At 36.8% G+C, this 72,089-nt stretch overlaps 2 long non-coding RNA genes across 2 annotated transcripts, besides 3 other annotated features; one reads left to right on the top strand and one right to left on the bottom strand.

The window, feature by feature from the left end:
* Window positions 10,597-11,096: an enhancer, noted in NCBI's record as "H3K4me1 hESC enhancer chr4:156473571-156474070 (GRCh37/hg19 assembly coordinates)". NCBI's record gives its function as "activates a minimal SCP1, AML or CMV promoter by ChIP-STARR-seq in primed H9 embryonic stem cells {active_cell/tissue: H9 hESC(primed)}" and the evidence as "EXISTENCE:reporter gene assay evidence [ECO:0000049][PMID:30033119]".
* Window positions 11,097-11,598: an enhancer, noted in NCBI's record as "H3K4me1 hESC enhancer chr4:156473069-156473570 (GRCh37/hg19 assembly coordinates)". NCBI's record gives its function as "activates a minimal SCP1, AML or CMV promoter by ChIP-STARR-seq in primed H9 embryonic stem cells {active_cell/tissue: H9 hESC(primed)}" and the evidence as "EXISTENCE:reporter gene assay evidence [ECO:0000049][PMID:30033119]".
* Window positions 40,911-41,965, top strand: LOC105377504 (uncharacterized). The gene is made up of 2 exons (XR_939376.3): window positions 40,911-41,463; window positions 41,710-41,965. It is a non-coding gene; the product is annotated as an uncharacterized LOC105377504 (long non-coding RNA).
* Window positions 41,966-47,243: 5,278 nt separating this feature from the next.
* Window positions 47,244-67,325, bottom strand: LOC105377505 (uncharacterized). Its single transcript, XR_001741895.2, has 3 exons — window positions 67,041-67,325; window positions 51,074-51,178; window positions 47,244-47,646 (listed from the first exon to the last, which is right to left on the bottom strand). It is a non-coding gene; the product is annotated as an uncharacterized LOC105377505 (long non-coding RNA).
* Window positions 71,744-71,883: an enhancer, noted in NCBI's record as "active region_22082". NCBI's record gives its function as "activates an Ori minimal core promoter by ATAC-STARR-seq in GM12878 lymphoblastoid cells {active_cell/tissue: GM12878}" and the evidence as "EXISTENCE:reporter gene assay evidence [ECO:0000049][PMID:35858748]".

Here is a 72,089-nt window from a genome sequence, read left to right as displayed (position 1 = left end):
TTGGGAGGCTGAGGCAGAAGAATTGCTTGAACCCGGGAGACAGAGGTTGCAGTGAGCTGAGATCATGCCACTGCACTCCAGCCTGGTTGACAGAGTGAGACTCCGTCTAAAAAAAAAAAAAAAAAAAAAAATCTAAAATGCATTAAAAAAAAAAAGCAGCACACCAGAGCATTCTGAATCTGTGCTCACACACTCCGTTGCACTCCAAGAGGAAGACAAAGTCCTCCAATGGCCTACCATCTGTCTCCCCTCCACCACTCCTCTCCCTTTCTCTGCTTCCAGCCCCACAGGAGCCTCCTCCAGCCATTGGTCTTCTCACTGGCCGTTCCCTCTGCTTGGAACACTCTTTCCTCAGAATGGCATGAATAAATTCCTAACCTTCTTCAAGTGTCAAATGTCGCTTTCTCAATGAAAACTACCCATCCCACTCCAAATTTTCCTTACCCTGTTCTACTTTTTTTCCCCTTATAGCACTTTTTGTCTGCTAATATTCTATACAATTATTACACTTATTGTTAATTGTCTGTCTCCCTGTTATAATGTAAGATTTATGAGGACAAGGGTCTTCGTGATAATCACTATTATATTTTGGCACCTAGAACACCAGGCACAGAGTTATTACTCAAAAAATATTTGTTAATGAATGAACTATAGACAATGGCATAAAAACTCAAATCACTTACAGGACAGGGGTAAAATTTCATTAGAAAAAATTGTGCTTACTTTGGAAGACATAAAAAATAGGCTACATCATAAAGATATTTTGAATAAATAATTCGCACATTTAGTTTAGTGGTTATAAACAATGTCAATAACATTTTGAGTTGATCACACAAATTAGGATGTGATTAAGAAATTTTATGTTAGGAAATAAATGATTTGTAAAGAACAGTTGAATGATCAATCAGAATAGTTTTTTACTTATATTTTAAATGAAATGAGGTTAATAAATAGCATTTGAACAGCTGTTATGCTTTGTAATGTTCCTGTTCCTGTTAGTGCTGTTAGTCAATGGGTAAGCACTTTGACAAGCTCATTATATGCCCCTTCCCTAATCTCAAACAAACCAAAAGGTTGGCATTAGGATTTATGTTCAACAAACAAGGAAGTTAGAGCTGGGAGAATATTGAGAGACTTGCAGGAGCTTAATTAGCTAATTTAAGACCCTACTCATGTGCCATCTTTCTTGATGATGCCCAAGTACAGTTGATGACTCGATCTTCTGTGCTCAAGTAAGTCCTTGAACATATCTGTAGCAGCAGCTGCCTCATGCTTTTGTGACAATTGCTTTGTCACAAAAAGCAATAGGAGTGATTGTCTTTCCAAATCCTAGAAGAGGTGTCTTTTATTCATATTTGTTTCACACTAGTCTAAAGCAGTTTGGACATACGAATTTAACACATCTAAAATAATCTTGTAGATATGTTGCTGATAGCTTCTGTCATTTTGATGTTACATGATATGATTTTAAAATTTGATTTTAGAAATTTCTCACTAAATAGGAAAAATTATGAGTTCCAAAATTGCAGCAAACCTGGTGAGGTGAGGCATGCCAAATTCAGAGACATTTAAGTATGATTTGCTAAAATCTGTTCTAATCAATTACCAACTAGATATAGGCATTATTTCAGTGTTTGTGGGATTTTTTTCCCCAAATATACAAAGCTTGTATGTAAGAAAATCAGGTTAATATACCTAAAAACACTTTACAATGATTAAAATGGAGTCAATAAATCAGGTAAAATGAATATATATGTTTTTCTTCCCCACTGATTTTGACAAACACTATCTTAAAAAAAAGTTGGCCTGCAAACATAACAAATGGTTAATTTTCATAGAACCTGGAGCAGTAGGCCAGGCACAGTGGCTCACGCCTGTAATCCCAACACTTTGGGAGGCTGAGGCGGGTGGATCACGAGGTCAGGAGTTCAAGACCACCCTGGCCAAGATGGTGAAACCCTGTCTCTACTAAAAATACAAAAATTAGCCAGGCACGGTGGCAGGCGCCTGTAATCCCAGCTATTTGGGAGGCTGAGGCAGGAGAATCGCTTGAACCCGAGGGGCGGAGGTTGCAGTGAGCTGAGATGGTGCCACTGTACTCCAGCCTGGATGACAGAGACTCCGTCTCAAAAAAAAAAAAAAAAAAAAAGAACCTGGAGGAGTATTAATGTGATTAATTCTTTTGATGAAAGAAAAACTTCAGCTGAATTAAATTTAAATAAGTTTAACCGAGCAATGAAGGATTCACGAATCAGAGCCTTTCCAGCTCGGAGACTCCCGCGCAGCCACTTGGTGGAAGTAGATTTACAGACAGAAAAAGAAAAATGAAGCGACTTGTAGAAAACGCAAGTGAGGTACAGAAACAGCTGGATTGGTTACAGCTTGGCATTTGCCTTATTTAACACAGTTTGAACAGTTGACTACGTTTGATTGACCAAAACTCAGTGATTGGCACAAGTGTAGGCTACGGTCTGTTTACACCTCCACTTGTTTATAGTTCACGATGTACAGAAAAACCTTTACTCCAAACTTAAAACGTATAAGGAGACAGCTTTAGGTGAAACTTGATTTAACAGTATGGAACTTAGGACACATGTCTTAAGTGTACAGATTGCTGAATTTTTGCCAACTGAACACACCTTTGTAACTGACATCCAGATAAAGAGACAGAACTAATGGAATTCCAGAAGCTTTCCTTGTGCTCCTTTCCAGCCACCACAATACCACCTCCCATTCGCTTTCCCCCATAAATGTTCATCATTATGCTGGTGAAATCCCTGATTCTTCATGTCTTTATGACATTTCTAAACATCTGGAGACAAAACTCATCTTGGAGCAGCAGTGGAGGCTGCCACTCTACAAAGGGATAAATAAACGTTGTGGAGCTGGTGAGTCCTGAGTGGCTGCTGGAAAGCAAGACAAAGTCACACTTCTTTCTCCATTGTCTTCTCATCCTAACAGATCAGATTCAAGGTCTATAGTTTAAGTCTTCCTGTTCATTTGAATTTCCTGGAGTGTTTATATTACTGAAAAAAAGATTGGAGGGAATGGAGAACCTGGAGAATTCTTCCTTTTATATTCTCATAAATAACCAAAAAGGAATTATTTTAGATGTGTATTCATTGTGTTAATCTAAAGGTTAATCTAACCTTTAGAAGGGAATCTCAGGTCAGGAAACAAGTGATAACACTAAATATTCAGTGATCTCATTTTGGGGGATTAAGTGTCTTAGCAAGAACAATGTTGTAATTTTATTTTTGTTTCTAAGGAACTGAACTTTTACACAATTTCTCTGGTGATATTAGTATTCAGTAATTTTTAGAATGTCCAAATGAGGTTAATATCTTGTTCAAGAAAGGATGTAGTAGTTTGTATATCTGTGGTTAGAGTTTCTTAAGGGAAAACTGCTGGGAAAGATGTTATGTGGAAACCAATCTGCTTAGTGTCATGAAGAGGAATCTTGTAAGTAGCAACATCTGTCTGATCCATCACATTGAAAATGCAAACACACTGACCTCTTAAATTATAGCAGATTCTATTTCCCCCCAAAACTTCAGTTGCTTTATCCTGGTCTAATCAGAAAAATATATACTTTTTTTATATTTCTAAATATAAAATAATATCACATTAATGATAAAATTTTATAAAGTAAATTTTTAAAGAGTTTTAAAAATCAGGCTGGGTGCTGTGGCTCACGCCTGTAATCCCAGCACTTTGGGAGGCCGAGGCAGGCAGATCACAAGGTCAGGAGATCGAGACCATCCTGACTAACATGGTGAAACCCAGGCTCTATTAAAAATACAAAAAATTAGCCAGGTATGGTGGCAGGCGCCTGTAGTCCCAGCTGCTGGGGAGGCTGAGACAGGAGAATGGCGTGAACCCAGGAGGCAGAGCATGCAGTGAGCCGAGAGTGCCACTGCACTCCAGCCTGGGCGACAGGGCAAGACTCCATCTCAAAAAAAAAAAAAAAAAAAAAAAAAATTTAAAAATCCATAATTCCGTTATCCACAGTAGCTCTTAAAATGTTACTCTATATGGTTTATCTATTATCCTGCACATATATGTACATGTGTTTATTAACAAAGATAGGGTAATACTTTGTCTTGTTTTGTAATCTGATTTTTGTCACTTATTAATGCATGTTAAACATTGTCTCATCAACAGTTATTTACTTGTAAAATGTGTTTTATTTCCAAGATGTTTTTTAATGAACACACTGATGACATATTTGATAAGTATTTCCAAATTTGCCCTCAGGTAAATTGGTAAAAAGATTGTGCCAATTTACCTTTCTACCAACTCTAGGAGATTGACTTTTCCTGCACTTTTACTAAAATTGGGATAGCAGTTGCCTATGGTGAAAATGTTTTCTAAGTTTGCGATCTTTGGCTTACTACTCTGGTTGACTATTTTTATATGTATCTGTTTATATTTGTATGTGGGTATATATAAATTTTCTGTATCATTTTCCTGTTTTTCCATTGATGTGTTTCTTTCTTATTTTCTAATGAATGAACATATTAAGGATTAAATTGTCAGACATTCATGACACAAGCAATTCTCAGTTTAAAATTTGTCTTTCAGGTTTGTTTATTTTTAAATTTAACTCAAAATTTTTTTCTTTACAGAATGAATAAGACCTACTATTTGATAGCACAACAGGGTGACTATAGTCTATAATAACTAACTGTACCTTTTAAAATAAATTACAGTATAATTGGATTGTTTGCATCTCAATGGATAAATGCTCGAGGAGGTGGATACCGCATTCTTCATGATGCACTTACATCACATATCATGCCTGTATCAAAGCATCTCATGTACCCCCTAAATATATACACGCACTGTGTACACACAAAATTTAAAAACAAATTTAAAAAAGTTTTTCTTTATAGATTCTTGGTTATGATGCTTCAGTAAGATACTGCATTTATTGAGATTGTATAAATCTTTACCCATATTTTCCTTTATTCCATATATGATTTTTTTAACATTTAGTCATTTTTTTCATTTTAAAAAATTTCAATAGGTTTTTGGGAAACAGGTGGTGTGTGTTTACCTGGATAAGTTCTTTAGTGATGATTCCTGAGACTTTGGTGCACCCATCACCTGAGCAACATACACCTCACCCAATTTGTAGTCTTTTATCCCTCACCTCCCTCTCACCCTTTCCCCTGAGTCCCCAAAGTCCATTGTATCATTCTTACGCCTTCGCGTCCTCATAGCTTAGCTGCCTGGTATGAGTGAGAACATAAGATGTTTGATTTTCCATTCCTGAATTACTTCACTGAGAATAATCATCTCCAATTTCATCCAGGTTGCTGCAAATGCCATTAGTTTTTTCCTTTTTATGGCTAAGTTGTATTCCATGGTGTATGTGTATGTACGTATATACATATATATATATATCTACAGATAGATAGATCAATATATAGAGATAGAGATATATATGCCACATTTTCTTTATCCACTCTTTGATTGATGGGCATTTGGGCTGGTTCTATATTTTTTGCAATTTTGAATGGTGCTGCTATAAACTTGTGTGTGCAAGTAGCTTTTTCGTATGATTTCTTTTCCTCAGGGTAGATACCCAGGAGTGGGATTGCTGGATCAAATGGTAGATCTATGTTTAATTCCTTAAGGAATCTCCAGACTTTTCCATAGTGGTTGTATTAATTTACATTCCCATCAACAGTGAAAAAGTGTTCCCTTTTCACCACATCCACACCAACATCTAACATTTTTTTTGATTTTTTGATTACGGCCATTTATGCAGGAGTAAGGTGGTATCACATTGTGGTTTTGATTTGCATTTCCCTAATAACGATGTTGAGCAGTTTTCATATGTTTGTTGGCCATTTGTGTATCTTCTTTTGAGAATTTTTAATTCATGTCCTCAGCCCACTTTTTGATGGGATTGTTTGCTTTCTTCTTGCTGATTTGTTTGAATTCCTTGTAGTTTCTGGATATCAGTCCTTTGTCTAATGTAAAGATAGTGAAGATTTTCTCTGACTCTGTGGGTTGTCTGTTTACTCTGCTGACTATTTCTTTTGCTGTGCAGATGCTTTAAGTTTAATTAAGTCTCATCTATTTTTCTTCATTTCTGCTGCATTTGCTTTTGGGTTCTTGGTCATGAAGTCTTTGCCTAAGCCAATGTCTACAAGGGTTTTTCTAATGTTATCTTCTGGCATTTTTATGGTTTCAGGTCTTAGATTGAAGTATTCCATGCATCATGAGTTGATTTTTGTATAAGGTGAGAGATGAGGATCCAGTTTCATTCTTCTACATGTGGCTTGTCAATTATCCCAGCACCATTTGTTGAATAGGATGTCCTTTCCCCACTTTATGTTTTTGTTCGTTTTGTGTAAGACCAATTGACTGTAAGTATTTGGCTTTATTTCTGGGTTCTCTGTTCTGCTCCACTGGTCTACATGCATATTTTTATACCAGCACCATGCTGTTTTGGTTACTATGGGCTTATAATATAGTTTGAAGCTGGGTAATGTGATGCCTCCAGATTTGTTCTTTTTGCTTAGTCTTGCTTTGGCTATGTAGGCTCTTTTTTTGGTTCCATATGAATTTTAGGATAGCTTTTTCTAGTTCTGTGAAGGATGATGTTGGTATTTTGATGGGTATTACCTTAAATTTGTAGATTGCTTTTGGCAGTATGGTCATTTTAATAATATTGATTCTACCCATCCATGTGTATGAGGTGTGTTTCCATTTGTTTGTGTCGTCTATAATTTCTTTCAACAGTGTTTGGTAGTTTTCCTTGTAGAAGTCTTTCACCTCCTGGGTTAAGTGTACTCCCAAGTATTTTTTTTTTTTCCAGCTATTGTAAAAGAGGTTGAGTTCTTGATTTGATTCTCAGCTTGGTTGCCGTTCATGTATAGCAGGGCTACTGATTTGTGTACATTAATTTTGTATCCTGAATCTTTGCTGAATTTATTGATCAGTTCTAGGAACTTTTGGATGAGTCTTTAGGGTTTTCTAGGTATATGATTATGTCATCAGCAAAGAGCGATAGTTTGACTTCCTCTTTACTGATTTGGATGCCCTTTATTCCTTTCTCTTGTCTGATTGCTCTGGCTAGGACTTCTAGAACTATGTTCAATAGAAGTAGTGAAAGTGCACATACTTGTCTTGTTCCAATTCTTAGGGGGAATGCTGTCAGCTTTTTCCCATTCAGTATAATGTTGGCTGTGGGTTTTTTGTAGATGGCTTTTATTACCTTAAGGTATGTCCTTTCTATGCAAATTTTGCTGACAGTTTTAATCATCAGGGGATGCTGGATCTTGACAGGTGCTTTTTCTGTGTCTATTTAGATGATCATCTGATTTTTGTTTTTAATTCTGTTTATGTGGTATATCACATTTATTGACTTCCAGATGTTAAACAATCCCTGCATCCCTGGTATGAAATCCACTTGATCATGCTGTATTATCTTTTCGATATGCTGTTGGATTTGATTAGCTAGTATTTTGTTGAGAATTTTTGCATCTGTGTTCATCAGGGATATTGGTCTGTAGTTTTCTTCTTTTGTTATGTCCTTTTTTGGTTTTGGTATTAAGGGGAAACTAGCTTCACAGAATGATTTATGAAGGCTTCCCTCTTTATCTTGTGGAATAGTGTGAATAGAATTGGAACCCATTCTTCTTTGAATGTCTAATAGAATTCAGCTGTGAATTCATCTGATCCTAGACTTTTTTTGTTGGTAACTTTTAAATTACCATTTCAGACTTGCTGCTTGTTATTGGTCTGTTCAGAGTTTCTATTTCTTCCTGATTTAATCTAGGATGGCTGTATATTTCCAGGAATTTATTCATTCCCTCAAGTTTTTCTAATTTATGCATGTAAAGGTGTTCATAGCAGCTTTGAATGATGTTTTGTATTTCCGTGGTATCGGTTGTAATATCTTCCATTTCATTTCTAATTGTGCTTATTTGGTTTTTCTCTCTTCTTGGTTAATCTCCCTAATGGTCTATCAATTTTATTTATCTTTTCAGAGAACCAGCTTTTTGTTTCATTTATCTTTTGTATTTTTTTTGTTCCAATTTCATTTAGTTTTGCTCTGATCTTTGTTATTTCTTTTCCTCTGCTGGGTTTGGGTTTGGTTTCTGTTTTTCTAGCTCCTTGAGGTGTGACCTTAGATTGTCTAACTGTGCTCTTTCAGACTTTTTGATGTAGGCATTTAATGCTACGAACTTTCCTCTTAGCACCAATTTTGCTGTATCCCAGAGGTTTTGATGGGTTGTGCCACTATTATTCAGTTCAAATACTTTTTTAATTTCCATCTTGATTTCATTGTTGACCCAGTGATCATTCAGGATCAGGTTATTTAATTTCCATGTATTTTCATGGTTTTGAGGGTTCCTTTCGGAGTTGATTTTCAACTTTATTCCACTGTGGTCTGGGAGATTACTTGCTATAATTTCAGTTTTCTTAAATTTGTTTAGACTTGTTATGTGGCCTATCATATGGTCTATCTTGGAGAATGTTCCATGTGCTGATGAATAGAATGTATATTCTTCAGTTATTGGGTAGAATGCTCTGTAAATATTGTTAAGTCCATTTGTTCTAGGGTATAGTTTAACTCCATTGCTTTTTTGTTGACTTTCTGTCTTGATGACCTGTCTAGTGCTGTCAGTGGTGTATTAAAGTCCCCAACTATTATTGTGTTGCTGTCTATCTCATTTCTTAGGTCTAGTAGTAATTGTCTTATAAATTTGGGAGCTCCAGTGTTAGGTACATATATATTTAAGATTGTGATATTTTCCTGTTGGACTAGTCCTTTTATTATTATATAATGTCCCTCTTTGTCTTTTTTAACTGTTGTTGCTTTAAAGTTTGTTTTGTCTGATATAAGAATACCTACTTCTGTTCTCTTTTGGTGTCCATTTGCACAGAATAACTTTTTCCACCCCTTTACCTTAGGTTTATGTGAGTCCTTATGTGTCAGGTGAGTCTCTTGAATACAGCAGATACTTGTTTGGCGAATTCTTATTCATTCTTCCACCCCTTTACCTTAGGTTTATGTGAGTCCTTATGTGTCAGGTGAGTCTCTTGAATACAGCAGATACTTGTTTGGCGAATTCTTATTCATTCTTCCACCCCTTTACCTTAGGTTTATGTGAGTCCTTATGTGTCAGGTGAGTCTCTTGAATACAGCAGATACTTGTTTGGCGAATTCTTATTCATTCTGCCGTTCTGTATCTTTTAAGTGGTGCATTTAGGCCATTTACATTAAATGTTAGTATTGAGATGTGAGGTAGTGCTCTATTCATCATGATATTTATTGCCTTAACACTTTAGTTTTTATTTTGTGTTATTGTTTTGTAGGTCTTGTGAGGTTTATGCTTCAAGAATATTCTATTTGGGTGTATTTCAGGGCTTTGTTTTAAGATTTAGTGCTTCTTTTAGCAGGTCTTGTAGTCCTGGCTTGGTAGCAGTGAATTCTCTCAGCATTTGTTTGGAAAAGACTGCACTTTCCTTTATTTATGAAGCTTAGTTTTGCTGAATACAAAGTTATTAGTTGATAATTGTTTCATTTAAAGAGGCTAAAGATAGGACTCCAATCCCTTCTAGCTTGCAGGGTTTCTGCTGAGAAATCTGCTGTCAATCTGATAGGTTTTTCTTTACAGGTTACCTGATGAATTTGTCTTACAGCTCTTAAGATTCTTTCCTTTGTCTTGACTTTTGATAACCTGATGACTATGTGCCTAGGTGATGATCTTTTTACGATGTATTTCCCAGGTTTTCTTTGAGCTTCCTGTATTTGGATTTCTAGATCACTAGCAGGGCCAAGGAAGTTTTCCTTGATTATTCCTTCAAATATGTTTTCCAGACTTTTAGATTTCTCTTCGTCCTCAGGATCACCAATTATTCTTAGGTTTGGTCATTTAACATAATCCCAAACTTCTTGGAGGCTTTGTTCATTTTCAAAAATTCCTTTTAGTTTGTCTTTCCAAGTATTGTCTTTGTCTGATTGGGTTAATTTGAAAGCCTTGTCTTCGAGCTCTGAAGTTCTTTCTTCTACTTGTTCAATTCTATTGCTGAGAGTTTCCAGTGCATTTTGCCATTCTTTAAGTGTGTCCTTCATTTCCAGAAGTTGTCATTGTTTTGTATTCATGCTGTTTCACTGGAGATTTTTCCACTCATATCCTGTATCATTTTTTTGATTTCTTAATTTGGACTTTGCCTTTCTCTGATGCCTCCTTGATTAGTTTAATAGTCAACCTTCTGAATTCTTTTTCTGGCAATTCAGAGATTTTGTCTTGGTTTAGATCCATTGCTGGTAAGCTAGTGTGATCTTTTGGGGTGTTGAAAAACCTTGTTTTGTCACATTACCATAATTGTTTTTCTGGTTCCTTCTCATTGGGTAGCCTATGTCGGGGGAAGTTCTGGGACTCAAGGGCTGCTATTCAAATTCTTTTGCCCCACAGGGTGCTCCCTTGATGTGGTGCTCTCCTCTTTTCCCTGGGGATGGGGCTTCCTGAGAGCCAAACTACAGGGATTTTTATTTTACTTCTGGATTTAGCCACCCCACAGAGCTACTGGGCTCCAGGCTGGTACTGGGGAGTGTCTGCAAAGAGTCCTGTAATGTGTTCCGTTTTCAGGTCTTTCAGCATGAAAATCAGCACCTGCTCCAGTGGAGGTAGCGGGGGAATGAAATGGACTCTGTGAGGGTCTTTGGTTGTATTTTTGTTAAGTGTGCTGGTTTTGTGTTGGTTGGCCTCCCGCCAGGAGGTGGCACTTTCAAAAGTGCATCAGCTGCAGTTGTATAAGGAGGAGACAAACTTGTCCTAGGGTTGCCTTTGGATAAGTATTCAGGTTTCTCAGGTGGTGGGCAGGGCCATAGAGCTCCCAAGGGATTGTGTGCCTTGTCTTTGGCAACCAGGGTGGGTAGAGAAAGCCCATCAGGTGGGGGCAGGGTTAGGCATGTCTGAGCTCAGACTTTCTTTGGATGGGGCTTGCTGCGGCTGCTGTAGGGGATGAGAGTGTGGCTCCCAGGCCAATGCAGTTATGTTCCCAGGGGGATTATCACTGCCTCTGCTGCCTCACACAGTTCACCAGGGAAGTGAGGGAAGGCTGGTAGCCACAGGCCTCACCCGGCTTCCTCACAGCCCACAGCCCAAAAGGCCAGTCTCACTCCCACCGTGCCACCCCCCTCCCCCAGCAGCCCCAAGTTTATTTCCAGGCAGCTGGTGTGGAGGGCTGAGAACTTGCCCCAGGCTACAAGCATCCCAGCTGAGAAAGCAGGCTGACTCACAGTTCCTCAGCTGTCCCACTGAGACTGCAGCATCAATCCACCTCATTTGAAGGGTCTGTGGATTCTCTTGGCTTTCCTGGTATGTTCCTGTAGTAGTTCATGGAGCAAAATTCAAGAAGTAGGTCTCCACATGCTGCTCAGTTTGTCCGAGTGGGAGCTGCAAAATAGTCCTGCCTCCTATCTGCCATTTTCTTAATAAGCAGCCTACATTTAGTCCTTAATTCTTATCTGGAATAATCTTAACACTAGAAAAGCAGCAAAAATATTATTTCATTTAAAAATTATTACATAGTTATAAACAACATTTATTGGATGATGCATTCTTTTCCCACTGATTTAAAATGAACTATTTATCACAAATTCTTATATGCATTTTGATCTATGTCTAGCCTTTTTTCTTGTTCTATTTATTTAATTTAATATTTTATCATTTTCATACTATTTTTTAAACTTTCAAACTTTACAATATATTTTAATTTCTGATAGGGCATGCTTTCCTGCTTAATTTACATAATATTACACTCCTTTGTTCATAGTAAAGGATCCTTCTATCAGCGTGCTTCTGTTTACTTCCTCCCAGGCTTTGGCCTCTGTTGGCACGCATTTTACCTTTACACATTACAAACCCCGTATACCATGGGCTAGTAACATGTAATAGCAACATATTGTTATTATTTTTGCTTTAAATAATTACCTTTAAAGAGATTTTAAAAATATATTTTATATTTACATGTACATTTGCCATTCTGCAAGTCTTCATTCCTTTGTGTAGATACAGATTTCCATCTGGCATTGTTTCTCTTCTGACTGAAAGACTTTCTTTAACATATCTTGCAACTTGATCTTACATATCTTACAAATTTGTTCAGATCTCTTTTATGTTCTAAAAAGTCCTTAACCTTTAGTTTGAAAATTTGTTTCTTCTGTGCATAGAATTCCACATTCACACAACTTTTTTTTTTCTTTGAGGCAGAGTCTTGCTCTGTCACCCAGGCTGGAGTGCAATGGTGCAATCTCGTCTCACTGCAACCTCCAGCTCCCAGGTCAAGCAATTCTACTGCCTCGGCCTCCCGAGTAGCTGGGACTACAGGCATGCACCACCATGCCCAGCTGATTTTTGTATTTTTAGTAGAGACAGGATTTCACTGTGTTGGCCAGGCTGGTCTCAAACTCCTGACCTCAGGTGATGCACCCACCTCAGCCTCCCAAAGTGCTGGGAGACAAAATTTTCCTCACCGTCTTTCAATGCTTTAAAATGTTATTTCACTGTTTTATTATTTCCAACAGAAAGTCTCCCATTATTCTTATCTTTGTTTTTCTGTATTATACGTCTTTTTTCTTACACTGCTTTGTCTCCAGGATCCTGTGTCATCTTGGTGTCCCAACCTGCTCCTTTGTCCTCTCTTAGGATGGCGGTGTTGGGTCTGGCCTCCCCAGCTGTAGAGGAGGATGTAGCCTAAGCCAGGCCCCACCCTTCTTTTTCCCTGTTTCACCCCCAACCCCTGGTGAGCACCATATCTCTAAATTTGCCCAGAGTGAGACATTTACTGAAATAGTAAAAGTAATTGTTTAAAGAGAAAAAAAAAGGGGGGGGATCTCTTTATCTCTATTTTTTAGCATTTTGATTATGATGTGCCTTAGTGCAACTGTTCTTCATGACAGGCTTTTTTAATTAGGTACTAGGGGTTTCTTTGAACTTCTCAGACAAGAATCCTTATAGTTTTCATCAAATTGTAAAAATTTCCAGCTACTATTTCTTTAAATATGTTTTCTCACCTCCCCACCTTTCTTTTTATTTTTTTTATTTTATTTTTTGAGACAGAGTTTCGCTCTTGTCACCCACGCTGGAGTGCAGTGGCGCGATCTCGGCTCGCTGCAACCTCCGCCTCCCGTGTTCAAGCGATTCTCCTGCCTCAAGCTCCTGAGTAGCTGGGATTACAGGTGCCCACCACCACGCCCAGCTAATTTTGTGTATTTTTAGTAGAGACAGGGTTTTGTCATGTTGGGCAGGCTATTCTCAAACTCCTGACCTCAGGTGATTCGCCCGCCTCGGCCTCCCAAAGCACTGGGATTACAGGCATGAGCCACTGCACCCATACTGTTTTCTCACCTCCCCACCTTTTTTGGAGAGTTCAATTACATATATATTAGACTGATTTAAATTGTCGCACAGCTCACTGACACACTGTTTTTTTTTTTTAATTTCTTTTCGCATTTTACTAAATACTGCCTACTTCTTCAAATTTACTGATCTTTCCTTCTGTAGTGTCTAATCTGCTGGTAATCTTCTCCACTGTATTTTTTATTTCAGATGTATTTTTCATCTCTAGAAATTGGATTTTGATTTTTTATATCCATTTATCTCATTATGTTAATGTTTTTTTATACTGCCTTGATCATATGCAGTATGTTCTTAATAGGCATTATAACATCTACTAATTTTATCCTGGTTCTGTTTTACTGATTGATATTTCTCCAGATTATGCATATTTTCCTGCTTTTGGAGGGCATGTCTGCTAATTATGGTTTCAGATTTTGCAAATAAAAATACAGTTAAATTTGAGTTTCAGATAAGTAACTGTTAAGTACTGAAAGTTTATTCCCCTCCACCTCCAATTTATATGTTGAAATATTAACCTTCAATATGATGGTATTAGGAGGTGAGGACTTTGGGAAGTGATTAGGTAGGTCATGAGGATGGAGTCTTATGAATGGGATTAGTGACCTTATAAAAGAAATTCCAGATAGCACTCTAGCCGTCTTTCTGCAATGTGAGGATACAAAGAGAAATTGGTAGTTTTTCAGTCTAGAACAGGGCCCTGACCAGAACCTGATATTCTGGCACTTTGATCTCAGACTTCCAGCCTTCAGAACTGTGAAATATATATTGCCATTGTTTTAGTCTATGACACTTTGTTATATTAGTCTGAACAGACTGAGACAGAAACACAATGTTTTAGTATGAACATGTTCCATGAAATATTTGAGACATGCTTATACTAGAAAGATATATATTGTTTTTAAGAAATTGAAATTTAACTAGATTTTCTGTGTTTTATTTGGCAGTCATCATTCTGGTAATTTTTTTTTTTTTTTTTTTTTTTTTTTGCCAGATGTAAAATTGACATTGTTGTGTGCTGTACTATTTATATTTTTAAAAATATTTTGGGCCAGGTATAGTGGCTTACGCCTGTAATCCCAGCACTTTGGGAGGCCGAGGCGGGTGGACCACGAAGTCAGGAGTTCAAGACCAGCCTGTCCAAGATGGTGAAACCCCGTCTCTACTAAAAATACAAAAAAATTAGCCAGGTGCAGTGGCACGTGCCTGTAATCCCAGCTACTTGGGAGGCTGAGGCAGGAGAATCGCTTGAACTCAGAAGGCGGAGGTTGCAGTGAGCTGAGATTGCACCACTGCACCACTGCACTCCAGCCTGCGCCACAGAGTGAGACTCCGTCCCCCGCTCCAAAAATAAAAAAGTAAAAAAAAAAAAAAAATATATATATATATATATATAAAACTGTTTTCTGAGATTTAGTTAAATTACTCGGAACCAGTTTGAGACTTTTGGGGTTTGCTTTCAGGTGTTGTCAAGGTGGATCAGACACAGCTACTAATCTAAGGCTAATTCGGTTCCCCTTCTGAAAAAAAACATCCTTCTAAGGTTTCTACTCAATGCCCTGTGTGTTAAGAAATCTTTCCATTCTGGCTAATGAGAACCAAAACTTTCCCCAATCCTTCATCATGATTATTCTACTGACTCCTTTCCAGTGGTCACTCCCTCCAACCCACCCCTGGGTTTAGTAGTTTCCTCATATACAGGAAGTGATCAGTACTCAAAGACACAAGGGGTGTCTCTGTGGAATTCTGGAACTTACCATCTGTGTGACACCTTTTCTCCAGAGCTCCACCGCATAAATTCGAGCTGCCTTGACCTCCATGAACTCAGAGCTCAGTCTCTTTACTTATTGAAGCTTTTGGCTTTGTTTGGAAGTCCTGATTCTTGTGCTGGAATTTGAAAATTCCAGGCAGTAAGTTGGAACATGTGTTGGGCTGCAAACTGGGAACTCTCTCCAGGCAGTGAGTTGGGACACTTGTTGGGTTCACTTGCTTTGTTTTCCTGGCCTGTACTACCTGTCATCCAGTGATCTAAAATTGTTATTTCATATATTTTATTTTTTTCTTATTTGTTTAAGCCAAGAATGTAAACTTAGTAACTGTTATTTTAACATGGTGAGAATCAAAAGTTTTTTGAATTTTAATCAGAAACATTATATTTTTATAATAATTTAGGAACATTGATTATCATTATAATATTAAGACTTCCCATTTAGTAATATGTTAAAAAGTTTAATTTATTCAAGCCTTTTAGTATCTTGCAGGTAAGCTGAACTTCATATGGGTTCTGCATATCTCCAACTAAAATTATTCAAATGTATTAAATGCTTTTTTATTGTTATATAATAGTTAATGAGGTATTTTGCATTTATATTTCTAATAAATTTTTGTCATCATATTAGAAAACGACTGATGTACATATTTTGTTACTGGACAAGTTCCTTCACCATGCATTTTCATTTTTAGTAGTTTTATAATTATCATTTAGATTTTGAAAATAAAACAAATTCTACCGTTTATGCTTCTGTCTGTAGTATGACTATCTCTCTTGCTGCTCATTGAGTGTTTGTTATGTGCCAGTTACTGAGGTATGCTCAAAAACTGCCTAATTTATTCTTATCAAAACCTTACGAGGTAGTTACTATGCTCCTCACTGAAAGTTAACTAAGGCTCAGAGAGTTATTAATTGCCAAAATATAGACAACTAATAAGGGATAGAGACAATAATTTACCTAACTTGCTGGATTGAAATAGTGTACTATTGTGTTTTAAAAATGCTTATAATTTAAAAAAATTATAACTTTATCTTTTTTTTTGAGACGGAATCTCACTCTGTCACCCAGGCTGGATTGCAGTGGCGCGATCTTGGCTCACTGCAAACTCCACCTCCCAGGTTCATGCCATTCTCCTGCCTCAGCCTCCCAAGTAGCTGGGACTACAGGCGCCCGCCACCATGCCTGGATAATTTTTTGTATTTTTAGTAGAGACGGGGTTTCACTGTGTTAGCCAGGATGGTTTCGATCTCCTGACCTTGTGATCTGCCCACCTTGGCCTCCCAAAGTGCTGGAATTACAGGTGTGAGCCACCGTGCCCGGCTTATCTCTTTTTTTAACACTAAAATTCTGTTATATTTTTCTTATTTTATTAGATCAACTGGAAATTCCATATCAAAATTAATGTATAGTTTTGGTAGAAGGCATTATGAGTATCTTCTTGACTTTAATGAGTATGTCGATAGTGATAATAACAATTATAATAATAATGGTTATCATTATGGTAGAGGTAATGTTACCTCACAACATTATTCCAACCAAAACAAGACATAATAAAAAGAATAAGGTTCCAAAATGAGAGTCACATGGTTTTAATCTAATTTTGATAGTATGTTGGAAAGTAGGTGATGTGTAATTCTTTACCCCTTGACTGTGGGCCTGGACTGTGTGACTCATTTAACATGACATAACCAAAATGTTGCACAGTGTTTTTATGATGGGCTTGATGATGTGGGCCTCTGTCATCATCACAGAACTTGCCCCAGTTGCCCTCCGATTGTAGAAGGCCGAGAGATACGCAATGCAGTCTAGAACCACAGCCCCTCAGGGTAAGCAGAGCTATCCCAGCCACTGCAGCCTAAGACATAGCTGCACCAGGCAACCAAGAATAAATGCTTGTCATTTTATAGCACTCAGTGTTGGGATGGTTTGTTATACAGTATGATAACAGGAATAGCTAATTAGTATAAGTATTTCCTTAAAATATTGTTTTCATTTTTTCATTAAATATTTATTAAGCATTTACTCTATGCTGTTGTGATGATAGGTACTAAGTCTGAAATAGTGAACAAGAAAGAGACAATATCTACCCTCATGACACATATTCTCTGGAAGTGTGAGAAAAGTTTTTTGAAAAGTATAATTTTCAACATGAAGAAAAGCAGAAGAGCCCATTAAAAAAAATCTTATTTTCGCAGTGTTGTCAGAATTGTTTTGAAATTTAAATATGCAAATAATATTAGAGAAGTAGAACTACTCAGAGGAAAAATGGTTGAAAAGGTTGGCAATCAATTTACTAAGAAAATTTGAAAAATTATTTTGACTTAAGTAATGTTAGTTTGGATTAGAGGAATGAAGATATAAACCTACGAAACATCCATATGAGGCTGTTCTTATTGGAACCTTGTGTAGCTATGTACCAGTCTATATAAATAAATGTGTAACATATATAAAATATGCGTACATGAATACATATATCACAAAACACATCATTTTATAAACATAAGAGAAAATAATACATATAAGGAAAATATATGGAGAAAATGAAATCAATAATGAAAATGAGCTACTGTGCATAGTCTATTCCTCATAAATTCTCATAAGATAATTTGCACAGTCCTGCAATGTGCTATTTAGTTAAAATTGCCTTTGGAAGGATGTGGAAGTGTGCCAAACTGAGATCTAGATATAATTAAAGGAAGCTGCTTCTCGTTCCTGTCATATAAATCTTCTGTAGAACACTGTTGGTTGTTATGTAAGAATTGTTAATATTCTTAATTCCATCAAAGTATCACACAAATGAAAACTCGCTTTAGATGTGGAGGACAAAACTTGCCACTCCCCTTGTCTGGGATACCAGCTCTGGTGGCCTGTATTCATGCTTGACTAAAATGATATGATACTGCCTGCAAATGATACTTTTCCATGGCAGAGATCCACATTCTAGCTGCACCAAACCCATACAAATGTGGTCCCTTATTCAAAAACCGGGAAAAAAAAGCTCTTTCTTCCTTCTGCATTCTACAAGTATCTTTGGATATGTTATTGTATTTTTTATCTGTTATTTAGCGTCATGCTCCGTGGACATGGGGATACTCAGCAGTTAAGTGCAGATCACTACAGACTCCTGGGGCCCTTGCACACCTGCCCTAACCTTCCCTGTTCCCACGCTCAGGCCCCTACTGGGGGCAGAGGGCAGCAGTGGTTGCTGGGGAGCAGGTAACCAAAAGCCCATTACAGAGAGACAGAAAGGCAGCAATGGAAAGTGTGCCAGTAGGAGGCGGGACATGCATGAGCGGAGGTTTTAAGCCCCTAGCAAATGCTTGATTGTCCCATTAGCTGTCACTTACAAAACACAAATTCAAAGATAAAATTATTAAGAATTTCAAGAATGAGACAGAAAGGCATTAAACCTCAAGAAAGGGGCCTGCTTCTGCGTGTGAGGTTTTGAGCTAGAGCTCTGTCCGCTGGACCTGTGAAGTGGGCCCTGGGGTGCGATTGTCTCAGAAACTGAAGTTTCTGTCCCTGCCCTAGCCCTTGACATTGATGTCCAGCTCTGCAGCTTGGCAGTGCACTCTAACAGTTATTTCTCAACTGCAGCTGCTGGAAATTAGGCCATCCCCACCCCCAGCTGGTATCCTCTAGCTCTGGGTTCCTGAGCTTTTTGTCTACAGATGGAGCGGGGACGAGTGCTCTGTATCCTGAGTTCCCCAGCATCCTGCCCCTGTTCTCAGCTGCTCCTCCACCACCGACCAGAATAAAATTCAGAGGTCAGCTGGCTCCTGTGTTGTGCTTTCTCCTTCAGGGTAACTGTAGCTAAAATTTCTAGGCTCATAGGGATACACCCCTCTCTACAGCTGTATTCAGTGTGTGATTTGGAGCAAATCATATCTACTTCTCCAGATAGCTAATTTCAGCAGAGATCAACTATCCCATTTTTAGTGAGAACTTCAAGCCCATTATGTGGTTTATATCTTTAGCTTTATCATCAAGGCCACCTATGCAGCTTATACAGTTTCTCTGGGGTTGGGAGTGCTATAGTCTGTATATTCGTTTTCCTCCAAAATTAATATGTTGAAATCTAAGCCTTAATATGTTGTTATGAAAAAGTGGGGCATTTAGGAGGTGATTAGGTCATGAGGGCTCCACCTTTGTGAATGGGATTGGTGTCCTTACAAAAGAGGCTGAAGGGGAATGTTTGTTCTTTGGATCCACAACATGAGGACCCAGCCAGAAGTGCCATCTTTGAAGCAGAGAGCATGCCCTCTCCAGACACCAAATCTGCTGGCGCCTAGATCCTATACTTCCCAGCCTCCAGAATTTTGAGCAATAAATTCGTTTTTTCTTTTTCTTTTCTTCTTCTTTTTTTTTTTTTGAGACAAAGTCTTGCTCTGTTACCCAGGCTGCAGTGCAGTGGCACGAGCTCGACTCACTGCAACCTCCGCCTCCCAGGTTCAAGTGATTCTCCTGCCTTAGCCTCCTGACTAGCTGGGATTACAGGCACAAACCACCACACCTGGCTAATTTTTGTATTGTTAGTAGAGATGGGGTTTCACCATGTTGGTCAGGCTGGTCTGGAACTCCTGACCTCATGATCCACCTGCCTCGGCCACCCAAAGTGCTGGGATTACAGACATGAGCCACCACACCCGGCCTGAGCAATAAATTTCTATTGCTTACAAAGCATCCAGTGTAAGGTATTTTGTTATAACAGCCTGAATGGACTAAGACAGGAAGTGAGGGGAAGGCTAGAAATTAATGGCTCTCAAAGAGTCACATCCTGCAACAGCTGAGTCAGACCAAGAAGCTCAGTTCAGGCCAAGCTGGGTGGGATCCTTTATTTGAGTGCATCTATTCTACAATCTTCCATGTGATCAGCTGTAAGTGTTGGATCTACCACTTGAGAGCAGAGTTTCAGGGGACAGAGGAAAGAGGACATCCTGACAGTTCATCTGACCCGTGAATACTGAGAATATTCAGCTCTGGAAAGGCCAACTGTAGGGAGCAGTGGGAAGATGCAGGAGCTGAGATTCAGTCAAAGGCTTGCAATCCTGGAGACACAGATTGCAAAAGCCCTGTCCACAGCAAGGGCTGGATAGAAATTTATCTCTGGTAAAAGAGTCTTTGCCAAAGTATTTTGCTTTATGAATTCACCATCATAGCCAGCCACTCTCTCTTTTTATTTATTTTTATTTATATTATTATTACTTTTTTGAGAAAGAGTCTTGCTCTGTCGCCCAGGCTGGAGTAAAATGGCACGATCTCGGCTCACTGCAACCTCCTCCTCCCAGGTTCAATCAATTCTCCTGCCTCAGCCTCCCAAATAGCTGGGATTACAGACGTCCACCACCACGCCTGGCTAATTTTTTGTATTTTTAATAGAGACAGGGTTTCGCCATGTTGGCCAGGCTGGTCTTAACCCCCTGACCTCAGATGATCCACCCGCCTTGGCCTCCCAAAGTGCTGGGATTACAGGCGTGAGCCACTCAAAAAATAATAATAATGTGAAAAAATACCTAGATATTACCTACACTTCCTCTACCCTCTGCCTGAAGGAGGGTAGCTTAAATATGTGAAATAGTATGAGCTCCCAGAGCAAGCAACACTGCTCACTCAGGGTTTGGGAAGGCGCACAAGCAGAGGTCTTTTAGCAAGATGCTGCCATGCCCCTTTAGTGGTTGCTGTAGACACACCCAGAGATGGGGAAGGAGGTCATGATTGCTTATATTAGGTTGGTGCAAAAGTAATTGCGGTTTTTGCCATAGGTATTTTTCCTATGGCAAAATCGCAATTAATTTTGCACCCACTTAATATTACTTTGCTCACCAGAACTACTATGGGTTTGTGGTGAAATTCAATTACAAGATCTTTTTTATTAAGATATAAACAGATATATTTCTTCCATAAGTGTGGAGATACCAAGATAAAAAGGCAAGAAACAAGAAGAACAAAAGAAGGGGACATTGGGCAGAATATCCTTGGATGTTACTCATTTTTCCTGAGTGCATGTATGTAGTTAGTTATATTTTAGATAGGTTTGCAACAACCCTGACAGACGTTTCTTGAGAACAGTGACCATATTTGTATTAGTTTGCTAGGCTACCATGACTGAAACACAGAAATTACTGTCTCACAGTTCTGGAGGCTAGATGTCTGGAATCAGGTTGTCTGTGGGGTTGGTGCCTTCTGAGGCCTGTGAAGTTCTGTGTCTCTCCTGTAACTTGTGGTGTTTTGCTGGGGATCTTTGGCATCCTTTGGCTTCTCTGTTGCATCACCCACATCTCTGCCTTCATCTTCACATGGAGCTCTCCCTGTGTGCTGTCTATGTCCAATCACCCCTTTTTAAAAGAGCGCCAGTCATGTTGGATTAGGGGCTCACCCTACCCCGGTATGATCTCATCATAACTAATTTCATCTGCAAGAGCCCTATTTCCAAATCAGGTCCCATTCTGGGTACTGGAGGTTAGGATTTCAACATATGCATTTGGTGGTGGTGGAGAGGACAAATTAATGCATAACAGTAAACTACTTAACCTATCTGCTTTTCGGAGATGAATCATTAGACAGTGGTGCCAGTGGTCTCAGATTTCATTTAGTAGATTTTCATGAGTTCCCTTAGGAATCCAGCTTAGCCATTTCCCAGGGGACATCGAGGTCTTTTATTCTGTAAACCCAGGGGAATCTCAAACCTCTCCCGACCTAACAGGGTAGTAGGGGTGTCCAGCAAAAATAGCTTCTTCTTTCTGAGCCATTCCAGAGGACGCTAGTTCCATCAGTCTTTGTTTCTCTTTTCTTTTTTTTCTTTTTCTTTTTTTTTTTTTTTGAGATGGAGTATCGCTCTGTTTCCCAGACTGGAGTCCAGTGGCGTGATCTCAGCTCACTGCAAGTTCCGCCTCCCAGGTTCGTGCCATTCTCCTGCCTCAGCCTCCTGAGCAGCTGGGACTACAGGCGCCCTCCACCACACCTGGCTAATTTTTTGTATTTTTAGTAGAGACAGGGTTTCACCGTGTTAGCCAGGATGGTCTCTATCTTCTGACCTTGTGATCCGCCCGCCTCGGCCTCCCAAAGTGCTGGGATTACAGGCGTGAGCCACCGCGCCCGGCCTCTCTTTTCTTGAATATTACAAAAATCTTAACCTAGCCAGGCGCAGTGGCTCATGCCTGTAATCCCAGCACTTTGGGAGGCTAAGGAGGGTGGATCACCTAAGGTTAGGAGTTGGAGACCAGCTTGGCCAACATAGTGAAACCCTATCTCTACTAAAAATACAAAAAGTTAGCTGGATGTGGTGGCGGGCACCTGTAATTCCAGCTACTCGGGAGGCTGAGGCAGGAGAATGGCTTAAACCAGGGAGGCGAACGTCACAGTGAGTCGAGATCACGCCATTGCACTCCAGCCTGGGCAACAAGAGTGAAACTCCGTCTCAAAAAATAATAATAAAATAATAAAAAAATTAAAATAAAATAAAAAATCTTAACCTAATTCCAAAAGAATATAATGCTTTTAATTTATAATTTTTATTATAAATTAAAATCTTGAAAATAGTATTAAGTTGGAAGTATTAATTTATTATAAATTAAAGTCTTGAAAATAGTATTAAGTTGAAAGTGGAAGCCACAGTGTTCTCATAATTGCTCTAACAAGACTTCATGAACTTTATCTTTTCCATAAATAATTATTCTATGCACAATACATTTCTACAATAACATATTACATGAACTATAAAATGAATAACTCCCGATATGTGTTCTTTTATAATCTGAAAATCAAATTGAAAATTGACCATGAAAGGCTTTGAGCTAAAAGAAATCATTTGGCAAAATGGAATGGAAAAGTTTACTTTTATGTTTAAATATCCTTTTAAAAAATGATGCAAAGAATAAAATGATTTGGAAGCAGACATTATAATAGCAAAAATAGGCTTAAAGAGGAAAAGTAAAGAATATCCTGTAAATTTTAGATTTTAGGTAGTGGGAGAAATGTATTTTATAGGTAAAAATGTCATTGAGCATTGCATTCCAATCAATTTCTATACAACTTGTTCCTGAAATGACTGTCAACAGGGCGTATTTAGTTCCATACTCACTTTTGAAAAGTAAGATTGATGGTTCAGTTACTGAAATATGTGGGAAGAGGGGTTGGAAGAGCAAGAGATTCATTTCCTGTCAGAATTTTTTGTAGTTATGTACCCAAACTGGTAAGTCAGGACAGGTGTGAGAAAATAAGGGGGCACCAAGAACAGGATCTAGGCTCCACAGGGTTTGGGAATGGGCATATATCAGTCAAAGCCTTCAGTCCTCCTGACGACTCACTACAATAGAAAGTTGGACAGCCCTGGATTCCCAGATCTCGGTGAAATGTGAAGTGGATATTGCAAAAAACTTAGGGAGTATTTACAAGATCAGGAGGTAAGAAAAACATCTATCAATGACTCAGGCATAAGAAGCAAGCCAGGGCCAAAGATTTTACAAAAGCTTGTTGACAAAACCCCATCCAAGTTGTCTGGGGCCTAAAGCTGCACAATACAATTGGAAGGATGGTTTTCTTTTTAAAAAGAACGCAAAATTACAAATACAAAAGTAGGTACAAAAGTAAATGTTAGTTTAGAATGACAATAGAAAACATAACCAATTTCCAGAGTCTTAGAGATTCATTTTTTGGAATATTTTCAGTCAACTTACCATAAATGTCTTCTTAGCCATAATCCCTGACTGAAGCTTGGCTTCTCTTCTCATCTAAATTCTGCTAGGCCACCTGACAAATGACACAGCTTGAGGGTTCCAGATAAGGAAGGAGCCCTGAAGTTTAATCCTCCTTAGCTTCTCTAGAAATCCATCTTGTTTGGATCATAAATAGCCAGATTATTATTTTATTTTTTATGTATGAATTTATTTATTTATTTTTTGAGATGGAGTTTCACTCTGTCACCTGGGCTGGAGTGCAGTGGCACGATCTCAGCTCACTGCAACTTCTGCCTCCCAGGTTCAAGCCATTCTTCTACCTCAGCCTCCCAAGTAGCTGGGCTTACAAGTGAGTGCCACCACGCCTGGCTAATTTTTTGCATTTTTAGTACAGATGGGGTTTCACTATGTTGGCCAGGCTGGTCTCGAACTCCTGACCTCGTGATCCACCTGACTCAGCCTCCCAAAGTGCTGGGATTACAGGCATGAGCCACTGCACCCGGCTTGCCAGATTATTATTTTAAAATTGCAGGCAATGACGTTCCAACTCCCGTTAATATTGTGGAATCCTAGATCAATCTAAGTGTTTATCAACAGATGGTTGGATAAAGGAAATATTATATATATATTATATATAGTATATATATTCTATATATAATTATAGTATATATATTCTATATATAATTATATATAGAATATATATACTATACATAATTATATATAGTATATATATAATATATACTATTATATATAGTAATAGTATATATAATCATATATACTATTATATATAGTATATATTATATATAATTATAATATATACTATATATTTTATATATAGTATATATATTTAGTATATATAATTATAGAGTATATATAATATAATAAATAATAATATAATAATGTATATACTATATTATATATAGTATATATATTTTATATATAGTATATATAGTATATATATTTTATATATAGTATATATAGTATATATATTTTATATATAGTATATATAGTATATATATTTTATATATAGTATATATAGTATATATATTTTATATATAGTATATATAGTATATATATTTTATATATAGTATATATAGTATATATATTTTATATATAGTATATATAGTATATATATTTTATATATAGTATATATAGTATATATATTTTATATATAGTATATATAGTATATATATTTTATATATAGTATATATAGTATATATATTTTATATATAGTATATATAGTATATATATTTTATATATAGTATATATAGTATATATATTTTATATATAGTATATATAGTATATATATTTTATATATAGTATATATAGTATATATATTTTATATATAGTATATATAGTATATATATTTTATATATAGTATATATAGTATATATATTTTATATATAGTATATATAGTATATATATTTTATATATAGTATATATAGTATATATATTTTATATATAGTATATATAGTATATATATTTTATATATAGTATATATAGTATATATATTTTGTATATAGTATATATAGTATATATATTTTGTATATATAATTATATATAATTTAGTATATATAATTATATATAGTTAAAATTATATATAATATATAATTAATATCTATATATTTTATATAGTCACACATATTTATATATATTTTATATATTTGTATATAATTATATATTGATAAATTATATCATTGTATATATTATATATTATATACAATTGTATATTATATATTATATGCAATTGTATGTATATTATATTGTATATATATTATATAATTATATATGATTACATATTGTATATATATTATATATTATATTGTATATATAATTTTATTGTATATATTGTATATTCTATATTGTATATATAATTATATATATAGTGAAAGGTGAAGTGTATATATTATATATGATGTATAATATTATATAATTATAATTATACATAACATATAAATATATATTATATATAAACAATAATATATAAATATGTAACATATAAATATATAAAATTATACATATATGCATAATGGAATAACATTTAGCCATAAAATGAAATCATGTCTTTCACAGCATCATAGATAAAACCAAAGGCCATTGTCTTAAGTAAAACAACTCAGAAATGGAAAGAAAAGTACTACATGTTCTCACTGTAAGTGGGAGGTAAGTATTGTGTACATGTGGACATAGAATGTGGACTGGTACACATTGGAGACTCAGAAGGGTGAGGAGTTGGAGATGAGGGATGATAAATCACTTAATGGGTTCAATGTACTTAATTCAAGTGATGGATAAACTAAAAACCCAGACTTAAGCATCACACAATATATCTATGTAACAATATTGCACTTGTACATTTTAAATTTATACCAAAAACAAACTAGAAACCTAGAGACTATCGAGATTAAACAGAGTATTTTTATATCAGTCAAATAGAGTTTATAAAGGTAGGGAATTACCAAGGTTATAAAATCCAGAACTCCTTGCCTGATGCTCTTTGTAGTACAGCCCAGCCTCTCCTCAAGTCTCTTCTCCTGTCAGAACTAGAAGGATATCTTCAAGAATATATGGTCTATTTTGTTTTAGTTTGTTAAACAGCATTAGCTGAGTGATGTCTAGATGTATCTATATATCATTTATCTATCTATCATGTGTCTACCTATCTGTTTATCCTCTCTATCCTGTCATCTGTCTGTCTGTCTATCTATCTATCTATCTCTCTATCTATCACCTATTTAATCTATCTATCCTATCTATCTATATTAGTTTGCTCTCATGCACTAATAAAGACATACCGGAGACTGGGTAATTTATAAAGAAAAGAGGTTTAATTGACTCACAGTTCCACATGGCTGGGGAGGCCTCACAATCATGGCTGAAGGGAAATGAGGAGGAAAGTCACGTCTTACATGTCGGCAGGCAAGAGAGCTTGTGCAGGGGAACTCCTCTTTATAAAACCATCAGATCTCGTGAGACTTATTCACTACCACAAGAACATATGGGAAAGACCCTCCCTCATGATTCAATTACCTCCCACTGGCTCCCTTCCACAACATGTGGGAATTATGAGAGCTACAATTCAAGATGAGATTTGGGTGCGGGAACAGCCAAACCATATCTCTATCTATCTATCTATCTATCTATCTATCTATCTATCTATCTATCTCTCATCTCTCATCTCTCCTATCTATCTACCTATCTGTATATCTATCAATCTATCAATCATCTATTTATCTAATCTATCCTATCTATGGATCAATTGTGTATCAATCAATCATCTCTCTATCTATCTACCTATCCATTCTCCCTATGTATATATTGAGAAGACAGAAATACATCAAAAGCTTTTCCACTTCCTTTCCCCTGAGCATAACAGAGCAGCTGAACAGGTCAGCAAGCGTGGACAATAAATGACTATAAGTCAGCAAGTCTGCCTCACAACTGAGCAATATCTGTTAGTCACTCATAATCTAAATAATATTGAATTAATCTTTGTGAAGTACTTAAGATGTTAAGTGCTAAGATGTTAATCCTATTAATACTAATCCCTATGGATATAAATATGTTTGTGTGAGTTGCATACTATTTTTAGATATAAATGTCACCCAAAACACCTGATTAGTGTCACTATTCTGCATCTCCCTCTAGACAGCCTGACCCAGCTTTATGCCATTGTCATCTTATCTCCCCGTTGCTGTGTGATTTTCAGTCAACCTGACCCTACTGAGTCCTATCTTCAGGTTTAATAGGCTAACTTTATTTGCAAAGCTCTAAATAGTTTTACTTCAGCTTGGTTTTCTGAGATCTGAGCCTCATCACTCTCCTCACACCTTCCTTTCCTTCACTGTAAGAGTTATTTGTTGATGGCATTTCTTGTTTGGCTCACATATCTTGACCTCCGGAGCTAAATCTTTACACTCCTTGTCTCAGAATGAAAGAATTTGACTCAAGTGTCTCATGTTGTGCCTTTTGGGTATAAGAAGATAGCACTGCTGCTTTCAGGATGGTGACTACGTGGTCCACAGTGGTGTTAGCAGAACTGGCTCCTTTCTTTGACTCTGTCTTCTCCAGCCCCTTGTGAATGTGAACTTCTGAGGTGCATCTTTTACAGATCTGAGGCTTTGTTCCTGAGTCTATTTTCCAGTGTCTCAGAGATGCGAATCTATGTCCCAGATGAGAATCTATTTCTTTCTGTGACACAGGCCCTGCTGTTTAATCCTGCTTTCAACGCCAGTCCCACATTGATGCCATAGTCTGCATACTTGCCTTTTAACAGGAAGTTTGCGATGGTCTTATTCTGTTTGTGCCATTCCTGTTACAGTCCTAAATTACCCGCTTGCATTCTTTCGGCAAATATTGATAATACCTCCTAGGAGTTAACACCTCTGAGGTGTTAGGCACTATATTGGACAGACATAATGATAAGCAAAACTTGCCTTGCACACATGAGTTGTATGGACTTTCTTTCTGTTTGTCAACTATCACATGAATTGTATACTAATAAACACTTGAAGAAAGATAATACATTTATATATACTATTTTTATAAACAGTATGTATTTTGGTTAGCTTTATGTTCTGATTACTGTCTGGTTGGCAGATGACCTTTTTCATGTAGCCCTTCATACTTGAATTCTCTGAGTCTCTGTACATTAATAAAAAATGTATTGTACACCTGCTCTTGTCTCTGTGTGAAGCCTATGAATCAAAGTGAAATCACTGCTCTGTAATCTGAGTTGATAGCCTTAGACGATTCCAAGAAGAGGCTAGTTTAATCAAATAAAACATTTTTTTAGAACAATGCCTACAAATCCTATTTTAGAGTTATGAGATTGAATTTAATGGCAGCATAGCAAAAAAAGTAATAGGGAAAGACCTACCGTATAACAGAAATGAGTTGCATAAAGAGATTAACTTAAATTTGCTCGGAAACTGAAAAGTAACCTGTGGGTTTTTTTAACTTTTATAGAAGCAAGAACAGTAAAATTCTATACCAGAGGAGTACTGAGTAATTGTCAGGAATCATGGGAATTTGTTAATCTATTTTTACAGTGATAATACTACCTACCAGCACATCACTGCTAATTATCAACTGAAATGGTACAAAAGGGAACAGTATTCTGCTCACAGATTTATAAATCCAAAATAATATAATTTTTTCCAGGTATTAGAAAGTGCTATGTCAGAATCGTGAAGCAATCACTAAATGAACCAAAGGTGTGATCGGGTGAGAGTCAAGATGGAACTTATGTTTTTAACACTTTGCAACAAGAAGGGATTATTTTTGCTAAATATCTTTAGGGTACATTTTGAAGTATGTTTCAGATGCGTACTCTGCTCTCAAGTCTGCTTCTTCGCCCCAGGGCAATGGAAGCAGTGGGCCTCAGTTCTCTTGTTTGTCCGTTTGGACAGCATGGACATCTGGCCAGGCTTAATAGCTGAGTTGTCCAGATTGGCCTTCTCAGGAATTGGACTAAGACACACTAAAAATTGGACTAGCATTAGATAGTGGATCCTTGGAAATAGAAATGGACAGAGACTTGAGAATAAGGTCATTTGCGGCCATACTGGGGAGAAAGCACAGAGAGACTGCCTGCAGAGGAAACAGGATGAGCTGGGATCAGAGGCAGAGAAAGGAGGTGCTTTGATTCTTTGTGGATTATCTCTTGAGTTCTGGGAGATTCAACCAACCCCACTCCCAAAACCTATTGAATAGTCATGGTAAACCCCACCCTTTTCCATAAGTGGGCATGAGTTAGTTTCTCTTTCTTGTAAATGTCTTTAAGTTCGTTTTTGATGACTAAAACGATAATACGTTCCCAAACTTATCATGTTGATACAAAGAATTCAAAGTTAAGGTGACTGGAATATAGAATTGTTATTAGCTTTCTCTCAGTACCAGCATTTTGGGGGGATTCTGGAATACTATGAAATAAACTAAAGAGGTACTTATACATATTGTCAACAAAAAGAGTCAAACTCTGAGAAATATTTGAAGAGACTTATTCTGAGCCAAATACGAGTGACCAATTGTCCATGACACAGCCCTCAGGGCAGCCTGAGAACATGTGTCCAAGTGGTCAGGGCAGAGCCTAGTTTTATACATTTTAGGGAGAAATGAGACATCAATCAAATATATGTGAGATATAGATTGGTTCAGTCCAGAAATGGGGGACAACTCAAAATGGGGGCTTCCAGGTTATAGGTAGATTTAAAACTTTTCTGACTGGCAATTGGTTGAAATAGTTATTATTGATAGAGAGGAATGTGTAGGTTATGATAAGGAGTTGTGGAGACCAAAGTTTTATCATGCAGATGAAAACTCCAGGTAGCAGGCTTCAGAGAGAATAGACTGTAAATGTTTCTTATCAGATTTAAGGTCTGTGTTGAGTTAAATGCTGGTCGGCTTTTCCTGAATTCCAAAAGGGAGGAGGGCATAATGAAGCATGTTTGACCCTCCATTCCTGTCATGGCCTGAACCAGTTTTTCAGATTAACCTTGAAGTGCCCTGGCTCAGAGGAGGGATCCATTCAAGTGGTTGGGGGCCTTATAATTTTATTTTTGGCTTACAATGTTTATAATAATGAGGGATAAAAAAGGAAATAAACTTTCTCCTTGTATGTGTGGAGCTGTGGATGGATCTGAAACAATGTGTGGCCCATGATGCTCTCAGCTGCCTATCTCCAGTGCACCCCCATAAATACAGTTTCCAGAGCAGCTGGAGGAACAACTGGGACACAAGGAGATTAGTGAATATTCATTAATTTTAGCTGCTGCCAAGGTGAATCTTCCCAAATCCTGATTATGTTTGTTTAAGTGAAACATCTGCCAATAAAAGGGAGGCATGTTTATAGTAACGGCAGCTCCATGGCTTCTGTTCTCTGAATAATCATAATACTGACACTGACTGTATTGCCTTGTCCTTGGCAATTTTCTTTTGTTCTTTTTTTATTATTACAGAGTAATAAACTCTGTAAAGTGAACTTTCTCATGCTACTGGGATTGCTAGCAGTTACAGCAATAAAAGAGCTGTTTGTTGTCTTTCCATTTGGAAAATGGTTGGTGGGAGCAAGGGAAGCACTCAGGAAGCAACCGGGTTTGCTAACATAAACCACACTCGAGCATTTCTGTCCAGAGTTTATACACTAACCAGGGATGAACCAGCTGAGAATTGTGGGAACATGCTGTATATACTCACAGATACGAGCAGCCCAAGTGTGAATTGTCCTGTGTTTTCAATATTTCAGTAACAGTAATAAATATGAAGTCAATGATGAGGAGATAGAGCTGTGGAAGATATGCGAATAGATTTCATCTGTATTTCCTGAGTATTATTGTTTCCATTGTTTATCCATAACTTTATTTGAATAAAAATGGGCTATTATAAGAACATAAAACTTGAGGTCTTCCATGTTTCCATTCAACAAATACCTTAGGGCCCATTTTGTGAAGTATCCTTTCTTGAAGGGTGACTAAGATGAGTCATACATAGTCTCTGGCTTCATGGAAATTTCAGTCTAGTAGAAGTGGAAGAAAGGCAGGTGCATATCTACTTGTTTGTACCAAGCACACAGTCCATATAAATCATCAGGCCAGGCAGTGAGGATACAACAGCAGCTAATAATAACACAAAATGCCACACAATGTGTGGTTTGAAACAAGAGAAATCCACTCTCTCATGGTTCTGGAGACTAGTAGTTGGAAATCAACATGTTGATAGGACCATGCTCCCTCTGAAGCCTCCAGTGAAGGATCCTTCCTTGCCTCTACCAGGCTCTGGTAGCCCCAGGGGTTCCTTGACTTGTGGCAACATAGCCCTGATCTCTGCCTCTGTCTTCACATGGCTGTCTTCCTTATGTGTTTGCATTTTCACATCATCCTCCTCTAAAGACACCAATCATATTTGATTAGGGCACACTCGACTTTGGTATGACCTAATCAGAAATAATTACATCAGTACTGACCCTATTTCCAAATAAATTCATATTCCAAGGTACTGGGGGTTAGTACTTCAAAATATCTCTCTGTGGAGGGACATAATTTAACCCATGACATGGAACACTTAGGGAAATATGCTATGTATAAAAGTGGAACAATCACACGTCTGTAGAAAATAATGAGATATAAAAATAAATGAAGACTTGAAAAAGAATTTTGAACAACTTGAGCCTTAGGTGGACAAGGGAGAGGAAGAGACTTGTAATCCTAGTTATCTGGCCCATCATTGGTGGTCACCTTGAAACCAGTCTTGTTCTGAATTTGAGAATGTTGATCTCTCCCCCCACCCACTAAACACTTCTGTACTTCGTTGCCCGTGAAGTCCACAGTAGAAGGGCCTGGGTCCCTGAGCTCCACTATCAGATCTCCCAAACTGGAGGCTGACCTGCTTGAATTCCTGCCAACACTCTGCCTTGAGAATTTCCTAGTTACTTATTTCAGTTAGAACAGGACTGAAATCCAAGTTGCAGCTGTGCTCAGATCTCACCTTAAAGTACTGAAATGCCATCAGTCCTGGGTTCAGTTCTTAGTCCTACATCACTATGTAATAGTCTTTGGAGAAACTTCCTCTGACAGCGCCCCTGTGTTCAGCTTCCTTAGCTTTGCCTACATTTGTGGGTTGGCCAATATGTGGCCCTTCCTTCTATTACTCAGCCCCGGTGTTGGTGGGTGGAAGGGAGAAAACAGATCTGGAAGATGCATTTATTATTACGTGTGGAACAATGGGCAGTCTGGAGAGTACACGTAGAATGGTGGGCAGGCAGTATGATATTACACGGAGCATGGACAGGACTTGGGGGAGTCAGATCAATAGATAATAATTTTGGACTTAAGGTACTGCAAGAGATTCATGTTATCAAAATCAATTAATATAAAAGGTGGGCTTACTTAGGAAGTTTTAGTTTCTAATGAATAAAAACTGAATATGCAATCAATACTACCCAAAAAACCTGCATGCTCAATATAATAGTGCACTTTTAGTTTTCTCCTTTTTAAAGGAAGCACATATCACCTGTTTAAACACTCCAACACAAATGATGTTGCTTGCGGCTTTTCAGAACAACGAGCTAGTTTATTTTGAAAATGGACCATATTATTTATTTGCCAGCAGACAATTTATCTACAGGAAATGATTATACACAAATACTCACAATGGCTTATTCAACAGGAATCCTGTCTTAAAACAGGTATTTCCAGTGGTATTCTTCCATGAATAAATACAATGCCCACTGAAATACAAAGTTCTCACGAATGGCATGGTGCAAACAGGATTCAATAGTACCAATGGGGTTCAGAGTCACTGTGACATTACTTAGCAGAAAGAATCACTTTTGCAAAGCCACCTCCATGAGGTTTGGTTAAGAAACTTGTAATCAGTACCTCAGGTGTTTACTCATCAGTGTTGATTATAATTTTAAAAGATAAAATACACACACCACACTCTATTACATTAAAAAAAGTTTAAACTCTTTTTGTTTCTGAAAATAATAGTATAATTCTTCCCCCTCTAGAATATTTATCATCAAGTTTATTTTCACAAATAAATCACTTAATAAATTGTTTCTCTTTGATTCAACTCGCTTATGAGGTTTTTTCCCTCCATGCTTTAATTTTGAAATATTAAATGACTGTACAAAATGATCAAAAAAATCTGGTCTATTGTTTTATGTGGATACTTTCCAGATTAAAGAACATTTATGGGTTTTTTGGCAATAAAACTTATCTGCTTCTGGAATCCTTGCATTTCCTAGTAAGAGCTGCATTTACTCAACCACTACCATGTTGTTATACTGATAATGAAGTATGCTATGGTCAGAAAACATTTTTCATTTTTATGTTTTGCTAAATATTCACCAACACTGCAAAGTTTTTCTTCATTTGGTTTTCAAAACGCCTGCCTGGAAAAGATAAATTTTTAGGAAGTACGAGAGATAGAAAAAAAAAAAAACTTTAAAGAGTAGATTAAGAAAGATTGTTTCAAGTAAGAAGAGAAACTTGGAGGTCTGCATGATTCATGATGATAACGATAAATAAATCCACCTAGGACAGGTAGAGTACTAAGAAGAATCCAGGAAGTAAAGGCATTCTTAACAAGATCTAAATGTAGTGGTTGATATGCCAAGCCCTGCACATAAATGCTTTGATTTAATTTTTCCTCCAATTTTATGTAGTAGATACCATTATGTTTACTTCGTAGCTATTAAATTGAGAAACAGAATAAATTGCCTAAACTACCACAGCTGGGAAAATTAAGACTTGATTGCCTGCCCCATGACCACTGTGCAATAACGCCCCCTGGAGAAAAGGAGGTTACAAGCCAGATCCTAAGAGCTATAAGATTGTTTAAAATTTTTTGCAGCTTTGGGTGAATAGGGAAAATTACCAGTTAGTTCATGCAGATGTTAGTAGTTTGTTCTCCCTTGGAGAAACACAGAAGTAATAATATTGAATAAAGTCATCATTACTTTGATTTCTATTTAAATATAAATTCTCTCTAAGAAAATAAGTGACAAATAAGAATGCTTATAAATAGGATTTCTTTTTCTTTCTACTTTTTCCCCTTTCTCACTTGCACTTAAGGTGCTGAAAGTGGAGTTCATTGTACTCTTCACTGATATTAGTGGTCTTCATAAGTCCTGTCTCTCTTATTTTCTCTTCATCCTTGTAATGTGTTTAATGAATCCTCTAGGATATAGTCATATCCTTAAGAGATGTGAGAAATTGCTTTCTCACCGTATTTGTCATTGGGTAGACACCACTCTTCATTAAGGAATGCTGGATTGAGCTCCAAAATGTTTCAATTGGTCTGCATTCTCACCAGACATGCCTGAGGATTCCCCTTTCCTTTTGTAATTGCCGAATTTTACTATAATTTAGCTTTCTACATTTGTATAATCTTAGGAGTCAAAAAGGGTATTTAACTGCTCTGGCTACTGGTGATGGTATTCACCATTTTGTACACTTGCTAGCCACTCAAGTTTCCCCTTTGGTACTATCTATGTAAAGACTCAACTGGTTTTTCTATTTGATTTCCCCTTTTTCTCAGTGATATATTTCCCAGCTATCCATTATAAATATATCCTCCTTTATTCTAGTAGCCTTTTAATTTTAGCTATCAAGTTTAGAACATCTAGGGTTTATTTTTGTTTATATTTCGTGTAACTTAATTTTTCTCCATATAATAAAATCTCATACAATTCTCTACTAAATACTCTTTTTATTTCTGTCAATGACAACAGATTTATTTCACCTCTATTATGCTCCAACTTTTGATCCAAACGGTACTTTTGGCCTCAATATTGCATTCCACTTGTCTTTTTGTTTCCATGTCGGAACCACACTATGTATTCCACTTTATTTTGTACCATTAAAATGATGTTGTGACATGTCTTCATACACCTTAGGTTGATTCTCTTTCTTTGCTTTCTTATTTGTAATCTTTGTTTCTCACAGACCTTTGTTTGCCCATATGATCTTTGAATCAGTTTGTTCAGTTCCTCAAAAACTTCTTCTGAAATATTATCAGAAAATGTACTGAATTCATGAGTTAATTTGAGAAGAATGGCATCTCTACAATGTTAAATTTTACCAATCACGAACATTTATGTCTGCATTTATTTAGGATAATTTCTATTTATTTATTTATTTTATTATTATTATTTTTTGAGACGGAGTCTCGCTCTGTCACTCAGGCTGGAGTGCAGTGGCGCGATCTCGGCTCAGTGCAAGCTCCGCCTCCTGGGTTCACGTCATTCTCCTGCCTCAGCCTCCCGAGAAGCTGGGACTCTAGGCACCTGCCACCACGCCTGACTAGTTTTTTGTATTTTTTAGTAGAGATGGGGTTTCACCGTGTTAGTCAGGATGGTCTTGATCTCCTGACCTCGTGATCCACCCGCCTTGGCCTCCCAAAGTGCTGGGATTACAGGGGTGAGCCACCGTGCCCAGCAGGATAATTTTTTAAAAATTTGTGATAGAATCCTTAATACGGATTTTCTTATTTGCTTATTTTATGTAGTAACACACAACAGAGAAGTATACACGTCTATGTGCATAGTTCAATGGATTATCACAAAGCAATCAAATCCATGTAAATCACCATTTAGATCAAACATAGGAATGTTGTCAGCATAGCGCAAGCTTCCTCATACTCCACTATTCCCCAAAAGTAAATGGTGTTTTGACTTCTAATATTCTAGATTCATTTTGTTGATTTTTAATTTTATATAATGGAGTCATATAATATGCAGGTGGTTATGGGGTTACATGTGAGAAAAGCTGTTTACAGAATTCTTCACTTAGCCCAGTGTTTGAATTCATATCGGTGTATCTGTCCTTCTTGGACCCTTGGTCTTTGGCATCAAACGGCATGGAAAGTGGGCTGCTGGAACAGAAATACCCTGACTCATGATGGCATCAACAGCCATTCATTGAAATCCCCAGTGTTAAACTTTGAATATAAATTCACAAATGTATTTTTCTTGATTTGGGATAAAATATAATAAATGACTAGATTGTCTAACGATCCGAAATTTTAAAGTGTTTTCCCTCAAAAAATGTGGAATTATTTAATGAAAGGATGATCTGCCAGATCAGGGAACAGAGTTAAGAGCATTCTTAAGGTTGATACCCTATGATACGGTGCTAACCTTGCCTCCTATTGATGGTAAGGTATAAACAACCCAAAGGCCAAGTGAACTTGGGGCTTTCTCTGCTGAACCATCTTCCATGCACTGTGAAGTTGGTGGAGCCAATGTGAAGGCACCTACACCTCTCTGGCAGGGATGTTAATACTCTCACTTGTGCCAACTAAAGAAAGCGAAATCATTTGCTTTTCTATTTCTTCATAAAATCTTAAACTTTCACCCAACTCTTTCCGTTGCTGTGAAAATGTGTGTTTCTGTCATGAACTGTACAGGCCTTTGAAGAGCAGGCTTTTCCTTTCCCACACAGTATGCTATTAATAGTCCTATTTTAATTGGATGAACTTTCATTTTCATTTTTTCTTTTGAGAAAACCAATCTGTGCTAGTTGTGGAAACAATTATTCAACATGCAGCTTTAAAAGCCTGTTAGAACACTCTCTTAGGAAAGTCAAAACCAGGCAGGATTAGCTTTCCAAGACGGATGACAGTTGTTTACACTCAAGCGTCGTGCAATCCAGCAAATCTGCAAGGTTTATTTTTAGCATAAAATTAGCTATTTCATTTTCCCCTACAACTGAGAATGTTGAAATGATTAACATGATTTTAAATCACTCAACAATCTCAAGTTAGAAAGATAGGAATTAGACTTTGTGCCGAAGGAAACAGAAAAAGGCTGGGTACATTCTAATTCTTAAAAACCTCATTTTTCTTTTAGTATTTTTCTAAATGCTTTTTTCCTCTAATATTTTATGTAATCCAATAGTAAAAAATAAAATACACAACTTCAGAGAAAAGTCAATGCTGCCTTTGGAGAAATCAGTTTGGCAGCTTTATTGTCTCTCTAAATTCTTGATGATAAAATAAAATTACAAATGTGATAATAATAGTACATACCTGTTCAAGTTCCAAGATCATTGAAACGTGAATGGCAAGATAATAAAAGAAATTTGGAAATATTTTGAATATTTCTCCCTAGGAAATTGATTTTTAGACCAGTTAACCTCTGGGGATATGGTTTCCTTACCTATAAAACTAAGTGATTGAGTTTAATGTCATTATAACTTATTCATCAATAAAATAAGCAGAAATAAATTCAAATATACTTGAAAGACAACAAAACATAGTCAATTATGGTAAGAAAAGAATTGTTCTGTTAATAGGTAATATAACTTGTAGGCTTAAATTAGGATCTTAAGTTAATCAGTTGGCTTCTATGAGATTCCGTTTGTTATCAAAATGAAAGAGTTGGACTAAATCAAGTGTTCCTTACCTGGGTTATGGTTTTTGGCCCAGAGGAACAAAAGAACCCTGATATATTATGAACATTTTGAGTGCATGTATACTTTCCCAGAGGAGGGTTTATAGCTTCCTTTTCAAATTCTCAAAGAGGTCCAAAGCTGGGAACACACTAGATGATCTCCAATGTCTCAGTTGCTCTGACTTCCTAAGGTTAGTATGACTTGCAACTCCACTTGGCTTCCGATTAAGGAAGAGACTGCCTTTTTCGCTGAATTTACAGTCCAAGTGATTATTTTAAAATTGAAATTATCTGTTGTCTATAAAAAATATTTCACTATACATAAGACAAATATCCTGGCTAACCAGGACATTCTATAAATCAATTGTCATGAAGTTCCTGAAATATTTTTGTTGTCTAAAAAGAAGACCCAACTTGATTACAAATTTAATTTACATGGAGACATAATGTCCATAAAAAGGAAAAAAGTTGTTTTCATATGTAATAGGGTTTGTCTTGATGAACAGATGGAAAGTAACCCAGAAGCAGGTGGGTTGTGTACACATTTGTTATGTAAGAAGAGGCAAAAGCTTTGACTTAGTAAGAAAGTCATCTTCAGTGAAGAGCGTGGGAGAACTTTTTCCATTGAAACAAAGGCATTATGATGAAATGCTAAAGCTGTCAAAATAAAAATTGCTTTAGCGACAATGTTAAGTTTTTGTCCTGGTGTCTGAAGAAGGGAAGAGTACAGAGATGGAGCAGATACAAAGCTTTCCTCATTCCCAGCAGATGGGAAACGTGTTGACACCTGGTGGAAAATGCTTCTGGCTTAGTCAGATTTATTCTTTCAAATTTCTATTCTCCTTGTGAATTGTCTCAAGTGACAAGATGCAGACCTTTGATATATAATAAACTCAACCACTGATTTTTAGTTCCTGTAATATAAAGATTTTTGTTCAGATATCCTGGGGCTAATCTGCTGTGGGTTACCTAGAAACTGTTCTAGTTCTTTAGACTCTTGAAGGGAAACATTACTTTACTTTTTTTTTCCTAGTTTGTTTTAATGTTTTTGACTTTGGAATTGTATGCATGTTAAAATATATAGCTGATATAGGAGAAAGAGAAGGAAGGGGAGGACATTCCGTTAGGCTGGATCCAAATGATCTGCATCATAATTGAGATAGAGATGTCTTGGTGTAAGTGGACCACATAAAACCAGACAAAACAACAGTCAATTGACTATCGATATGCATGCATATAGCCAGGCATGGTGGCTCACACCTGTAATCCCAGTCCTTTGGGAGGCCGAGGCAGGCAGATCACCTGAGGTCAGGAGTTTGAGACCAGACTGGTCAACATGGTGAAACCCTGCCTCTACTGAAAATACAAAAATTAGCTGAGCACAGTGGTGCAAGCCTGTAATCCCAGCTACTTGGGAGGCTGAGGCAGGAGAATCGCTTGAACCTGGGAGGCAAAGGTTGCAGTGAGCTGAGATCATGCCACTGCACTCCAGCCTGGGCGACAGATCGAGACTCAGTCTCAAAATAATAATAATAATAATAATAATAATAATAAAGATATGCATGCTATGAATGCAAATGGTTTCCTCAGAGATGAGGCTTAAAGGATTCCTAAGGTAATTTTGGAAGAAGATGCTAATGCTAGAAGGTACAGATGCAGAACAAGCAGGGCATTCATTCACTTTCTCTCTGTTCTATGCACAGGAATTCAAAAATACCAAGGCAAAATTACTGTCCCAAGAAATTAACTGTTTCATAGTTAAGAAAGGCAAAAAGAAGAATGGATATAAGATAGGAGATGGAGGATTTTCAGAATATGATGACTGAATCTAGATGTAGGTGGTAAAGAATGATAATCAGATTGTTATTTCTTAAACAAAGGGAAAACTAGTAGTAAAATTGTAAGTGGAAAGATCACAGGACTCTATCCTTGCCAACTGTTTAGATGACTATGGAAAGCAGTTTCCCTCTGAAATCTGGATTTCAAGCCCCCTGAGAGAACTTTGTTCCAGGACTTAAAGGGTACTAAAAGAAAAATTGAGTCTTGTCCTACCAGGTGAAATGTCCCAGTGAACTAGCAAGAAAATGAAATCGAGGAATCAGTGATTGGAGTTAGAGGGAAAACAAGCCTAGAAGATACTCTTTAACATATGTAAACCTGCTTAAGCTAAGTGAGTAACCAGACACTGTGTGTCTATAATTTATCTCTTGTATATAAATTGTATCCCACAATCCCTCCCTCTGAGATAAAAATAGTCATGCACACAAACTGACAAGACCTGTTCTGTATTTCAGTGAGCCCTGTGAAGGAGGGACACCTTCAAAGAAGAAAAAGTATAATGACTACCAGCGTATGGGCCCTAACAACACAGAGACAAATATAATCTTGTACATTTTAGCACTCAATAAATGTCATGGTAATGGAATAGGGAGGAGAGCTACAGATGTTCAATTTTTCCAAAGCAGAGATATTCAAGAGCTATACTGTGAGAACTCAGCCAGAATAAAAAGTAATTGTTTGGGAACTTGTTGGGGAACATTAATCAGAGACAACTGAGGCACAAGTCTGTAAAGCTCCCTAGAAAACACAGAAATTGAACTGGGATTTGTTTGCACAAGAGAGCAGGTTTTGAGGATATCACAAATTATCTTTAGAAAGACTTAAAGCTTTATGTTTCCCCTTTACCCTTCAACAATTCTTGGAAAACTGTCTCCTTTCAGAGGTAGAGGTGTTATTTATTCCTGGATTCTCAGTGGAAAATAAATGGTATTAGTAGGCATGGTGAAGAAAGAAGCATATGGCTTCAAGATTACTTGATTGCCACACTGTGATGTCAGTGATCTTGCCATAGTTTTTTGGTTTTGATAGCTAGGTTTATCCCATAGCTCCTCAAATCCATGCCTAGATTGTGACCATTCTTAACCAGGTCATGTAGCTAGCACATGGTAAAGAATTATTTTGTGTCATCTAGAATGTAAAATTTGAACTATTCTGTAGAGGTTTCCAGGAAACGTTTTAAGATAAATTTAAGAAAGAAGTCTCTAAGGAGTCTTAGAGTTTTATGTAGTTGACATGACCTGTCTAGTGAAATAGTGGACTCCATGTTATCAGAGTTATTCATGAAGAAGCCGGAATATCTACTTACCAGGAAGTGACAGAAATTTCTTGCATTTAGTAAGAAGGTTGTTAGAGGACACCTAAGGCTTTGTCAAATCTTGCTTCCTAATTGTGGGGCTACATGGTGGTGCTTAGAGTGGGATAAGTGGAAAGAGGCCTAGTGCTTACTTAAAAGAGCTGTGGTATAGACTGATTGCTCACACCAACAAAATAAACAAACCTACGCAATGTTTATAAAACTATGTAGTTCAGAATTCAAGGAAGTTGTCCAAATTTCAAGACCCAGACAGTTAAGCTCAGGAGCTTAACTTACAAAGCCAAGAAAGAATTTAAAAATCACGTCAAATCCAGAAACAGGAGGAAGAAAAAAAGCTGGTGTTATCATTTACAGACAAATTCTAACAGAGGAGCAGGCCATAAAAGCTTGGGAAAAAACATTTTAAAGTGTCCAGCTGCCTCTGGTTTATGTGAAGAAAGAAGATGAAAAATGAGAAGGCAGGATCGGTAACCACTTTACCTACAATGGTTAGAGAAGGCGAGAATTGGAATCTGAATGCTAAGAAGAGGCAGCTAAGAGAAGATCTGAAAATCAAACATTTCTAACAGAAGGCACAGTGAGTACAGAATCTGAATATTATGAACAAGCTTGGTGTGTTCAGCAGCAGAAAAGAAGGCCAGAATACCTGGAGTTCGGGGACTAAGAGGGAGGATGGAAGAACTTAAGGTTTAAGTGATAGGCAAGTGATACCCATCCAATAGTCCCATAGAATAGTTTTTTTTCTTTCGGATGAATATAGAAATTGACCCTTCTGCTCTTAAGCTTAAAACTTATATTTATTTTATCTGAATTCCTTCCTCAGGAAAGGGTTCCCAGGAATCTCAAGAAGTATCAAAGAACTGAGACTTACCAGATCACCACACCCAGATAATGAGTTGCCGACCCCTCATTCATCGTGACTGCTTCCTTGCCCCTTCCCAGTTCCTGCTTTCTTATACATTGTTACGTTTCTTCCCTGCTGTCTAAACTCTTACTTTTGGTGGGTCAGGAGATGGATTAGAGACTGATCTCCCATCTCCTGGGCTGCAGCACCCGATTAAAGCCTTCTTCCTTGGCAATACTCGTCATTTCAGTGACTGGCTTCCTGTTCAGCGAGAAGCAGGAACTAGACCAAACATGTTTTGGTAACACAAGGACCACTTCGTGTAGGGTTATGTGGAGTTTGTTAAGAAATTTGGATTTTATTTTGTTTCTAAAGAAAGCCACAGACTTTTTGACATGAACAACTATCAGTGAGAAGATAGTATAGACAGGAGGAAACAAACTCTTTTTACCTCAGACCATCATGGGACAGACAGAGACAGCTGAAACAAGAGACTCAGTCATATTTCCAGGAGAATAAATGCGGTTAGGATTTTGAATTATATGATCAGTGTATCTCTTGGCTATGGGAACAACTCAGGCTTCATGAGGGCACTGCCATGAATATAAGGGGACAATGGAATCTTTATTCACAGAAGTCAAAGATCCAGAGGGGCAAGTAGAAAGTTGTAAAACTTAGGCATAGGGACCAAAGATGATATATGACCCCACAGAATAAGTTAATTTTGGAGAGAACAAAAAGAGCCATGAATCTAGGCAGAATGATTCCTTGATGGCTATCTCAGAAATCTAGGATCCTGAGTCAGATTGATTCTGAGAAAGAACAAGTGGAGAGAGTAGGGGTCTACCAAGCAATGACATTTTGAAGTCCTCATAAGTTTGCGATGCTTACAGCTCTTCTGTAGTTGCTGCCCTTGGCTAGTAACTTGGATATGCTGAACACCAAATGTGGGAAAATCTTGGAGGTGTGGGAAGCTATAAATAAAGACATTGCAATGGAACAGGAGGTAAAAAGTTGCATTACAAAAGCCTGTTTTTAAAAAAATGAAACTTACTAAACTGCATCTGGAAATTACACTGTGTTTGTAAGTTATACAACCAAATGAATATTCCTTCACAAGACTCACCTTGGAAGCCAGACATTAATTTCGAAAAAATGCTTTTTTTTCTCATGGCAATTTCAGAGCTCTTTTACAAGACATGCAGGTGCATACTTTTGTGACCAAACTTGTCTGATCTCTTCAGTAACATTCCTCTTTGATCTGTGACTGAAGGCTGGTTCTCAAGTCAAATCGACTCTAAAGAACGAGTATTTATCACCGCTTATAAGTTTTCACAAAATATTCTTTTAATTTTGAAGACATGTTCAAAATTATTTTGAGTGTCACACCATCATTATAAAGCAAGAAATTCCTGAAGTAACTACAGGATTTTTCTGCTTTCATTTATAATTAATTCTTAAAACTTTCTACGAAAAACTCCACATAAAAAGTCAAATGATAAACTATTCCTTATAAACTATTTTAAACATATTCAAAAATATGTTTAAGCACTGCATATATATTTGTGTTTACCATTTATACTTATTTATTTTCTTTCATAATTAAGCAGACAGTTGGATGACATAAATCTAAAGGGTAGACAATTAAAGCTAAGAATTTCTTCTGTGCCAGTTGTATTGTTTTATCATTTGCATCACATTTTCATTTGTCCATGTTTTAGAACTTTCTAAGTAAAGAGAGTGGAAAGTAATAAAATATTTAAATAATTGCACAAACAGTGCCATCTAGGTAAAAATGTCACATTACACAGTAAGTCTGGAAATAGGTTGTTCAGAGCTAGTAGGTTAGTGCCAATTATTCTTCCCCTCCATCCTACCACGTAGTTCTTACCCTCAGAATTTCCTCATAGACAAGGATGGCTGCTGAAACTTTAGCTCTCATATCTGAGTTGCAGATCAAGTAGAAGAAGAAAGCTAAGAGAATTAAAAATGTGTTCCTTCTAGAAGTAGATTCTCTATAAACAGTTTTCCAGAAGTCTCATACATGTCCATTTGTATCTTGTTGGCCAGAACATAGTCATATGACCACAAGCTGATAAGGAGCTCAGTTAAAAATTGATTTCTCTTCTTAAGGAGGACAGTGAGGGGTCATGAATGCTGAAGAGACAACTAGAACTCTCTGCCAAGATTGAGTTAATTTCCTTAGAATCCTACTCGTGTGGCAGTCTCCATCTTGTTTCCTCAGATCATCTAGACAGGACCAATAATTCTCTCCATTACATTATAACTTCTCTCATATTGAACAAAACCTGAGTACAATTTAGGACATCAACATTTACTTTTGTAATACTATGAAATTTGAAGACTGACTCTTCAACAGTTATTTGATTACATAGATTACTCATGTTTATTGTAAAAGTTTATCACTAAAGGTCCTCTTCATATAACCAAACATCTACTTCACTAGAAGGAACACTGTAGAGGAGGCATTTGAAAATGATGCTTTGAGTTAAAGTTGGTTAACTCTCCGTCAAACTTGTTGGCTGTTATACTTGTGTTTAATATATATTTCCACTGGAGAAATTTCAAAACACTGTAATAGTTAAAATTGAAGTAACTTGAGAAACACAAATCCCACCCCCCTCCTCCCTTTGTTTCTTTACCGAGCAAAGCTCCTTTTGGACAATTTCTCTGACGTATTAATATCTTTCAAATCCATGTCTTGGCTATTGTGATTAATGCTGCAATAAACATGGGAGTGCATATATCTCTTCAAGATCTTGATTTTAATTCAATTGTACAAACATACAGAAGTGGGATTTGCTGGATTATATGATAGTTCTATGTTTAATTTTTTGAGGAACTTCCAAATTATTTTTCATAGTGGCTGCACCATTTTGATTTTCCCACCAACAGTGTACAAGTCTTCCAATTTCTCCACATCCTTGTCAACACCAGTTTTTCAAAAATTATATAATAGCCATTCTAACAGGTATGAAACAATATCTCATTGTGGTTTTGATTTGTGTTTTCCTGATGACTAATGATGTTGAGTGATGATATCTTTTTTTTTTTTTTTTGAGACAGAGTCTTGCTCTGTCACCCAGGCTAGAGTGCAGTGGCGTGACCTCACCTCACTGCAAGCTCTGCCTCCCAGGTTCACACCGTCCTCCTGCCTCGGCCTCCCGAGTAGCTGGGACTACAGGTGCCCGCCACCACGCTCGGCTGATTTTTTTGTATTTTTAGTAGAGACGGGGTTTCACCGTGTTAGCCAGGATGGTCTTGATCTCCTGACCTGGTGATCCACCCGCCTCGGCCTCCCAAAGTGCTAGGATTACAGGCATGAGCCACTGCACCCAGCCGAGTGATGATATCTTTTAACTGTTAGTGGGAATATCTTTTTCACATACCTGTTAGTCATTTTTACATCATTTTGGGGGAAATGTCTATTCAAGTCCTTTGTCCACTTTCTAACTGACTTACTTGCCTTTTTACTATTAAGTTGTTCCTTATATATTTTGGAAATTAATCTTTTATCAGATATATAGTTTATAATTGTTTTCTCCCATTTCATAGCTTGACTTTTCACTCTGTTATTTCTTTTGCTTTGCAAAACTTTTTAGTTTTATGTAATCACACTTGTCTATTTTTCCTTTTGTTGTTTGTGCTTTTGGTGTCATACCCATGAAATAATTGCTGAGACAATGTCATGAAGTTTTTTTTACTTGGAGTTGATTTTTATATATTGTGTGAGAGGAGTGTTCAATTTTATTTTTTTGCTATGGATATTCAGTTTTCCCAACATCATTAATTAAAGAGACTCTCTTTTTCCCAGTGAGTATTCTTGGACCCTTGCCAAACACCAGTTGACCATATAAGCATGAGTTTCCTTCTGGGCTCCCTGTTCAATTCCTTTGTATGATTATTCACAATAGCTATAATGTGGAAATGACCAAAATATTCATTGAGAGATGAATGTGTAAAGACAATGTCTTATAAACATATAATGGAATATTATCCAACCATAATAAACAAATCCTGCTATATAAGAAAGCGTGAATGAACCTTGAGGACATTATGCTAAGTAAAATAAGCTAGTTGCAGAAGGACAAATACTATGTGATTCCACTTATATATGGAGTTCAATATAGTAAAACTAGCAGAAACAGAAAGTAGGATAGTGGTTGCTGGAGGCTGGGTGAGAGGAAAATTGGGATTTGCCATTTAACAGGCATAGTTTCAGTTAGGTAAGAAGAATAAGTTCTACAGATACCTGTAGAACATTATGTAGAACAAATGCTGTACAACATTGTGCCTGTAGGTAACATTACTCTACTATATACTTACAAATTTGATAAGAAGATAGATCTCATGTTATTTGTTCTTGCTGCAATTAAAGAACAAAGAAATAGCAAAATGCATGTGTTGATATTTGAATTCAGAACTTAGATCACTTTCCAATCTTTGTGTGTTACTTTCAGAGTCAATTACTGGCTGGGTGTGATGGCTTATGCCTGTAATTCCAGCATTTTGGGAGATTGAGGCAGGTGGGAGGATTGCTTGAGCCCAGAAGTTTGAGACGAGTCTGGCCAGCATAGTGAGACTCTCTATCTAAAAAAATAAAAAAGGAAAATTAGTGGGGCATGATGGAACATGCCTACAGTCCCACCTACTCAGGAGGCTGAGGCAGAAAGATCCCTTGAGCCCAGGAGTTTGGGACTGAAGTGAGCTGGGATCTCACTATTGCACTGTAGCCTGGGCAACAGGTGAGACCCTATCAAAAAAAAAAAAAAAAGTCAATTACCAATAAATATGAGGACTGGCTATGCTCTGACTTTAAGACTCACACCTTCGAAAGTCTGTTTCTAAATAGGCAGTCATGATAACTGAACAGAAAAACAGAAAATATCGAACAAGAAAGACATTAAAGCAATTAGAAAAGAATAAAATAATCTTGTCTGTAAGGCCAATAAAAATTAGACAAAATAAAATAAAAACGTTAAAGTTTAAATACACTTTCTGATCATGAAAATAATATTATTTGCTAAGATTGCACAAACTATGAAGTTGTAAAGGAGTCTTTATGATTTTGGTTGTCTTGTCCTGAATCTAGGTTTCTAATCCTGCAGTTTTTTATTGTGGTTCAGAGTTTAGGATTTCTTATACCTAAAGAAAGTAAAGTCACCTTATTTTGAATTGAGTATTGACTTGTGTTTTCAATGGGTTTCTAATGCTAATATAAATTAAAAATGTTGAAGTACACCGACTGGCAAATAAATGGAATTAGTGAAACTCCCATGGAAAAAATAACCCAACAACACAGTCATGCATGTTAAGGTGTCATTAGCAAAGAATTTTGCCGTAATCAAGTAAAAGGGCACTGAAATAGTAGAGTAAAAGTGTTCCATTATGTAGTAAAATTATAACAGCAAAATATGTCTGGCACTATTTATAATTAATTTTATAATAATCAAAAGATAGAATAAAAATAAGAGAATAGAACTATGATATAAATGATCTCTTAATAGCCTTTTTAAAGTTCATACCTGTGTTATTGGGCACATTGTTAAACTTCTTTTTTTTCTTATCCATAAAATGGAAAAATATAAGCCTAAATAATAGAGCCATTGAGATGACTGGGTTAACACAGTCAAAGAACCCAGAGCAATAATTCTGTCTATTATTATTATGATTTAAAAGAAGCAAATAATGTTGATAAATGCAATCATACTGAATTTGAGTATATATGTTTTGGTCTTATTTTTCAGAGAATTTTCTATAACTAACTGCAGTAATTGCCCCACAGCACTTCTTTATTCAATTACCTCGAGTAGAAAGAGAATACAGCTTTCTTGGTTGCAATTATCATTAGTATGCAAATTCTATCATTAGCACAGAGTTCTGCAGAGGAGATAGCTGGAAAAAAAACCACAAAACACTGATGAGCATTCTTTCATAGCACTGCATAGTTTCTCCATGGTGACGGGGAGTAAAACTCTGGATTAAATGAGTAGAGATATTAAAGCTTCCTATTATCTATCAGCTTTTTCATAGCATTTGCTCTATTTACGGTGCAAATTGTACCAGTATGAACCTTGCATATGGTATGTTGAAACCAAAGTGGGTTGTTTTGTGTTAACACAGGAAGTGTATTATAAGATCATGATCTCTGAACCCAGATTGCCTAAACTCAAGCCTCTGCTCTGCTCCTTATTAGTTGTTTAACCCTGGGTAAAATATTTAAAATCTCTGGGTGTCAGTTTCCTCATATGTAAAATGATAACAGTACCTACTCCACAGGGTTTAGTGAGAATTAAATGAGTTAATATACATAAAGCACTGAGCATAGTGCCCAGACCTAGCAATGTCCAATGTCAGTTATTACTAGCAGTCGGTGTGATAGCTTTTCTTACTACCTTTTTTGATCTACATAAAATCTCTCTCTAATTTTGGAAGAGTTTACCTCTTTTTCAAGCCAAAGCATTGCTGTTATTGTTTTCAGAGCACTTAAATCCATCTTTCTGTGAGCAATCATTTAATATTATTGTCCAGAATTTTCCTTACAGTGAGGAAACTACCCTTTGGTTGCAAGTCGCTGCTGACTCTGTGCCCTCTCCTGCCCAAACAGGAATTGAGCACACTCTGCTCTCCTCTGAAGTTCCACTGTCCACTCAGAATCCAGACTAAAAGAGACCTCACGCTGCAGTAAGTGGCTCTGATGGTAGGCCAGGATAAGGGAATAATTATATATGATTTTCATTCTAATTTTGTGCCTACAGGGGAGCCCTGCTCAATGCAACTGTTAAACTGTGTTCGTTTTCTTCCTCAAATGGCTTAAGTCAAGTTCATTTTCTGAGGGCTGCCTAGACTACTTCTCTGAGTTTCACATTTTATATTTAACTCTCAACTGGTCATCTCTATCTAGATGTCCAACAAGTGCTTCCTATCCAGTGTGTCCCAAATTGACTCATCATCCTTCCTCTAAAAATACCTCATCTTCTGGCATCTTCTGTCTCAGTTACCCAAGCTAGAATTTTTGACAGCTGTCTCTTCCTCCCACCCTACACTGAACCTTAAACTTCTTCCCAGCTATTCTAGGATAGTCCAGATTTCAAATATTCTGCCCAACTTTCCATAATTTATAAGCGGTCTAAACTGCTCAACTGAGCTTCAAGACTGTAAATTTGCAATAGAGCCATTATGTAAAGCTCTGGGATTTCTCTCCATTGTTGCTCAGTTCAGAGAACATTGATTCTGATATTTGACCATAGGTTCTATGTATTTTATGATATAGTGTGTAAATCAATGAATTCCTGAAGATAAAATCATAATGTAAAACCTAAATGCTAAAAAACACAGTACCCTGAAATCAATGGCTCATAGTTAAAGCGAAATCAAATTTACATGTCCATGGAAATCTGGTAAATTTGATTTGGTTTGTGTGTTCAATAGGAAAGGACATATGAAAAGAACATATGCACTGTCTGCACAACATAGTGAGACTGTCTCTACAAAAAATAAAATTAGCCAGGCACGGTGGTGTGTGCCTGTAGTCCCAGCTACTCCAGAGGCTGAGACTGGAGGATCACTTAAGTCCATGAGTTCCAGGCTTCAGTGAGCTGTGGTTGCCCCACTCCACTCCAGCCTGGGCTACAGAACAAGACTCTGTCTCCAAAAAAAAAAAAATGCAAAGAACATGGCATTTGCCATGACACTCAGTTTATTCAGGTTAAGTGAAGACTTTGCATAGTTTTTTTGTTTGTTTGTTTGTTTTGCATTTTCTTTCTTTTCTCCTTCATTCTTTGACCCTGTAAAGTACCAAGATGGGAAAAAACTTTAAGTAATATTCTTTAATTTCCATTAAAGTCCTTAAATAAAATATTACCAAAGACCAAAAAGCCTGACATTTCCTAGCAATGCATAGGCATTTAGCTGAAAAAAGAACAATAGCAAAAAATACAAAAAATAGTAATTGTCTATTCCAAGTCTATCCTCTAGATGAGAGATTTGGGCCAAGATTCACTTTTGACTTTCCAATGACCAAGACAAAACAAAGGAAACCAGATTAATTATTTGTGTTGCTTTCATGCTCACCATTTATAACTACAGATAAAGCAAGATTTTAGCATATTCATTGTCCCTCTTTGCCATTTTAAACCTTGTAAATCAACATTAATATTATTTAAGAAGGTCAAAATGGTGATGGAAGAAGCCATTCTCATTTTTTTTAAGTCTGAGCATTGGGTGTGGGGTGCAGCTGTGACAGGCACACATGTTCCCAGGGGTCTTGTTTTACTACTGAGAGATACAAGGACGTTCAAGCTCTTAACCTTTCTCCTCACATTCTCAAAAAATGCAGTAAAAAATAAAATAAATGTAATTTTAAAATGAGTGTGGTTGTGCTTCATGGCAGGCAGTGGTGTGTGAGTGTGAGTGTGAGTGTGTGTGAGTGTGAGTGTGCGTGTGTGCGCATACACGTGCATGTTTAACATCTCTACCTAATGTGAGAGCTGGACATTCAATCTAGCTATCCTGTGCTAATTACTTGTGCAGATGGAGAAAAAAAAAGTTCAAGTTAATTTAAGAGAAATTAGCGTCATTGTGTAGAATGAAACAGAACTTTCAAAGTTTTTAACATTGTTTTTTCCATGATTCCTTGTATGAGGCAAGCAAATCACCATCAACAAAATGTTTCCCATGAGGAAACCCGGTCAAAGAGGTCAAATAATTCCTCCTGAATCCCATAACTCTGAGGCAGCGCATTGGTTCAAATATCAGAAAACCTGGCACTAAGTCTTTCCGTATTTCCACCCGACAGTCTTGTGTTTTGGAAGCAACTCATTTAACCTTATCTGAATCACCACCAAAGTGCCTAAAACCTGCAAGATGATAAGGGCTTGCAAAATTTAAATAAATCACAGCCCAGAAAAACAGCCACACTTTGTCAAACCATCAAATAGTTGGCAGCTCTTTCTTTCCTTTTAGGGGTTTTCTTGTTGGAGTTGACACTCTGGTTAGAGTAGATTCTAAAATGGTTAGACTTATACAACTTTGTTGTAGTACTCACTCAGAAGAACTACTGCCAACAGAATTATTCCAAAAATGCTAGTCAAGTACAATTCCAGTTAGAAATAAAGGATACCCAAATGTGTGAAGTGTGACAAGTTGGTTTTAGTAAACAGGGTCTATGGACCTAAAGTAAAGCCCCATCACCTCCAGAAGATGACCTATTGAACAAAGACTAATTATGCACCTTTCTGCATGCTTCAGGCCTAAGGAGATTCCTGGCATATAGGAGAAGTGGGATAACTCTGAGAAAAAGTTTTGCTGGAGCATGCCTAACCTGGGACTACAGTTCTCGGGGAAAAATTTCTTTTGCATCCTCCATGGTAGGCACCTTGTTCTTTCATCCTTTTCCTCTCTCCCTGGCCATGTTCATCCATGTTTCCTGTATGCAAAGACAAAATTAAACACACCTAAAAATAGAAAGGCACAGGCACAGAACTATCAGAATGGATGCCCTACAGTTAAAATGGTGTTGACAGTGAACAGCCAGCACCACTCTCTGGGTGAACATCAGCCCTTCATTTCCTATGAGAAAAAAATTGTCAGAACTACTTGTCCTAGACACAAGTTTTTCATGCCTTTGAAATAGCTGAGGCTGTGTTTCTTTTGAAGCTCATGGATATACTTGAGAGAGTCCATTGACAATGTGAACTTCATTGCAAAATTATGTATGTGCATTTTTCTGAAGAAAAAAACACTGTAATTTCCATGAGATTCTAGTAAAAAAAGAGCCCATGACTCAGAAAAGTTAAGGAGTACTATTTATTTGGGTTAAAATGATAAATAAATCAGTACACTAAAATGCTAGAGAGCAGAGTAGACTCATTCCCCAACAGGGTACTATTTAATTCCCTAACGGGTTATATAATTGATGTAGCACAGGAGTCTTTTAAAGACCAAAGGAAACAACCTCTATTTATGTAAATTTATAGGATGGACCCTAACACTTCAGGAGAGCTGCCTTTTCAGGAGTGTCTCTGGTGACAGGGAGATCCATTAGTCTTGAAAAATATTCTCAGCCTGTTCATGTCACTCAATGATTTAAATTTAATAATAACTTGATGATGTATAAATGCATCTTCCACCCCAGAGTTTTACTGGTAATTGAGAATGAATTTATTAAATTGGCCCCTGAGAGGTTTCTGTTGAGAAAGGATGACTTTAGCAAGATCACGGTGAGGACCATGATGAAGAAGGGAAAGGACCCAGAAAGGACTCAAATCTCCCTAGCAGGTGACTGACATCATTTCTCTTCCATGGAGAACCTCAGCAATGATTAAGAGCACATCCATGGTAATCTAGTGCAGTCCTTCTGTGTCTTGCATGAGTCACGTCGTTACAGAACAGAAAAGTTTGGGGTTCTAAAGTGACCTTCACTGACTTCTTTGTCAAAGACAGGTACTTTCTTCTGGGAAGCTGGAGTGAACGAGCCTGTGTGGTTTGAGGTCAGAGCCCACATACTGCTGCCTGTTCCTATTTCTAGGATATGCAGAGAAAATCTATGGAAGAAGAAAGCATTTATGATGATGAAAACCATTAGAAGGAGAGCAGTTTCTTGAAAATTAATCCTAGAACTCATGTAGTCACAATTGAAAAGCTTCTATCACCAATTACAGTCTGATTGGATTAAGACTCAGAAAGATGTAACTTTTAGCTTACTCTTACCCATTTCTTAGAAGTGTCATTCTGAAGGCAATCAATAGCACTTCTGGTCTAAAACCCTAGAAGGCAGCTCTTCCTCCTCATTCTACTAAATGATGTCAGGAAGTCAGTCATTTCTATTACCCAAAGAGATTCCTATCTGTGGTTGGCTCATACCGATATTCACTAGGCACAGCACTTTACGGCTCCCTTTCACTGATTCTATTGTTTTCCTCCCTGCAGAGAGAAGACCTTTTTCTTTTATCAATTATTTTAAAATAGTATCTAATTCATTTCAATATTAATGAACCTCTGGATCAGATAAAAAATTTTCCTAACTTTTAAAGGGGTCAAATTAATTTTCTTCATGTCACTAAGAAACAAAAGCAAACAAACAAACAACAATAACAGCAAACCAAGCAACTAATAAAAATTGGGTGGAATACAACTGGGTCCTAGACTGAGTCTTCACTGGTATTACAGTAACACTGCTAACTGTTTTCAACAAGTCTTTTAAAACTAATCTCTTGTATTCATCTGCAGTGAGGTAAAATATCAGAACAGTGTTGGGGAATGCTTAAATCTAAAAAGGAAGGATGCAATTTGCTAATACTTGCTATGTAAGAGACACTTTGTTGTGTGCTTCGTATGTATTATTTTCATTTATACCTACAGAAAACCCCATCTTACATAGAGAAAACTGAAGTTCAGGGATGAGCTTAACCTGCTCAGAGTCTCAATTGGCGGGCTTTGAAGAAAAGATTTAAACACAAATGCTTGAGTCCAGTAACACTGTGTAAAACCTCTGCTCTCACACAATAGCTTTTGAAATATCAGACAAAAGCTGAGGAACCTAAATCAAGATATTTTGTAAGATGCTTTAATTAGCAAGACTAAAATCAGGTCAATAAAATATATATATATATTTAATGCTGAAAGTGAGATATGGAATAAAAACAAACAACCAAAATGTGCAACGTTTTTCTGGAGTCTGGCTGAATCCGAAAGGTTGTTTAGTGGCTTTCTTTGTTTGTAGTTGTTTTCTCTGTGAAAGACAAATTTTTTGTAGTCTAGCATTTACATCTCATTTTTGATCTACCAACAACAGCTTGTCTTTTTACCCTTCTGTCCTTGAAAATGTTCTTCAAGGCCCAGCATCTTTTTCAAAATCTGTCTCTTAATTTGTAGCTCAAATGCAGAAGCAAAACTTACCCTTGAGACAACATTCAGAGCCATTTCTTAATTTAGGGCATGAGTCAGAATCCAGCAGAGCCATCCATGATTCTACAGTACACAATTCAATTTTTGGCATCAGACCAGCAAGACTCATAAAAATAATGAGAAATAATAATTCTTCTAAAATCTCATAAAACTGAAAAAGACTTCAAAACTCAAAAATTCTTATTACAATTATGGACATCAATGGATTCAATTATGACATTGTACAGGGAACTTTTCATTTTTATCCAAACAGTTTCAATAATTAAATCATATTTTTTCATGTTTCCTGACACTTGCTGTTACCAACAGTGCACTAATCTCTATAAAGGGCCAAAGAAATCAAGGATAATGATCTCCTACTGCTAATTCACAGGAAGGTTTGCAATTTTTACTTTAAAACGTTGTAGGAAGTAAATTGCAGATTTGCCATCACTAAACAAACAGCTTGAAATGACAGACTAAAACAAAATAGATGAAATTAGAGAGAAACGCATGGAGGAACATACAGCTCTAAATTTAGGCCACAAAAAAGTCACAGACGGAAAAAGCAGTCTAAGAGTGGGGCTTGCGACAAATAACTAGAGATATTTAATTTGGGGCTTAAAATAAATTACTGTAATGAAGATCTTTGAAAAGAAAATGCTATTGTAGGTTTTATTAATAAATTCATAGGTTTAAAATACATGGCAGTTCTATTACTGAGAGTCCTACTTGTTCAATGAGCTGTTCTCTGGATGGAGACAGTGACAATTTGGAAAATTCCCTTATAGGGAGTGATGAAAGGAAATAGGGATGCCTTATCTGTATGAGTGGATTTTACATGAAGATAAAGGACCACTGCCTTCAAATGGTTGAAGCACAGTCATCTGGAAGAATAGGGATTAGAACTATCTTCTGAGGGTTCAGCAAGTAAAGCAAGAACCTGAGGGTCAGAATGATAAGCAGTTTCGTTTTAACTTAAAATATAAAATAATTTCTAACATTAGTCATACAAGAGTCTATATTGCTTGCAAAGTATTGTGTTAGGTGCCTTGTGCTGAAAGAGGAGCCACGGTAAGAAAGGGTGCTTACACCTGCAGGGAGCTGACTTCTCAATGACCACTATGTTTCCTACACTGTGTAGACGACTGAGTTTGGTATCTTTATAAGAACAAACTGGCCAAGTGCGGTGGCTCATGCCTGTAATCCCAGCCTTTGGAAGGCTGAGGTGGGCGGATCACGAGGTCAGGAGATCTAGACCATACTGGCTAACACGAAGAAACCCCGTCTCTACTAAAAAATACAAAAAATTAGCCAGGCGTGGTGGTGGGCACCTGTAGTCCCAGCTACTTGGGAGGCTGAGGCAGGAGAGTGGTGTGAACCATGGAGGCAGAGCTTGCGGTAAGCCGAGATCACATCACTGCACTCCAGCCTGGGCGACAGAGTGAGACTGTCTCAAAAAAAGAAAAAGATTAAAAAAAAAGAATAAACTAAGGGGAGGGGATGATACTCATTTAAATTTTAACCTAAAAATGAAAATCACTATGGGAATAAGTACCTAATCATAATACGAATACCCTGTGACAGATGTCTTAAGGGTGTATTGAAAGTTTTCTTTGGTTCCATGTTTGTTTGTTTATTTAATGTATTTGTGTTCTTTTAAAGTCAACAATTCTGAAACAACAAACTGAAGCTTCTGCTTATTCTTTTCTTTGCCTTGATACTTTTTTCCAAAGGTAATGGTTAGGGTTAATGGAATGATCATGATCCCTCTTTCAGTACCTACAATGACACCCAATCCTTTGTAATTGAGTAATCCCAAACCACACTGGATTTTTCTCTCTGACCAGATTTGTACGATATGTACATTTAGCCTTCTTTAATACCCAGGAGTCTAGGTCAGTGAGCTCACTTTCTGAGGACAGAGATTAAGGATATCTTTTCCTTACCTCCAAAAGGTTTATTGAAAGCAATATAATGCCATTAAAATGTTCTTTTGTTGGGGTGGAAGGGGAGTTAAACATAGTTCTAAAGTAAATCATTCAGTCCTAAATTACCAAAAACCTTATGGTGAATATCTACTTTGCTTGCTGAAATAATAACAAATCTTTATTTTGAGCTGTGTCAGAATTGCTGTTACTGAGCTATAGGTGCATTTGTTAAGAGGCACAATTGCAAACATCATGCAGATGAAAAAAACTTACCTAAGAATGTTGTAAGACATTTATACATAAGGATATAGGAAATCTCCAGAAAATGATAGTTTCTTGCAGTTTATCTTATTCAGTTCTTTAAGAATGAGGAATAAAATTTGTGACTGAACATTAATGAAACAACCAGTTAATACATCCTTCCATCATTCTTACCACATATTCTTAAATAGTTTTAAATCTCTCCCTTCTTTCTTGGCTATCTTCCCTTTCTCTCCTTCTCATTCTACCTGTCCTTCCTTCATGCACCATTTCTCTCAGAGGTAATCAAGGACAATTTTCCTGACTTCTGTTTAAGCAGTCTGTGTAGAAAACTAAGGGAATTAGACCCACTTATCTCTAGAAAACCGGTTACATTCAGAGGTCCTGATGAAGATTCTAGATAGATGATAGATAGATAGATGATGTTGATAGATAGATAGATAGATAGATAGATAGATAGATAGATAGAATTCTTTGTATGATTCAATGTAACCATATTTTAAAATAGCAAACTAATCATTCCAATAATTTTCACACTCATTTTATAACTAAAACTGGAATGAAAAGTACTCAAGGCATACTATTTCTGCAAAGCAGTCTCTATCTTCACCAGCCTAGAATGCATCGTCATTGTCTTCATCAGCATGTAGAGAAGCTGATGGTTGTGTTTCCAGCTCTCAGCATCGTTTGGCTGCAGAGATCGGCTGCCCTGCTCATCACAAGGCCAGCTAGAAACATTCAATTACCAGCTGTGGGAGCACAGCTGAGACTGTTATCCTTCGCCCTGTCAGTTTGAGTATTGAAAACAACTGCTGAAGTCCATGATAAAGGAACAAAACTACTTTCAGAAAAGTTGACATCTGAAATACCAAATTCTCCTGGCAACAAGTTAGAGAAAACTTTCATTAATTAAAAAAAAAAGTAGGAACTGACAAATTAGTTTTTCAAGGAAACCAACATTTATATATACTTATAGATTACACAAATACTAGGCTGAGAATAAAAGCTTATACTTTTAGTACCAGCTCTCCACAGGAGAGCCTAAATACAGACAATTATAAAATATTTTTAAAAATACACAGAATCCATTCCTCTGTTTGAAGATATGCATATTTGAAGCAATAGGAAAGCTTGCAAGAAACAGTCTGTACAAAAAGACTTCCAGAAGCAGTACAAAAGAGGACTACTCAGAAATCACATTTCAGACTTGAAAGTAGCTTAAAACTATTTAGTTCAGTCTTCTGTTTTTTCAGCTATGGAACCTGTGAACGGGAAATAAATCTCGGGACCCCCAAATCTCTAAGCCAAAAGGAAAAGTCAAGCTGGAACTGCGTCAGGAAAACCTGCCTCCTATTTTATTCCTAAAAAAGATAGCTAAGAAAGCTACATGCCTGCCTGACAATTCGCCCACAAGGAATTTGCACACAAGGAATAGGGTAAAGACCTTGAGGAAATTTCAGGGTGAAATTCCAGTTCTGTTGAATTTCACCCTGGCAATGTAAACTGATAGCTCATCTTCACAGGTGCAGGGCAGAAAGTCATCCCTCCGCTCACCTGAGACAAATACATATCTGATTGCTTCCTCTACCTTATTGTTTACTTAAAAATGCAGATTCACTAAGCCAGACTAAGGCATAAATGACTATTCCTCTACCCTCCTCTCATATGTAAATTGTGTATTCAGTGAAAAGCTAATCAGAGACTCAAGAGAACGCAAAAGACTTGTCAAAAAGAATTGCCTTTTATCTTCCTATGACGGAACCAATGTACATCTTACATATATTGATTGATGTCTCATGTCTCTCTAAAATGTACAAAAGCAAGCTGAACCCAACCACCTTGGGTACATGTCATCAGGACCTCCTGAGGCTGTGTCACCGGCACATCCTTAACCTTGGCAAAATAAGCTTTCCAAACTGATTGAGACCTGTCTCAGATTTTTTGGGTTACAAACTAAAGAGATACTGTGAACAAAACAAGGACAGGAAATTCACGGGGGGAGAAACAGACTGAAAACTCTGATCTCTTAAGAATTTGTTCACAGTTCTTTCCATCTGAGAAACGTTCTATTCTATGAGTACTTCCTGAGGGCCTAACATATGGATGGCTGTGTGCTGAGTTTGATGGAGCATGCAAAGATGAATCTTCATGCAAACTGCTCACATCATGGGAGGAGCAATACCATATGAAGAGATTTGCTAACACCCAATATAAAGTAGTGTGTGCAACATAATTTCAACATAAGTTCTACTACATTCTTTGAGAACTGGCAAAGTTTAAAACGTGGCCAGCAAGTTTAAAAACATGACCTATGACCTGATAATGCTGCTGCTGTTATTGGTGCAGTTAAAACATAAAAAGTCAGTATTCTATGCTTTTATAAAGGCCATTTTTGACTATAGATTATTGAGCCTTTTTTATGTTCTAAAAATGGTTCCTGTTTTACTTTATGTATTGACCTTAAAATACACGAAAGGTCTAATTATGAGTCAATCCATAGAATAATTTTTATATTCCTCTGATATATTTCCATTGAAAAATTATTCTAGCAAAGCAATTATAAAAAAACTCTTAAAATGAGGTACTACTGCTTAAATTCAAGCACAGTGCAGTATAGTGTTTCTAACTAACAGTTAAATCAGTAATATGATATACTCTAAAGTCTTTAGGCTACAAAATATTAAATTAAAACAATATTTCATAATTAAATGAGAATCAATAAGAGAAAATATTTAACTACACATTTGCGTTTGAAATGAATCAATTCAGGTTGCATTTTGCATATTAGTTCTACTATAATTTGGTTTTCACATTGTTCATGAAAAGTCTCTTCTGGAAAATAAACTAGGGAAGAAAGCTTAAAAATTAACTTTATTAGTGAAAGTGAAGAAAATTAAATGTATGCCAAGAAGTTTAGAAATTATTTGGAGATGTCATTTGTGTTATTGTTCTCCTTTGCTATCTTAAAGAGATATCGATGGGGACAGGAAAGCTCTCTTTTTTTTTTTTTTTTTCCCACAATGTCAGTTCTTACCACAATAAAGCTCAGATTTGATTTTATGGAAATGTCAAAAAAAAAAAGGAAAATCATTTCTTCAATTATTTATCTTCTTATTATGAACATGTTCCTCTCTCTGTGTCTGCCAAGTCATCACAAATTATCACCATCAGTGTTCATGAAAGCTCAGGTCCTAGAAAATTCTCAGAGTTGTTTATTATAAAGCATTTGCCTAAAACATATCCTTTTCGCATGTGAGCCTTATAGATAAAAATGATCCTGAGTGGGCCGGGCACGGTGGCTCACGCCTGTAATCCCAGCACTTTGGGAGGCCGAGGCGGGCGGATCACGAGATCAGGAGATTGAGACCATCCTGGCTAACACGGTGAAACCCCGTCTCCACAAAAATACAGAAAATTAGCCGGGCATGGTGGTGTGCGCCTGTAGTCCCAGCTAATCAGGAGGCTGAGGCAGGAGAATGGCGTGAACCCGGGAGACGGAGCTTGCAGTGAGCCGAGATCGAGCTACTGCACTCCAGCCTGGGCAACAGAGCGAGACTCCAACTCAAAAAAACAAAACAAAACAAAACAAAAAAAGATCCTGAATTAAATAGACGGAGGACAACCTGTTTTGTGCCCCATTATATACTAAAATGCTACAAGCCATTCCAAAACCTTTACAGTATGCTACTAAAATCTAAAAACAATACAAGCAACAACAACAAAAAGAGTAAATGTTCTGAAGGAAAGAAAAAATAATACTAAAGGCAACTTAAAAAATAATACCTATAAAAAACCATTTTTATAAATCGTGTTACCTCATTTCCCTTCCACAATTATAACAGCATGGAAAAAACAACCAATTTCATTTTTTGCGGTAGGGTAGAAAATTGCAGTAAGCTTTCTGGTGACCATCTGTGATTTAATAGCCAAAACGTTTATTTTAAGACTCAGTTCTGTAGTTTCTGTGAAACTATTTAGGATTCTACAATCCAAATTGATGATACTAAAGTGCAAATATAAAGCAGATGCATCTAAATTATATTAGAAAAAGTTTAAAATGGTACTTGATATTTTCTAGTTTAAGTATGCGAATACTAATATGCACTAGGAATCAAATGTTGAGCAACAACTTAGATCATCTTTTCTTCTTTGCTTCCTGCTTTAGTCGGCTAGTGCTGCCATAACAAAGTACCACAAACTGGGTGGCTTCAACAACAGGAATTTATGGTCTCACAGTTGTGGTGGCTAGAAGCCTGAGATCAAGGTGTCAGAAGGTTTGGTTCCTTCTGTAGGAAAATTTGTTCCATGCCTTAGCCTCTGGTTGGTGATTTGCTGGCAATCTCTGGCATTTCTTGGCTTGTAAAAGCATCACTCCTCTCTTTGCCTTCATCTTTAGATGATGTTGAGCCTGTGTGAATTTCTAGCCAAATTTCCTTTCTTAAAAAGGACAACAGTCAGGAGCCCATTCTACTTCAGTATGACCTCATTCTCACCATAATTTACATGTGCAAAAACCTCATTTCCAAATAATGTCTCATTCTGAAGTTTTGGGGGTTAGGACGTCAACATACGAGTTTTGAGGGAAGACAGAACTTAATCCATAACGTTTCATAATGGAGGAGAGAAGTGTGAAAACTGATAATGAAATACAAAAATGATAGTTTTTCAAATGATTTCAGTTGACATTCCAGTCAAATATTCTTGTTTGCAATGTAGAAAATCTCAAAATAATGAGATTTAACAATCTACCTAGAGAAAATTAGTATTCAATATTGATCTATGTGATTGGGGTGGAAAGTTAAATTGTTAGTAAAAAAAAAATTCATTTATTTGTGAATAAAGAAATATTTTTTCCAAAACATTTCTCATTCAACTGTATTCTTGTTCTGTTTTTCTCTTCGGAAAATTAGATATTATTTAGCTAATTATAGGGTTTTGATGCTAGGGATATTTAGAATATGTTCAGTATACAAAGTTAATTCTTGATTGTCATTGTTTTATTAAATTAATAATTGCAGAAAATTCACTATTTGTAACACATATTTTTGCCAAAGTTTAATTATAAAATTAAAAATGAGTACACAGACAATTTTAAAATATGTATATCAACCAAATAGACTTTGGGAAATGTCCCCTAAAGAATCAAAATCACTTGAACACAAGAAGTTTATTACAGTATTGTTTATAATAGCAAAAATCTAGAAAACAAACTGAATTCCATTAAGAATGCACCGCTTGAATAAATTAAGGTTTATTCAGCCTATGTAATATTATACTATGATTAAAAATAAAGATTTATATTTTTTTATCTGAAGTGATGCCCAATATATCTTTTAAAGGTAAAAAAGAAAAAGATAATTTCCAACAGATGTGTATTGTATAGTGCCACTTTTATTAAAAAAAAATATATGTATATGTATGCCAATGTGTTTTTGCATTGACCCAGTAACATATGTGGAATGATAAATACCAAAGTATAAATATCAGTTATTTTAGGGGTTTGGAGTTCAAAGAGAGAAGATGAAATTATTAACAATATTTCCTAAGACATGGACATTCTCTTTATATGATCAGATACAAATTAACCAAATTGGGAAATGAAACACAGAAACAATAGTATAAAACCGCAGATCATATTTCAAATTTATCAATTGTCTTATAATGCCTTACAGAGCTATTTTCCACAGTTTAGGATCCAATCCAGGATCACACTGCATGTCATGCTCATGTCTCTTCAGACTCCTTTACTCTAAGATAGTTTCACAGATTTTCTTTGCTGTCTTTGTGTTGACAGTTTTCAAAAGTGTAGATCAGCTACTTTAAAGAATATTTCTCATTGTGTTTTTTTTTCTGATGATTCCTTATGATTTGATTCAGAAAATGACATTGTATTCCTTTCACTGCATCATGTCAGCAAGCACTTGGTATCAGTTTGTCCTGATACAGTGAAGTGAACATTGATCTCTTCATTAAGGTGATGTCACCCACCAGAATCGTCAACCATAAATTAACTATCTACCCCTATATAATTAATAAGCAATTTGTAGGGAGCTATTTTAAGACTGTGTAAATATCCTATCTCTTGTTAATCTTTTTAATTTGCATATAATATAAATTCAGATTTTTATTTTATTCAATAGATTACAATTTATTATTTTCCGTTAAGCCAAGATAGTTAGTAGAATTGTGTAGATATCTTATTCCTGCACTGATTTGCTACTGAATTCTTGGTCTAATTTTCTATCATTACTAAAAAGGACTGTAAGATATTCAAATACATGTTTGGATTTTTTAATTCCTCCCTATATCTTAACCATTTTGCTTTCGTATTTTGAAGCTCTGTTGTTAGGTGCATACTCATCTATAATGGATATGTCTCCCTCAAAAATTACCCCATTATCACTGTGAAATTTCTTTCTTGATTTTTCTGATAATAATAGAGCTATTTTAGCTTTCTGATACTTAGTATTCCATGGCATATATTTTTCCGTTCCTTTCTTTTAAGCTACTTGTTTCCTTCTAAACAAAGCTCACCATTTGGTTTTGCTTTATATACAGTCTGACAATCTGGCCTTTTAATTGTAATGTATATTCTATTTGCGTTTAACATAATCATTGGTTTGATTTAGGTTTACTGTTTTGCTATTGTGTTCTATTTGTCCTATTTGTTTTTTAGTCCTGTGTTCTTCCTCTTCTGCCACTTTTAGCTAACCAAATATTTTTGTATTCTATTTTAATTCTTCTAATGGCTTTTTAGTAAGAACTCATAGTTGTATTGTTATACTACTTCATAAAAAATGGAAGAACATTGAGGCCAGGTGCGGTGGCTCACACCTGTAATCCCAGCATTTTGGGAGGCTGAGGCGGGTGGATCACGAGGTCAGGAGATCAAGACCATCCTGGCTAACATGGTGAAACCCCATCCCTAATAAAAATACAAAAAAATTAGCCGGGCGTGGTGGCAGGCACCTGTAGTCCCAGCTACTCGGGAGGCTAAGGCAGGAGAATGGCGTGAACCTGGGAGGCGGAGCTTGCAGTGAGCTGAGATCATGTCACTGCACTCCAGCCCTGGCGACAGAGGGAAACTCCACCAAAAAAAAAAGAAAAAAAAAAAAAAGTAAGAACATTGAACCAGTGTCTCTGCATTTACAATTCTGCACGCTATTATTGTCATCTTTTTTATTTGTATATGTTACAAATATGTACATGTACATATGTACATGTATATGTTACAAACCCATTACACAATATTATGTTTTTATTTTTATACTAAATTGACTTTTTTAAAAGTAAAAGAAGTATAAAAGATATTTGCTAAACATGCATATTTGAGCCAGGTGTGGGGGCTCATGCCTGTAATCCCAACACTTTGGGAGGCCAAAGTGGGAGGATTGCTTGAGCCTAGGAGGTCAAAGCTGCAGTGAGACCTGATGGTGCTACAGCACTCCAGCTTGGGCACCAGAGTGAGACCCTACCTCCAAAAAAAAAAAAAAAAAAAAGAAAGAAAAGAAGGAAAGGAAAAGGAAGGAAAGAAAAAAAAGAAAAGAAAAAAGAAACAATATTCATGTTTTTACGATTAGTAATACTTTTCATTTCTTCCTGTGGATTTGAGTACCCATCTGGAGTCATTTTTTAATTCAGCCTGAAAACCTACCTGTAGCACTCTTTTTTATTGAGATGGCCTTACTTTGTCACCCAGGCTGGAGTGTGGTGGCATGATCATAACTCGTTATAGCATTCCTTTAATGCTTTCATTTATTTGAAAATAACCACAGTTTGCAGACTCTCTGTTCATATTTTTAGTTTTTTTCTTTCTGTCCTTCATATTAGATAATTTCTACTAATTTATCTTCACATTCCCTAGCCCTCTCTTATGCTCTCTTTAATCTGCAGTTAATCTCATCAAATGAGTGTTTTATTTGTGTGTTGCAATTTTCAGTTCTAGAATATTATTTGATGATTCTTCATAGTTTCTATTTCTCAGATGACATTTCATATCTATTCATTCATTATAATCATAGCATGTTATTTGTTTTGTGCTTCAATATATTTATGATAGCTACATTAAAGTCCTTTTCTGTCAATTACAACCTCTGAGTTTTCTTAATGCTGGATTCTATTTACCGCTTCTCTTAACTGCAGGTCTCATCATTTCTCTGTGTGTTTCTGTGTCTCAAAAAAAAAAAAAAATTACCAAAGGCAACTGATAATGAAGTGTGCTGAACAATTTTTTAAATTATGTTCTTAAAATATGAATAGATTCAGCCTACATCTTTAGTAATTACATGGATATCTTCATCACCCCCAGTGAAGCAAGGCTTAAGTCAATCTAAGCATTAAAATTAATCTTACAGAGCTAGAGTTCCTTGGGGAACAACAAATCTTCTCTTCATTTTATATAGGAAACACATTTAATATAAATGTTATTCTTTACTGCCAAAACAAAACCATAAAACAACAGGATATCAAAATATCATCCACTAGGAAACAAATTCTTAGACATTGCTTGTCGTCTTATAAACTGGTGAAGATTTTCTGAAAAGCAATCTGGTAATATTTAGTCAAATTAAGAATGCAGGTACCCAATGACCTACTCTACCAATTTATAGGTTTTATAACCCATAGAAATTCTCAATGAGATTCATGACCGTTGTGGGTATTGACTATTGTAGTACGAAGGTGGAGCATGTCTGAGAATACATGAGCACTGTTTTTGGTGCTGGTGTTTTGGAGGGCAACAAAGTGCTTATTACTAAATAAATTAAGATTAAAAAGTGGTGGGTATACATTATGAACTCCAGAATGCAGTTAGAACCAATAAACCAGGTGGACATACATAAACATGCATATATATAAGCACAATTGCTTGAATAGCAAATGAATGTGAAATATTTCTTAGACATAATTTATATGAAATAAATAGCAGATTAAGTGAAATTAATAAATTACCATCAAGATATAAAATAGAGATTATTTTTAAACACTGCATATGTATTCAAATCATATATCAAACCAGAAGAATTGTTTTCTATGGAGGAGAAAAATGAAATTGAAATCTTGGATGAAGACTACCAAAAGAATAGATTGGCTTCTTCTTAATACTAATGATGATAATGTGCAATGAACTGACGGGTAGATTCACTCAATTCTTTTTTTTTTTTTTTTTTTTTTTTTTTTTTTGAGACGGAGTCTCGTTCTGTCGCCCAGGCGGGAGTGCTGTGGCGCGATCTCCGCTCACTGCAAGCTCCGCCTTCCGGGTTCACGCCATTCTCCTGCCTCAGCCTCCCGAGTAGCTGGGACTACAGGCGCCCGCCACTGCGCCCGGCTAATTTTTTGTATTTTTAGTAGAGACGGGGTTTCACCGTGGTCCCGATCTCCTGACCTCGTGATCCGCCCGCCTCGGCCTCCCAAAGTGCTGGGATTACAGGCGTGAGCCACCGCGCCCGGCCTCAATTCTTTACCATTAGGTACACTCGAAAAAAAAATCTCCCCTTGAGCTAAAAAGAATTTCACATTTTAATCTTTTAAAATTTTCTGGCATATAATTTAAAAATATCTATTTAAAGGCATATACTTCCAGAAAATTATTTTAGGGAAAAGCCATAAATATCCATTACTGGAAACAAATTTAACACTCAATAATAGAAAGCAGTTAAAACTCATAACTATATTTAGCCACTAAAATCATATGATGTAAATGTTTAGAAAAGAGAAAAATAGTTATTAAATTTTAAGATATATACAAAACCAGTATGAGTATTATGATTCCAATTTTGTTGGAAATGTGTATATATAAAAAAAAGAATAAAAAGATACTCCAAAAATATTTACAACAGTGATGTTTTATGTCTGGAATGATTGATCAATCCTGTTAACAAACCTTAAAAAAATCAAAGAGGCAGGAAAGAACTAAAATATTCTCTATTTTGTCATCCTTTCCTAAGTCTATATATGAATGCCTTTTTATTCTGTTTCTGTTTTTGCCCCTCTTTCACTCTACCATTCAGTAAGAGCTACCACTGAAGATACCATTTGCTTTGGGCTCAATGCTTGTGTCTCCCTAAAATTTTCATGTTGACATCTTAAACCCTCAGGCGATGGAATTAGGAAGCGGGGCCTTTTGGGACTGGTGCTCCTATTTTAATAGGCCCAAGGGAGCTTGTTTGCCCCTTCCACCATGTGGACACAAGGAGATGGTGCAGTCTGTGAATCAGAAAGCAGGTGCTCACCAGACACCAAATTTGCTAAAATCTCAATCTTGGAATTCCCAGCCTCCAGAACCGTGACAAAATTTCTATTGTTTATAAGCCATCCAGTTTATGGTATTTTTTTAACGTAGCAGACTAAAAGTACTAAGACTCCATCTAATGAATGGAAATGGATTTATCAATTTTCAATCCAATTTTCCTAGGGTACAGAAAAAAGAAAAAATGTAATTATATATACTTAAATATTTCTCATTGATATCTCACAAAAATATATAGATTTATGCAATTCACTTAGTAAGAGTATTTAAGAAGGAAGATCATGGGCAAAAATGAGGAAGTTTACTCTTAGCTCTATTTTTCTCTTTGCAAATTCATCAGGATTACTGCTTGATCTTATGCCTTGTGAATGCTATCCTTAGGATTTCTATAACCGTAGTTCAAGTTTTAACTTATTGTATGTATCATAGTATAATTTGTTCTCTATCAGTCTTTATGTCCACCTCATTCACCTACCACCTACAAAATTTTTTAGATAGCCTTCTTTGCAAAGTGTTTAGTCTCACATTGTCATTTTATCCTTCCAGCAACATTATTAAACATAAATTCCTTACAGTCATGTTTTCATCTTCCTTTTACAACTTCAGTGGTTACTAAATATTTCTAACAGAGTGAAATAAAATACCCATTATATTATAGCTTTGCCTTGTGAGTTTGAGTCCAATGTAACCAGCTTTTGTTTAAACAGTAGAAGTAAAGTGATAGTGCAATAAAATGAAATCCAGTTAAAAAACATTTCCTACTAAGTGCAACACATTATGCCAGATGCTGCAGGAGAAAAAAAATTACAAACCTGTCCTATCTTCCAAGAGTCAACAGTTTCATTAACAATAGTAATTATATTATATTTTTACTCTTAATGTTCTTCCCTGAGGAAATGGCTTCTCCCGAAGCACTCTCAAGGCATGAGTTTTTTTTATCTGTTTCTCTCTTGCAGCCTTCTTACCTTCCAGCCTGTAGTGGGGGTAGGTGTTCCATTTGTCCTCCTTGTGGCTTTCAGATCAGCCCTCCTCCCTCCTCGAACAATCCTCCATTTTTAAACCTCATTTCTCATGATGCTGTCATCCGTGGCAACTCCATTAAAAGCCCAACATCTCAAATGTTTGTTCCTGGCTCCCCAGTCCTGTCTAAATTCTTGGCTATTAATGTATATTTCTTCCAATTTCCTGCATTCTCAGTTCCTAGAGCTCCTCTCCTATGAAGATGTTCTCTTCTGAGAGGCTGAGACAGGAAAATCCCTTGAATCCGAGAGGTTGCAGTGAGCCTAGATCACGCCTCTGCACTCCAGCTTGGATGACAAAATGAGACTCCGTCTCCAAAAAAAGGAAAAAAAAAAAGATTTTGTCTTCCACCTGTCTCAACTACCCTAATTTGCCATTACTAAAAAACACAGCCCTCTTATTTCAATTTCCTTTACTTCGTTTATGACCATCTCCTTTCCTTCCTGCACATTCCCTTTATGTCTCGGACTTCAGAAATCCTCAAAACCTACTGAAAAGACCATTCCTGTGATTCTACTTGCTTTGCACTCACTTTCGTCTTCTTCGTTTCCTTTTTGCTCCTTATCTAGTTTAAATTCCACTGTCATTACAGTCACTCCCATGCAGTCATCCTTAACTCTCTTGCTTTTATCTCACTTGGCAAGTCACAGTGCTAATTAATCCAAGTTTCCACCTATTCCCTGCTGCACCAGAGCAGCTAAATGGGGTTGGTGAAATGCTTGATGCGTGTGAACCTCAAACATCCCATAAAGTGGCCTGGTGGTCCCACTGTGCTTCCCCCAGTCTACTCCTTTTCCCGCTGTCCTCAATGGACGCCTTCCCTTGTCTCGTCTCTGCAAACTTTCAGTGCTTTCCTCCATCGTTGGTCTCAGTGGAGAAACTTCTTCTCCTGTCACTGAAAAAATTGAAGCTATCAGGGTCTGGCTCGGTGGCTCAAGCCTGTAATGCCAGCACTTTGAGAGGCCAAGGTGGGCGGATCATGAGGTCAGGAGTTCGACACCAGCGTGGCCATGATGATGAAAACCCTCTACTAAAAATACAAAAATTAGCTGGGCATGGTGGCCTGTGCCTGTAATCCCAGCTACTCGGGAGGCTGAGACAGGAGAACTGCTTGAACCCAGGAGGCAGAGGTTACAGTGAGCCGAGATCTCACCACGGCACTTCAGCCTGGGGGGACAGAGCAAGACTCTGTCTCAAAAAAAAAAAAAAAAAAAAAAAAAAAATTGAAGCTATCAGAAAAGTATTTCTCAATTCCCCTCTTCATATCTTTACAGCATTCGCACCTGTGGACTCTGTCTTTAGTGAGCCATCTGTGTTTTTATCTAAAGCTAATTCCTCCACATGTGCACTAGATCCCATTTGCCAGCAATTCTTCCCTCTGTCTCCTATTTCTCCAATTTTCCTCTCTCTACTAGATTATTTCCAACAGCCTACAGGTATGCAGTTATTTCTCCCATCTTAAAAAAAAAAGAAAATCTTATTTGACCCCATCTTCCCCTTTGTGCCAAAATTTCTCAAAAGATCACTTATATTGGATGACTCTAGTTTCTTTTCCCAATTTTTCCAATTTTTATATTTAATTTAAAAATAGCTTTAGTTTTTAAATAGTTTGAAGCAATTTATGGAAAGTTCAAAGGCATATAGGACTAAATGTTGAAAAAAAATTGGAACATTAATAGCCATTCCTAAATTACTAAAATATTGTAATCTTTATAAAGACAGATAAAAAGTTGAATATTATTGCTTTTTGATATCTCAAACTACAATGACAATACATGTTAGACTAAGAAGGACTGATACTGTCGTGGACTAACAGGTAACTATATTTATTTTATTTTATATTTTGGTGTTATACAGAGCCTTACCCGGTCAGGTCTCTCAACAGTTATGCAACACACTTTTACAAATGTACCAGTAAAGATAGGAATAGATTCCAGTGAAAACACTGGTTCTTGTAATGAAGTTTAATTTTTTCCACTTTAAACTGGGTTCTAGACTTTTAGCAGAATAAGCAAAGTCTTTTCCTGGGATCAGTATTACAGAACCGGTTTCTAGCTTCAGGTTTTATGCTTTTAATTCAGAATGTTAAAAGGTCTATTTTTAGGAAGAACGTTTTGTGCAACGTTTGATCTCATTTCAAGGTAAATAGATGTGAAATCTGAATCCAGATTCTGAAACTTTTTAGTCTCTTCAGTAATTCCCAGTGATGCCAAACCTGAATGTTTTGAAAGAAGTAAGTGTTCACAGTGCCAACATTAGAGAAACATTTACATTGTTCTCCTTGGGTGTATATTAATCTGAATGCCGTCTTATTTAATCTTCATAAAGCATTAGATTTAAAAAATTAGTATGAGGAAAGATAGCATTTCCAAATAGTTGAACTGTAAACCACCTAGTTTCCAGTCATAATACCTGTCTCAGTTTACTTCTCATAACTCTAAACCTGGAATTGATGATTTCATGGAAAGATAAATTCCTAAAGAAGTAAATTCATACAAACAAGGAATTAAATGCTGTATCTAGAACCTCAAAATTATATACTCTTTAGTCCTTATGTTTACCAAGCAAAGGACTTGCAGGAGAAAGGAATGCATCATCTTTACTATCTCTATATTTAAAATATTTAACATATTGCTTTGAATTATTTAGTGTTTAAGAAACTATAGTTCTATTCTTGGGTGGCCAATTCATGATGGAAGAAGAAAGTAATTATGGTAGCATATTTGAATAGCACCATCGGGTTTTTAAAATTTGCCTTGGCCTATGCATGTGCATTTGAAAGCTGATTAGAGCTTTGAGGAAAGAATGTCAGGAAGAATGCTGAGAGACAGTAAAGCAAAGAGATATAAATGATGTCTCTAAAGCAAATCAATAAATTAGATGAAGGCAATTTGGGGGGAAGGGGAACTGAAATAAGAGTGTCAGTAAAGAAATGGGAGAATTCAAGATGGTAGCATGGTTTCTAGCTTGAGTGACTGGATAAATAGTAAAGCCATTGACATGGATAATAAAGGAGGAGAAATGAGTTTGAGGAAAAAATAGTAAGTTCACATTTGAACTTGTTTCATTTGAAGTACCTAAAACATGCAGATTGACACCAATCTCTTTTAAAAAAGAGGTAAAAATATACATTCTGGTATTATCAGAATATTATGGATAGGTGAAGCCAGGTAGGAATACCTGTACTGAGAGAAAGGAATCTGGCTGAAAGAGGATCCTGGTATCATATGAACCTCAAAGAAGCAGGCAGGGGAACTGGCAGAGAAACAGAGAAAATAAAGACCAGAAAGGCAGCAGGAGCTGTGTCAGAAAATCATGAGTTTTAGTGAGAAGTTATTTCAGAGGAGTTTGGAGGTGAGGCTTGCCCATTTTCACAGCATTGTTCAACCCACCGAATGGCCTTTGCCTTCCCCTCTCACCCTTTACAAAACGTTTCCTGCCAAGTGTAAGCCTCTCTTCTCCCAAGCTCAGAGTAACCTCACCCAGTAGCTTCTTAGACACCTAAAAGCACTTTATCCAAGATTTCTTCTTTTGGCAGCTTAAAGTTCTTAATTATTACTTACAATTTCAATCTTAAACAGTTACCATCTTAACCTCTCCTCTTGCTCCTAACTCTCTTTGTCTTGTGCTACTCTTTCCAATAACAATTACCATTACTAATAACTGATAATCAACAATCTCACCTTCAAGCTATATTAGTTTGCTCGAGCTACTGTACCAAAGTCCCACAGATCAAGTGGCTGAAACAGCAGAACTTTATTTTCTCACAGTTTTGAAAGCTAGAAGTCTGAGGTGAAGATGTCAGCAGGGTTGGCTCTGTCTGAGGGTCATGAGGGAAGATGTGCTCCAGGCCTCCCTCCTTGGCTTATTGTTTGCCATCTTCCTTCTATGTCTTCATATTTTCCTCCTTATCCTCATGCCTGTGTCCAAATCTCCTCTTCTTGTGAGGACAACAGTCATATTGTGTTAGGACCATCCTATTGACCTCATTTCAGTGTATTTACCTTTGTAAAGACCCTGTCTAAAAATATGGTCACATTCTGAGGTATTTGGGGTTAGGACTTCAACATATGAATGCTGAGGAGACAGAATTCAGCCCATAACAAAAACTATCCTGAATATCACCCCTGCACTAGAGAGCATCTCACCCTTACCCCTGTTCTCCCCACAGCCTGGCCCCAAATTTACGCCTCACTCCTGCTCTATGTCTTATATAGATTACATCAAAAAGCTGTCTTGCCTTCTGGTTCCATGATGGATTGGGCTAATGGGAATCATTTTAGAAAAATGGAGGGCAGGAGGAGAGTAAAATCAGTCTTGTATTCCCAGAATTCCCACCTGCCCAATAATGTGGGCCATCTTGGGATCCTGGCAGAGGACTTGCTCCTTACAGCTACCTTCTTCAGCTTGCACCCTTCTCTTGCCCCCTTCAGGCTTAGGGGTGATAACTCATTGGTGTTCTCAGGGTGCTGCACTACTGTGCCATGTGGGCTGCCTAAACTCTGACCTACATTTGTAAATAGTCTGTTTGCCAAACTTCCTCAATTGCCAAGTTTGAATATTCCAACTGTTTTTTGCGAGGGCCCTGACTAATATAACCTCCTATTTTTCATCTTGTTTTCTAGTATTCACCTTCAAAAAACTTTCTATCTGACTGCAACTTTCGGTCTGTTGATTCTACCACCTTTCACTATCCCTCGTTCCCTTTACGTCCTCATTTTCCTCCTTGTTTGGTTTATATTTTGTCATTGATCTTTATAATCATTCCTTTGCTATCATCTTCAACTCTGTCCCACTGTAGCTGAGTTGCACTGCCTTGGCAAAAACTCAACCCAGTTTAAATCAGCTTTCTCCCTATTCTGTGCCTGCACCATCCCCATAAATATAGCAGAAGGAAAGTATGCAAATATGCTGAACTCATGAACCCCAAACAAAACCAAAACCACAGCCTGAATGCAGCCTGGTGGTCATACTATATGTTGCCAGTTTACTCA

This window comes from Homo sapiens, chromosome 4, assembly GCF_000001405.40.
Source record: "Homo sapiens chromosome 4, GRCh38.p14 Primary Assembly".
Lineage (NCBI taxonomy): Eukaryota > Metazoa > Chordata > Mammalia > Primates > Hominidae > Homo > Homo sapiens.
The sequence above is the reverse complement of the archived record's forward strand: the minus strand, read 5'-3'. Positions and strand labels throughout refer to the sequence as shown.